Genomic DNA, 72,089 nt, shown 5'->3' with positions numbered 1-72,089 from the left:
CAGGTATGATAAGCCTCGACACACCTTGCTAACCTTTGGCGAGCAGGTACGACAGTAATATTAGAATGAGAGTCAACATGTCTCTAGTTTTTTTCACCAAAGAATAACTGAATCATTCATGTTCTCACAAAACACAAAAACCTTTCCTCGCCCTCTTTGGGGTTAAAATTGAACTATTTAACTATTTTTCTGATATTTATAAAAACAATCTCATTTATTGCACAAACCTAATGATTAATTTCCTCGAAAATATTGAAAAACACCACTAACATAATGTTGAATCATTCCTCTAAAAAAGAAACAAATTCAAGCCGCTCCATTTCCAGATCATAAAATGAGGACACTCAAATCAAACCGAGAACACCAGGAATTGTTATCATCAACTCATCGTCTCTGATGTGTTGTTTTACAATAACGTTTCAAGAACTACCAGATGATTGGTCAACATGTTTACTTTAATTGTTAATCGAGTTATACTTCAATAACGCTGAACCTGATCATTACGAATATACGAAGTTATGTATTTTTGTTGTCATGCTCTCTCTGAGTGAGACTGGTTGCTATCTCTGAGTGAGACTGGTTGCTATCTCTGAGTGAGACTGGTTGCTATCTCTGAGTGAGACTGGTTGCTCTCTGAGTGAGACTGGTTGCTCTCTGAGTGAGACTGGTTGCTATCTCTGAGTGAGACTTGTTGCTCTCTGAGTGAGACTGGTTGCCCTCTGAGTGAGACTGGTTGCTCTCTGAGTGAGACTGGTTGCTCTCTGAGTGAGACTCGTTGCTCTCAGAGTGAGACTGCTTGCTCTCTGAGTGAGACTGGTTGCTCTCTGAGTGAGACTGGTTGCTCTCTGAGTGAGACTGGTTGCTATCTCTGAGTGAGACTGGTTGCTCTCTGAGTGAGACTGGTTGCTCTCTGAGTGAGACTGTTTGCTCTCTGAGTGAGACTGGTTGCTATCTCTGAGTGAGACTGGTTGCTATCTCTGAGTGAGACTGGTTGCTATCTCTGAGTGAGACGGGTTGCTATTTCTGAGTGAGACTGGTTGCTATCTCTGAGTGAGACTGGTTGCTATTTCTGAGTGAGACGGGTTGCTATTTCTGAGTGAGACTGGTTGCTATTTCTGAGTGAGACTGGTTGCTATCTCTGAGTGAGACTGGTTGCTATTTCTGAGTGAGACGGGTTGCTATTTCTGAGTGAGACTGGTTGCTATCTCTGAGTGAGACGGGTTGCTATTTCTGAGTGAGACTGGTTGCTATCTCTGAGTGAGACTGGTTGCTATCTCTGAGTGAGACTGGTTGCTATCTCTGAGTGAGACCGGTTGCTATCTCTGAGTGAGACCGGTTGCTATTTCTGAGTGAGACGGGTTGCTATTTCTGAGTGAGAAGGGTTGCTATTTCTGAGTGAGACTGGTTGCTATCTCTGAGTGAGACTGGTTGCTATTTCTGAGTGAGACTGGTTGCTATCTCTGAGTGAGACTGGTTGCTATCTCTGAGTGAGACTGGTTGCTATCTCTGAGTGAGACGGGTTGCTATCTCTGAGTCAGACGGGTTGCTATTTCTGAGTGAGACTGGTTGCTATCTCTGAGTGAGACTGGTTGCTATCTCTGAGTGAGACTGGTTGCTATCTCTGAGTGAGACTGGTTGCTATCTCTGAGTGAGACTGGTTGCTCTCTAAGTGAGACTGGTTACTATCTCTGAGTGAGACTGGTTGCTCTCTGAGTGAGACTGGTTGCTGTCTCTGAGTGAGACTGGTTGCTATCTCTGAGTGAGACTGGTTGCTATCTCTGAGTGAGACTGGTTGCTCTCTGAGGGAGACTGGTTGCTCTCTGAGGGAGACTGGTTGCTATCTCTGAGTGAGACTGGTTGCTTTCTCTGAGTGAGACTGGTTGCTCTCTGATTGAGACTGGTTGCTTCCTGAGTGAGACTGGTTGCTCTCTGAGTGAGACTGGTTGCTCTCTGAGTGAGACTGGTTGCTATCGCTGAGTGAGACTGGTTGCTGTCTCTGAGTGAGATTGGTTGCTATCTCTGAGTGAGACTGGTTGCTGTCTCTGAGTGAGATTGGTTGCTGTCTCTGAGTGAGAATGGTTGCTATCTCTGAGTGAGACTGGTTGCTGTCTCTGAGTGAGACTGGTTGCTGTCTCTGAGTGAGATTGGTTGCTGTCTCTGAGTGAGAATGGTTGCTATCTCTGAGTGAGACTGGTTGCTGTCTCTCAGTGAGACTGGTTGCTGTCTCTGAGTGAGAATGGTTGCTATCTCTGAGTGAGACTGGTTGCTGTCTCTGAGTGAGACTGGTTGCTGTCTCTGAGTGAGAATGGTTGCTATCTCTGAGTGAGACTGGTTGCTGTCTCTGAGTGAGACTGGTTGCTGTCTCTGAGTGAGAATGGTTGCTATCTCTGAGTGAGACTGGTTGCTGTCTCTGAGTGAGACTGGTTGCTCTCTGAGTGAGACTGGTTGCTATCTCTGAGTGAGACTGGTTGCTGTCTCTGAGTTAGACGGGTTGCTATCTAAACGGTAATTCTAAAGGGTAATTCTAAAGGGTAATTCTAAATAGTAATTCTAAAGGGTAATTCTAAAGAATAATTCTAAACGGCAATTCTAAAGAATAATTCTAAACGGTAATTCTGAAGGATAATTCTAAAGGGTGATTCTAAAGGGTAATTCTAAAGGGTAATTCTAAAGGGTAATTCTCAAGGGTAATTCTAAAGGGTAATTCTAAAGGGTAATTCTGAAGGGTAATTCTGAAGGATAATTCTAAAGGGTGATTCTAAAGGGTAATTCTAAAGGGTAATTCTAAAGGGTAATTCTAAAGGGTAATTCTAAAGGGTAATTCTAAAGGGTAATTCCAAAGAGTAATTATAAAGGGTAATTCTAAAGGGTAATTCTAAAGGGTAATTCTTAAGGATAATTCCAAAGGATAATTCTAATGGATAATTCTAAATGATAATTCCAATGGATAATTCTAAAGGGTAATTCTAAAGGGTAATTCTAAAGGGTAATTCCAAAGAGTAATTCTAAAGGGTAATTCTAAAGGGTAATTCTAAAGGGTAATTCTTAAGGATAATTCCAAAGGATAATTCTAATGGATAATTCTAAATGATAATTCCAATGGATAATTCTAAAGGGTAATTCTAAAGGGTAATTCTAAAGGGTAATTCCAAAGAGTAATTCTAAAGGGTAATTCTAAAGGGTAATTCTAAAGGGTAATTCTTAAGGATAATTCCAAAGGATAATTCTAATGGATAATTCTAAATGATAATTCCAATGGATAATTCTAAAGGGTAATTCTAAAGGGTAATTCTAAATAGTAATTCTAAAGGGTAATTCTAAAGAATAATTCTAAACGGTAATTCTAAAGGGTAATTCTAAAGGGTAATTATAAAGGGTAATTCTAAAGGGTAATTCTAAAGGGTAATTCTAAAGGGTAATTCTAAAGGGTAATTCTAAAGGGTAATTCTAAAGGATAATTCTAAAGGGTAATTCTCAAGGGTAATTCTAAAGGGTAATTCTAAAGGGTAATTCTAAAGGGTAATTCTAAAGGATAATTCCAAAGGATAATTCTAATGGATAATTCTAAATGATAATTCCAAAGGATAATTCTAAAGGATAATTCCAAAGGATAATTCTAAAGGGTAATTCTAAAGGATAATTCTAAAGGATAATTCTAAAGGGTAATTCTAAAGGGTAATTCTAAAGCGTAATTCTAAAGGGTAATTCTAAAGGATAATTCTTAAGGATAATTCTAAAGGATAATTCTAAAGAGTAATTCTAAAGGGTAATTCTAAAGGATGATTCTAAAGGGTAATTCTAAAGGGTAATTCTAAAGGGTAACTCTAAAGGATAATTCTAAAGGATAATTCTTAAGGATAATTCTAAAGGGTTTTTTGGGGGGGTTTTTGTTTATTTTTTTGTATACTGAATCGAGGCTCATGAAAGAGCTAACATTTATTTCACAAACAAATCAACGAGAAAAAACAAAATATATAAAAAGAGGGAGCGGAAGACAAGATGGGGAGAGAAGGAGAAGCACATAAAACATAACATTTGACAGCAGGGAGATGTGTGGAAGGGAGAGGGCTTGGGGGGAGGAGGCGTGGGAAGGGGGGGGGGGTGGGTGGGAGAAGTATAAAACACAAGGACACCAAGGACTTCCAGGACAGAAGTTGGTATTTCAAAAAAGTGGATCTGGGGTGAAATTAGTGGGGGCAGAAAATATCAAGGTTTTGGATGGGGGAAGATAAGAGATGGTGGTGAACAGCTGTTTTAAAGACCTGGAGGGTGGAGTGGGATTGAAGAGAGTGAGGGAGTTTGTTCTAGAGGCGGGAGAAAAGAGGAATGAAGGAGTGAAGGTGAGCAGAGAGTCTTGATTTTGGCAGTTTAACCATAAGAGGGTTGCAGGCAGATCCTGTGCGACCTGTAGGAATATTTGGGGGACAGAGCCCAGAGAGAGCTGGGGGGGGGGGCAAGGCCAGAGAGGAGTCGCCAGAGGACGGAAAGACCACCAACCTGCCTGCGGTGAGTGAGCGAAAGGCCCTCGGAGTTAGCTTCATAATTCAAAAGGATAATTCTAAAGGATAATTCTAAAGGGTAATTCAAAAGGGTAATTCTAAAGGATAATTCTAAAGGGTAATTCTGAAGGGTAATTCTAAAGGGTAATTCTAAAGGGTAATTCTAAAGGATAATTCTAAAGGGTAATTCTAAAGGGTAATTCTAAAGGGTAATTCTAAAGGGTAATTCTAAAGGGTAATTCTAAAGGGTAATTCTAAAGGATAATTCCAAAGGATAATTCTAATGGATAATTCTAAATGATAATTCCAAAGGCTAATTCTAAAGGGTAATTCTAAAGCGTAATTCTAAAGGATAATTCTAAAGAGTAATTCTAAAGGATAATTCTAAAGGATAATTCTAAAGGGTAATTCTAAAGGATAATTCTAAAGGATAATTCTAAAGGGTAATTCTAAAGGGTAATTCTAAAGGGTAATTCTAAAGGGTAATTCTAAAGGGTAATTCTAAAGGGTAATTCTAAAGGGTAATTCTAAAGGGTAATTCTAAAGGGTAATTCTAAAGGATAATTCTAAAGGGTAATTCTAAAGGATAATTCTAAAGGGTAATTCTAAAGGGTAATTCTAAAGGGTAATTCTAAAGGGTAATTCTAAAGGATAATTCTAAAGGGTAATTCTAAAGGGTAATTCTAAAGGGTAATTCTAAAGGGTAATTCTAAAGGGTAATTCTAAAGGATAATTCCAAAGGATAATTCTAATGGATAATTCTAAATGATAATTTCAAAGGCTAATTCTAAAGGGTAATTCTAAAGGGTAATTCTAAAGGATAATTCTAAAGAGTAATTCTAAAGGATAATTCTAAAGGATAATTCTAAAGGGTAATTCTAAAGGGTAATTCTAAAGGATAATTCTAAAGGATAATTCCAAAGGATAATTCCAAAGGGTAATTCTAAAGGATAATTCTAAAGGGTAATTCTAAAGAGTAATTCTAAAGGATAATTCTAAAGGATAATTCTAAAGGGTAATTCTAAAGGGTAATTCTAAAGGATAATTCTAAAGGATAATTCCAAAGGATAATTCTAAAGGGTAATTCTAAAGGATAATTCTAAAGGGTAATTCTAAAGGGTAATTCTAAAGGATAATTCTAAAGGATAATTCCAAAGGATAATTCTAAAGGGTAATTCTAAAGGATAATTCTAAAGGATAATTCTAAAGGGTAATTCTAAAGGGTAATTCTAAAGGGTAATTCTAAAGAATAATTCGAAAGGATAATTCTAAAGGGTAATTCTAAAGTGGTCTAAATAATAATTGTAAAGGGGTATAAAGGGTATTTATAAAGGGTTATTGAATGGTAAATATTAGGGGTTCTATCTTCTACCGACTCCTCTCCGGCCTTGCTCCCCCAGCTCTCTCTGTGCTCTGTCCCCCAAATATTCCGACAGGTCGCACAAGATCTGCCAGCAACCCTCTGATGGTTAAACTGCCGAAATCTCGGCTCTCTGCTCACCTTCACTCTTTCATTCCTCTTTTCTCCCGCCTCTGGAACAAACTCCCACACTCCCTTCAATCCCACTCCTCCCTCCAGGTCTTTAAAACAGCTGTTCACCACCATCTCTTATCTTCCCCCATCCAAAACCTTGATCTTTTCTACCCCCGCTAATTCACCCCAGATACACCTTGTTTGAAATTCCAACTTCTTTCCTGGAAGTCCTGGCAGTGTCCATATGTTTTATACCTCTCCCACCCCCCCCTACCCCCCTTCCCATGCCCACCCCAAAGCCCTCTCCCTCCCACAGATCTCTCCATGTCTCCATGTCTCTCGGTCCCTGCTCTCAAATGTTGTGTTTGTGTCGTTCCCCCTCTCCCCCCATCTTGTCTACCGCTCCCGATGTTGTATGTTTTATGTGTCGGTTTGTCTTTCTGTGTGATTAATGTTCGCTCTTTTACGAGCCTCGATTTTGTCTACAGAAAAATAAGAAGAGAAAAAAGGGTAATTCTAATAGGTTTCATTCGGTTCTAGGCTTTGCCTATTTCATATTAACCGAACCAATCAATAGTTATTCTGTTAGAATACATAGAGAAATGAATTGTGATGTGGAAATGGGGGGAGAGAAGGGGAAATCTTTCATCACAATGCAGTGAGACTATAGCACAGCCCTTGTGTTTCACATAGCTTCGATTTACATTTCTAAGATGGGAATGTTTGGCTAAGTTGTATGTGATATGTGTGTAATGTTTGACTTGTGTATTAAAAAGGAGCGATCACTTATTCTCACACGCACTCCTCAAAGCTCACATTGGTCGCGTTTCCTGAAAAAACAGTCAAGTCTGCCTCGAGCGCCGATGCCTTGACAAGCAGGTATGATAAGCCTCGACACACCTTGCTAACCTTTGGCGAGCAGGTACGACAGTAATATTAGAATGAGAGTCAACATGTCTCTAGATTTTTTCACCAAAGAATGACTGAATCATTCATGTTCTCACAAAACACAAAAACCCTTCCTCGCCCTCTTTGGGGTTAAAATTGAACTATTTAACTATTTTTCTGATATTTATAAAAACAATCTCATTTATTGCACAAACCTAATGATTAATTTCCTCGAAAATATTGAAAAACACCACTAACATAATGTTGAATCATTCCTCTAAAAAAGAAACAAATTCAAGCCGCTCCATTTCCAGATCATAAAATGAGGACACTCAAATCAAACCGAGAACACCAGGAATTGTTATCATCAACTCATCGTCTCTGATGTGTTATTTTACAATAACGTTTCAAGAACTACCAGATGATTGGTCAACATGTTTACTTTAATTGTTAATCGAGTTATACTTCAATAACGCTGAACCTGATCATTACGAATATACGAAGTTATGTATTTTTGTTGTCATGCTCTCTCTGAGTGAGACTGGTTGCTATCTCTGAGTGAGACTGGTTGCTCTCTGAGTGAGCCTGGTTGCTATCTCTGAGTGAGACTGGTTGCTCTCTGAGTGAGACTGGTTGCTGTCTCTGAGTGAGACTGGTTGCTCTCTGAGTGAGACTGGTTGCTCTCTGAGTGAGACTGGTTGCTATCTCTGAGTGAGACTGGTTGCTCTCTGAGTGAGACTGGTTGCTCTCTGAGTGAGACTGGTTGCTATCTCTGAGTGAGACTGGTTTCTCTCTGAGTGAGACTGGTTTCTCTCTGTGTGAGACTGGTTGCTATATCTGAGTGAGACTGGTTGCTATCTCTGAGACTGGTTACTATCTCTGAGTGAGACTGGTTGCTATCTCTGAGTGAGACTGGTTGCTGTCTCTGAGTGAGACTGGTTGCTCTCTCTCTGAGTGAGACTGGTTGCTCTCTCTCTGAGTGAGACTTGTTGCTATATCTGAGTGACACTGGTTGCTGTCTCTGAGTGAGACTGGTTGCTCTCTCTCTGAGTGAGACTTGTTGCTATATCTGAGTGAGACTGGTTGCTATATCTGAGTGAGACTGGTTGCTCTCTCTCTGAGTGAGACTTGTTGCTATATCTGAGTGAGACTTGTTGCTATATCTGAGTGAGACTGGTTGCTATCTCTCTGTGTGAGACTGGTTGCTCTCTGAGACTGGTTACTATCTCTGAGTGAGACTGGTTGCTATTTCTGAGTGAGACTGGTTGCTGTCTCTGAGTGAGACTGGTTGCTATATCTGAGTGAGACTGGTTGCTATCTCTGAGACTGGTTACTATCTCTGAGTGAGACTGGTTGCTATCTCTGAGTGAGACTGGTTGCTGTCTCTGAGTGAGACTGGTTGCTCTCTCTCTGAGTGAGACTGGTTGCTCTCTCTGAGTGAGACTGGTTGCTGTCTCTGAGTGAGACTGGTTGCCATCTCTGAGTGAGACTGGTTGCCATCTCTGAGTGAAACTGGTTGCTGTCTCTGAGTGAGATTTGTTGCTATCTCTGAGCGAGACTGCATGCTATCTCTGAGACTGGTTGCTATCTCTGAGTGAGACTGGTTGCTATCTCTGAGTGAGACTGGTTACTATCTCTGAGTGAGACTGGTTACTATCTCTGAGTGAGACCGGTTGCTATCTCTGAGACTGGTTGCTATCTCTGAGTGAGACTGGTTACTATCTCTGAGTGAGACTTGTTACTATCTCTGAGTGAGACCGGTTGCTATCTCTGAGTGAGACTTGTTACTATCTCTGAGTGAGACTGGTTACTATCTCTGAGTGAGACTTGTTACTATCTCTGAGTGAGACTGGTTACTATCTCTGAGACTGTTTGCTATCTCTGAGACTGTTTGCGCTTCTCCCCCAATGAGCGCGTCGCTTGTTACTCTCCGCAGGGAGTAATGCGTTTAGCCGTGTCCGTCGGTGTGTGTGTGTGCGTATGTGTGTTCGTATCTTCATGTGTTTGTGTGTTTGTGAACAAGATATCTGGAAAAGTTCTGAACGGATTTGGATGAAAGTTGGTGGGATGATTGCCCTTTGGATAAGGAAGAATTGATTAGTTTTTGGTGAAGCTCAGGATATTATTCCAGATCCAGGAATTTTTTGAAGGATTTTTTACCATTGGAAGATAGGGCTCAGCAGCGGCCACCCACGGCGGGAGTATGCGCTCTAACGAGTGCCATTCTAGTTACACATAATATGGCACAATGTTAACCCCTCTCCCCACTGTGCAGTGTATACTCCATAAATGCCTCTTTCACCATCTCAAAATTTGGTTCCAATTCCTTCCCCACATCTCCCCTTTAGGCTACCCTCCTTTCTCTCTGCTATCTTCCTTCTCTCTCAATTTATTTGATGTTATTTGTTTTTAATTGGATCCTTCACCATACATAATACATTGTTGGCCCCAAATACGAAGTACAGTAAGAACCAATTTTTCCATCCGGACTGAACCACATCACTGTCCCAACTCAACAGAACAGCCACAGATGACAACAGCCACACCTTTAGAAACCCCAACATATACTGTCCGAACGAGTGTGTAAAGGTAAAGAAAACAAGAAACAAGAGGGAGAACGTTTTTGACCCCAAATCGTTCAGAACCAGCTGGCGCCAGGCCTGACTTTCAACTGAAGATTTCACAGGAATTGGTCATTTGTTCAGAGGATGGACGTTCATTCACCTACTGCTAAAAACACAGTGGCATCCTTCAACATCCACCAACAACCAGTGCTGGCAGATAAGGTCTATGGCTTAGCATCCTTTCACTGGATTGGCACCCACACTGAATTATCACATCTGCATGCGAAACACCAGGTGTCATCACGCACATGATACTTTCTGAATGGAGACCCTCAAGGCTCAATCCTCTCCCACACACTCTTTAATCTGTTTATGCACGACATTCCACAACCACCCGAGAACATACAATTAGCCTCATGTGCCAATGCACTTTGACATCAACAGTGGCAAGAGCTACCTGTAGGTCCCGTGATAACATTCTGGGGTTCTTAGAGACTTCTTTCAGCATCTTGCGGTCTGCTCTCGGGCTGAACTTGCTGGGGCGGCCTGGCCTGAACAAGTTGGCAGTTGTTTGGAATCTTCCCCTCTTGTCGATGATCTTCCGGACAGTCGAATTATTGATTTCAAATTGTTTGGAGATCTTTTTAAATCCTTTACCAGACTCGTAGACTTCTTTCACCTTCTTTCTGAAGGCCTCAGAGAGCTCTTTTGATCTAGGCATGGTGACACCGCACACTTCAACAACAAAGAGCAAACCAAACCAAATGTCTGAGGTTTAAATAAGACACGTTCCTCCAGGATCCTCTCTAACGATGTTCTAATCATTTGCACCTGAGCTGGTGCACCTGATTCTAATTTTTGGTATTTGAAGTAGTGATAAATGTCGGGGTGTACTTATTTTTTCCACATGCGAAATTTGCATTTATGTTTATTTAAATTATACAATGGACTACAAAATGTAAATGTTTCATGATATTTGTTATATTATATCACCTTTATCTATCAATATTGTTGAAATGAAGATCAAATAGCTGTATGTTGAAATATGTTGAAAAAGTCAAAACTTTACATGGGGTGTACTTACTATTTCATGTGACTGTATATATAAGTTCAAAACACACCTGGTCACATGTGTGCCGCACTGACCGGGTCCTCATGGAGGTCCTCAGCAATATAAATCAATAAATCATGACATTATTCAGTGTAAATTTGTGTTCACTGAAAGGTGAAAAACAATTTTGTTTTCCCCAATAAATTCTCAAAAAGGTGTGCAATGATTCATTCCAAATGCCATTTTATTTTAAAGGCCATCATTAAATATACCTGGCATGTACACAAGTCTGTAAGTAACCATAGTAACTCATGAGGGTGAACCATTGGCCCATTTTTCAGCTGAGTTCCTCACTATTGTTATTCATCACATCCATGAATTCATCAATCAGAAGTCTTCACTTAGCGCCGACCACCTCTGAAAAAGGTGCTGTGAAGAGTTTGAAGAGAGCAAGCATGTCCACGATCTATAAAAATAGGACCACAGGTTCTGAAGCTCACTTTGATCAGCACCAGCAGTCACTCAAGCCCCCCACAAACCACCTCGACGCTGATTTTTCAATACTGTGAACAAACTTTGGTACATCACGGGAGGTGAAGGTTGTAGTCACGTTACATTGAAATTGTGTGTGTGTAGATTTGGAGAAAAGATCAGATACCTATTTTGGGGGGACGGCGGTGGGGGGGGGGGGGCGGGTCAAAACCGCCCCCCCCCCGTATATCCCCACAATGAGCACAGATTTTGATGTGGTGAATACACCTTCGTTAGGCATCAGATATGCAGCTTGTGGCCAAGTTTCATCAACCCTCCCCCCCTTCCCATGCCTCCTCCCCCCCTTCCCATGCCTGCTCCCCCCAAGCCCTCTCCCACTCCCCCCCCTTCTCTTGCCCTCTCCCTCCCACAGATCTCCCGATATCCATGTTCTCAAATGTTGTACTTGTGTGCTTCCATCTCTCTCCCCATCTTGTCTCCGGCTCCATTCCTTACATGTTTTATGTGTCAGTTTGTTTTTTGGTGATTAATGTTAGCTCTTATACGAGCCTCAATCTTGCATACAACCCCGCACACCCCCCCCCCCCCCAAAAGAAACCGTTCATTTTGGTTCAAGCGATGATGTCTGAAGTATTTACAGACTCACTCACTCACCTACTATGTTATCACTCACCAACTAGGTACACTATGTTAACAAATATAATTTCATTCAAAATTTCACGGAAGCCTCTCCTCAGTGAAAGACACATGAAAACCCGCTTGGAGTTTGCAAAAAAGCACCGAAAGGACACTCAGAGTGAGAAACAAGATTCTGTGGTCTGATGAAACCAAGATTGAACTGTTTGGCTTCCGTCTGGCCACTCTGCAATAAAGCCCAGATCGGTGAAGTGTTGCAGTGATGGTTGTCCTTCTGGAAGTTTCTCCCATCTCCACACAGGATCTCTGGAGCTCAGCCAGAGTGACCATCGGGTTCTTGGTCACCTCTCTTACCAAGGCCCTTCTCCCCCGATTGCTCAGTTTGGCCACGCGGCCAGCTCTAGGAAGAGTCCTGGTTGTTCCAAACTTCTTCCATTTAAGAATTATGGAGGCCACTGTGCTCTTGGGAACCTTCAATGCAGCAGAGATTTTTTTTGTAGGCTTCCCCAGATCTGTGCCTCGACTCAATCCTGTCTCTGAGCTCTGCAGGCAGTTCCTTCGACCTCGTGGCTTGGTTTTTGCTCTGATATGCATTGTCAGCTGTGAGACCTTATATAGACAGGTGTGTGCCTTTCCAAATCATGTCCAATCAATTGAATTTACCACAGGTGGACTCCAATCAAGGTGAAGAAACATCTCAAAGATGATCAAGAGAAATGGGAGGCACCTGAGCTAAATTTCAAGCGTCATAGCAAAGGGTCTGAATACTTATATCAATGTGATATTTCAGTTTTTTCTTTTAAATAAATTTGCAAAACTTTCTAAAATCCTGTTTTCTCTTTGTCATTATGGGGTATTGAGTGCAGATTGATGAGGGAAAAAATGAATTTAAACGATTTCAGCATAAGGCTGCAACATAACAAAATGTGAAAAAAGTGAAGGGGTCTGAATACTTTCTGAATGCACTGTATGCACGTGTTGTGTTTGTTGATTCTAGCTCTGCTTTGAACTGTATTATGCCTTCTAGGTTGTTTGACTGCCTCCACAACCTAGAGGTTAATCAATCTCTGGCCCTTTGGGTCCTTGACTTCTTACAGAATAGAACTCAGGTGGTTAAAATCAATAACAGATACTCGAAACCCCTAAGTATTAGCACAGGAGCACCTCAAGGATATGCGCTGTCTCCTCTCCTGTACTATATGTATACAAATGATTGCATCTCCCATCAGGACTCCGTCAGAATGTTCAAGTTTGCAGATGACACGACAGTTGTGGGCCTCATCTCCTCTGGTGATGAATCAGCCTGCAGTGCCGAAATCTCCCTCATGGTCACCTGGTGTCACAACAACAATCTACAGCTGTATATCACAAAAACCAAAGAGATGGTTGTAGACTTCAGGAGGGACGGGATAAAGCTTTCGCCTCTGGTCATCAACGGCCAGGGGGTGGAGTCGGTGTGCAACTTTAGGTTTCTCGGCACCACCATCTCCTCCTCTCTGAAGTGGGAGGATAACACCATCGCTATCATAAAAATGGCCCACCAGAGACTACTCTATTTTCTTTGTTTTTTTTTTCTTTTTTTGTATACAAGATCGAGGCTCGTGAAAGAGCGAACATTAATCACACAGAAAGACAAACCGACACATAAAACATATAACATCGGGAGCGGTAGACAAGATGGGGAGAGATGGGGAAGGACACAAATACAACATTTGAGAGGAGGGACCGAGAGACATGGAGACATCGAGAGATCTGAGAGAGGGCGAGGGCTTTGGGGAGGGCATGGGAAGGGGGGGGGGGGGGTGGGAGAGGTATAAAACATATGGACACTGCCAGGACTTCCAGGAAAGAAGTTGGAATTTCAAACAAGGTGGATCTGGGGTGAATTTGCGGGGGTAGAAAAGATCAAGGTTTTGGATGGGGGAAGATTAGAGATGGTGGTGAACAGCTGTTTTAAAGACCTGGAGGGACGAGTGGGATTGAAGGGAGTGAGGGAGTTTGTTCCAGAGGCGGGAGAAAAGAGGAATGAAAGAGTGAAGGTGAGCAGAGAGCCGAGATTTCGGCAGTTTAACCATCAGAGGGTTGCTGGCAGATCTTGTGCGACCTGTAGGAATATTTGGGGGACAGAGCACAGAGAGAGCTGGGGGACCAAGCCAGGAGAGGAGTCGGTAGAAGACAGAAAGACCACCTACCTGCCTGCGGTGAGTGAGTGAAAGGCCCTCAGAGATAGCTTCATCGCGGGAGATTCCAATAATTCTGAAAGCTTTGGTTTCAACAGCGTGAAGCCGAGCCAGGTGTGAGGCAGGAGCACCAGCCCATAGGGGAGAACAGTATTCCATTGAGCTGCGGATGAAAGCCTTGTATGTGGTGAGGAGCTCAGGCGTGCCGAGGAAGGACTTCGCACGACGGAGGATGCCCAGTCGGCGACTGGCTTTGGAGGCCAGCTTGGAAACGTGGTTTTCCCAAGAAAGATCATGGCAGATAGTGAGACCCAAAAGCTTGAGCGACAGAACTTCTTGGAGAGGATTGTTGAGGCAACCTCTTTCTGAGGCAACTCAGGAAGTTCAGGGTGTCAAGGGAGGGCATGCTCCAGTTTTATCGCGCTGTCATTGAATCCACACTTACCTTTTCAATAACTGTTTGGTTCAGCAATATCACGGCCCAGTAAAAAAAAGGAGCTGGACAAAGTCAAACGTACAGCCTCCAAAATCATTGGAACTGACCTGCCCTCTCTCTCTCCTATATCCACGAGACCCGAATACAGAGGGTTGGCGTGAATATCCTTAAGGACGCTTCTCATCCAGCCAACCCCCTGTTCGAACTCATACCTTCAAGAAAAAGACTCAGAGCCCCCAAGGTCAGAACCTCTCGGTTCAGGAATGGCACCTATGCTACTGCCATCCGCATTATGAATGCACAGTACCACTCCTATAACTATTAACTACTCATGAGCTTATAATGCACTTGGCATTTCAGCTACAGGCCATTTTAAATGCTTTTATACGAACCTTATAATGTATACTATGACCACTGAATGTTTGGATGTTTACCAATCGCCATTAATGTATGTCTTTTGTTTGTTTTTTTTGTCTTTAAGAGCACACTACCTCAAATTCCTAACAACTGTCAAGTTGATGTGGTAATAAAGTATTGAATCTTGAATCTTCTTCTTCCACCAACTTTAGCCAAGTCTTTCTCGGTCTTCCCCGTCCGTTTTTTTTTTTTTTTTTTTTTTTGTACACTGAATCGAGGCTCGTGAAAGAGCTAACATTTACTTCACAAACAAATCAACCAGACAAATAAAATACCCAAAAAGAGGGAGCGGAAGACAAGATGGGGAGAGAAGGGGAAGCACACAAACACAACATCCAGGAGCAGGGAGATGTGTGGAAGGGAGAGGGCCCGGAGGGAGGAGGCATGGGAAGGGGGGGGGGGGGGGGAGGGAGAAGTATAAAACACAAGGACACCAAGGACTTCCTGTACAGAAGTTGGTATTTCAAAAAAGTGAAATTGGGGTGAAATTAGTGGGGGTAGAAAAGATCAAGGTTTTGGATGGGGGAAGATAAGAGATGGTGGTGAACAGCTGTTTTAAAGACTTGGAGGGTGGAGTGGGATTGAAGAGAGTGAGGGAGTTTGTTCCAGAGGCTGGAGAAAAGAGGAATGAAGGAGTGAAGATGAGCAGAGAGTCTTGATTTTGGCAGTTTAACCATAAGAGAGTTGCAGGCAGATCTTGTGCGACCTGTAGGAATATTTGCGGGACAGAGCCCAGAGAGAGCTGGGGGGGCAAGGCCAGAGAGGAGTCGGTAGAAGACGGAAAGACCACCAACCTGCCTGCGGTGAGTGAGTGAGAGGCCCTTGGAGTTAGCTTCATCGCAGGAGATTCCAATGATTCTGAAAATCTACTTCCTCTACTTCCTTCGACATTCATTTCCATCACTCTTCTCAACCAGTCACTTTCATCCTTCCTCAACATATGACCAAACCATCTCAACCTGTTTCTCTTCACAGCATCCATCACAGGCTCTATTCCCATCATCTTTCGCAATTCATCATTCGTCTTCCTCTCTCTCAACGATACTCCACACATCCACCGAACCATTCGCATTTCCACCCTTTCCAGCCTTCGTTGCTGCTCTACGTTCATTACCCATGTCTCGCTCCCATAAATCATAACACTTCTCACACATGCAGCATACACCTTTCCATTCAGCTTCAACAACGCTCCCCTCCTCGTCAGCACGCCACTCAGTTCCCAAAACCACATCCATGCACATCTTACTCTAGCAACCGTTGCTGAGTCTGATCCACCTTCTCCATTCAGCATGTCTACTAGGTAGCAAAATGTTTTCACACCTTCCAGCTTCACACCGTCTCCAAGATCCATCTCAATATTTCCTCCATCTACAGCTCCCTCTGTGCACACCTTACACTTGAATGTAGCTGCCACACTGGTTAATGACCCTCTCAGACCACATTTTTGATGAACCCACGCTGCACACATTGTACATTGAATGGAGTTCACTCCGACACCCTTCCTGCACACAGCACACAGCCACTTCCCAGTTCTTTCCACCTAACCACATGCTTTACCACTTGCCATCACCTTCGTCCTTCCGATATTCACCTTCAGACCTTTTGACTCCATACATTCCGTCCACTTGTTCATCTTCTCCTTCAGTCCATCCATACTCTCTCCAATCAACACCAGATCATCTGCATAAAACAACTCCCACGGCAAACCCTCCTTTACGTTCCAAGCCAGCACCTCCACCACAGCTACAAATAGTAGTGGACTTAGTACCGACCCCTGATGCACTCCCACCTTCAGCTCAAACTCACCACTGTTCCCGTCCTTCGTCCTTACAGCTGTGCGTGCTCTCTCGTACATTGCCACCACTACTCTGATCAACCATTCCTCCACTCCTAACGTCCTCAATGCCCACGTCACTACTTTGCATGGAACCCTATCGAATGCTTTCTCCAGATCAAGAAACCCAATAAACAACTTCTTCCATTTCTCCCAATTTGAAGCAACAGATGAAAGTTTTCAAAATATATAGATTCCAACAACTATTTTATCAGCGAGTGGGTGCAGGAAGTTACTGTGAAGCTTTAGAAGGTGAATTGTTTTTACTAATGGGTACCAAGCGGACGTTATCTTCATCATCTTGAAGTTCTTATAATTGTTTGAAGTTCCTATTGTTGTTGTTCCTCACTGAATTGTGACTCCCAGCCCCTTCCAATGTATAATTGTGACTGTTCTGCGAACCGGCCCCCGGGTGAACAAATGTCCACTCCAAAGTACTTATATCGTCAGTATATGTATTTACATAAATAGCCCCATCCATGGTTTAGGGGACACGGGAAATATGCGTTGCGAGGTCTACAGAGAGATCTTCCTCTTCCTTCCTACTGATGCCCTTCCTTTTCCCTGCTCGAAGTTCTTATTCCTTCCCGTTCCAGTCCATCACCCATCCGTTCACAGCACTGTTGGTTACCATTGCACATTAGACACAGTATCAATTCGGGTTGTCTCTCTTTTATCAGACACATTTTAGACACAGCATTTAATTTGGTTTATCTCTCCCCAAACACATTGTAGACATTAGGAAACACTGTATCAAATTCAATCCACCATTATGACTGTCTCTGCTTTACCTTTCTTTCATACACCTTTATTGATCACCACACCTCACACAAACCATATCACCACAAAGACAAAGAGCAAGAACGTTGCAGCGTTTGAACTCGCTTGGCGTGAACAGCGACAGACAGTCCAAGCAGGCAACAGTCCCCTGTGTGGGGCAAGAGCTCCAAGCTGAGACGCACGACTTTCTCTTACTATGCCAAAATACCTCTCATACCTCTCAATTTTCTATCGAAGACTCACAAAAGGTAACACACCAGGGCCATCCCTGCTAACATTTTTTGCGTTGCCACAACGTTTCACTTTCGTTGTTGCCACGTTTTGCTCTAACGTCTTAAGAACATTGAAATGTTGAGTTTTGTTTATATTTCCACAATGTTTATCATGACGTTATGCTATTCGTTATTATAACTTTGCAGCAACGTTTTTATAACGTTATTGCACGTACGTTTGCACAACAATGACAGTAACATTTTCACAACGTTGCTGGAACGTTCAAACGTTGAGTTTTGCTGACGTTTCCACAACGTTTTATCATAACGTTGCGTTAACGTTATTATAACTTTGCAGCAACCTTAACTTTACAGAAATTTTTTTACAGGAAGAAAGAGTGTAGGTTGGTCATGGGTACTGTTAGCTAGAGTGATGGTTGATGGTATGTTTTTTGTTTTTTTTTGGAAAATTGGGATGCCTCAAAGCCCAAGGCCACCTAAGTTGAACAGAGAGATGGTGTGAGGTGTTCATGAGTATTGCTAGCTATGGTGATGGTTGATAGGGGATTGTGAGAGGATGGTGGAGGAGAGGAAAGAGTGTTGTGGGGTTGTCGTGAGTATTGTTAGCTGGAGTGACGGTTGAAGGGGGATTTTGAAGGGAGGGTGGGGGAGGTGTGGGGTTGTCATGGGTATTGTTAGCTCGGGTGACGGTTGAAGAGGGATTTTGAGCCGAAATTTATTTGAATGTTTTGATCGCGCATAAAAAAAGCATTATTTTTTATTATCAAAAAAAAATTTAATTAAAAAATTGGGGAAATTATATAATTGGAAATGCCTACCTACCCCAGTCCCATAATTAGAAATTATATAATTTAAAAAATTGAAAATTGGAAATTCAATAATAAAATATTTTTTTTTGGAAAAATTGGAAATTAAATAATAAAATGAAAATTTTTGGGAAAATTTGGAAAATTGAAAATTAAATAAATTATTTTAGTAAAATTTAGAAAATTGAAAAATGAACCATGGTGAACTATGTTGAACCATATTAAACCATGTTGAACCACATTGAACCATGTTGAACCATCGTTGGGGCGCTGTGAGTCAGAAACAACAAAATCATACTACTCTAAGGGATCTCAGCAGTCTAAAGGGTTAAAGGCACATTTGAATAGTACGTAATTAATTAATAGACGTGAAAAAGTAGGACACACACACACACACACACACACACACACACACACAACACACACAGCCACCTCCATTTATAGTAGATTAAATTCCCGTGGATTCCTTGTTCAGGCTGTTTATCCGATGCCATCATGATGTGCCGACATAACGAATCTGGAACCGAGAAACCGTGACTCGAGAAGGTTTATTGATTACGTGGTTTGCTTTTACCTTGACCCGAGACTAGAGGGATCGTGATCACGTGTCCCGTGTGCAGTGTATGGCACCGGTACCTCGCTATTATTTTATTTTCATAAATGTAACAATGACAAACAAGGCATTTCCCAAGACATGATATTTCTGCTGATATTATTTGATGCCACATAACATTATCACGCATAACGCCGACACTGAGGCAAATGTGTCTAGCGACTCCGCCCCCATCAAGCTGATTGACAGTCATAGCCACGCCTACCACAGTCCCATTCTTTCACATAGGAATGTCGTTTTCCGTATATTTCGAGGAATCCTTTCAAGCTACGATAATTATAATATCAAAGGATGTTGCTGGAAGTAAAACTCTATTGAATGGTAGCAGAATCATTGCCATTGATAGAGGCAGCTCGGAAATATGCCTTCTGCAGAAGATTATCATTATTATGAACAAGAAGATTAATTCACGGGTTTGAGCGATCTCGTTATTTTGCTTTTGCCTTGGTCTGGAGAACTGAAAAGTGATCCCTACCTCGACAATCAGCTGAACAGCCCAGGTAGGCTCTCATATGTAGCCTAAGCGACTTTTTAAAGAAGATAATCCAACTTTAGTTTTGCATGTAGCAGATGGGACCGACGTTTTTTTCCACGCCATCCCTAGAGAGTACTGGCGTATTCTCTAATACTTCTGGCCACTTTGAGTACGCGTCGATCAATTTTGGTGAAGATCCGAATGTGGGTCCAGATGCAAAAAATTTTAAGTGATTCCTCACCAATAAGTGATAGGGCTAAAACAATATACAACAGGATATCTCAAAAAGTTAGGATAGATTCGGACCAAACTTGGTATTGGGTGTATGAAAAAGACGAACTGATTCAATTTTGGTGAAGCTCCGAATATGGACCCGGATAAGAGAATTTTTTAATTTCTTTTGTCAGTCCTCACCATTGAAATATGGGGCCAAAATGATATATAGCTTGATATTTCAAAAAACTGTGGCCGAGTTATGACAAAAACTGGTGGATGAGTTGGTTAGGCGACAAGAACAAGCGATTAGATTTTGATTCAGGTCCAAATCTAGACCTGACCTGTTAGTGGGATACAAAGTGTTCAACCTGGTGGAGGTATACTCTCCAGTCATAGCCGACACTATGCATAATACATGTAACATTATCACGAAAGATATAAGCGACTAAGCAACACTTAGCATGTTGTTTTCATTTCGTGAAGAGTACCGTTCTAGTTACATGTTTTTTTCCCATCTCATTCTTGTTTTCCTCCAGCTCCATTCTTGATAAAAATACCAGGGGCATAGAAAAGGCCCCATTATATGGTATGTACCATGTGGCACACTATAGAAAAGAAGGGACATTCCATAACTTGAAGGAAATGCCAAACAATACAAAAGCGACATTCAAATAATATGAAGGGGCGCCAAATTGATTCATACAGCTGCATGAAGAAGTAAATGTATTTTATTTGCCAGATGTAGGGTGCCCCTTTATATGACCATTTCTAGAGCATTACTCAGTTCCTCCTAAGAACACAAGGGTAGTCCAGCATGCACACGATATTTTTTTGAATGTCCCTTATTTTCTATAGTGTGCCACATGACAATACCATAAAAAAGGGCTTTTCTCTGTCCTTGGCATTTTCCCCATTAATTACTACTGGAATCGACATTTTTCTATGTCCAACTTTTTGGGGATCGCCTCTATGAGCAAAGTAAAATTAGGACCGCAGGTCCTGAAGTTCACCTAAATCAAGAGCAACAGTCATTCAAACCATCCCCACAGACCACCTCCGATCCTGATATTTTTAATGCCGTGAACAAACTTTGGTACATCATGGGCGATGAAGGTTGTGATCAAGTTTCATTGAAATTGTGTGAGTAGTTTTGGAGAAGAGAGCAAATACCTCTTCTCGGGGGTCAAATCCTCCATCCCCCATAAACGCTACAATGAACGCAGATTTTGATGCGGTCAATACACTTTCGTTAGGCATCAGATATGAAGCTTATGGCCAAGTTTCATCAAAATCGTGTTTGCAGTTTCGGAGAAGAGAGCAAATACCTATTTTGGGTGGGGTCAAACCCCCCCCCCCCCCCCCGCAGACCATTTTAGACCTTGATTTTTATGCCGTGGACAAACATTGGTACATCACGGGTGATGAAGGTTGTGGGCAAGTTTCATCAAAATCCTGTGTGTAGTTTCGGAGAAGAAAGCAAATATCTATTTTGGGGTGTTAAACAACACCAACCCCCTCCCCATAAAACCCTTCATGAACGCATATTTTGAGGCGGTCAATACACCTTCGTTTGGAATCAGATATGCAGCTTGTGACCACCAAGTTTCATCAACATCTTGTCTGTAGTTTCAGAGAAGAGAGCAAATACATATTTTGGGTGGTCAACCCACTCCCACCTCTCCCCCCCCCCCTCACCCCATAGACTCCCTTAATGAGGGCAGATTTTGATGCGTGCGGTCTAGTGTGCTTCTGTTCCCCATGAATAAGCTTGAGGAAAGTCTTTTTGGATCTGCTTGTATGGTTAGCACAGCCATGCTCACTATGCTGAAAGTATTTCAGCTCAAGGCCGACTGTTGTGGTATGAAACAGCTGTTGGATTGATGAAAATGAAAACACCTCAAATTCCATTTTTGCTTTTTGAAATCCAACAAGGGTCCTGGTGACCTCCTCAAGATTACTTGTCATCCACTTTGTTTAAACCTGAAGAGCATTGTTTTATTGTAGTTAAAACTACAACTCTCTTATGTTTATCACAAAACTTTGCCAATGTATTTACTCATTCAGGCCACAAGACCTCATGCACAGCACAAATGACTTGCAGTTTTGGAGAGTATCAGATCTATAAAGTGATGATAAATGCTTGAAATAAGAATAGAGAAATAATAACATGGGGCTGGCAGGATGGACGCTAAACTGGGCGTCCTGTCTGCCGGGAATTAGTTGGTGAATGCTAAAATATCCTTCGCGAAGAGTAGGCGAGTTATCGTTGGTACCCTGAACAAATTCCAAATTTCTGTCCCAACTACTGCTGGTAAGGCAATATTCCAGTCAAAATGTGAATGGACCCGCCACTAATTGCAAGAGAAACGAAGTAATACTTTTCTGAGACCTTGATGTCTACTAAATATCTGCCCAAAATTATACTTAAATATATTGAGTGGAACATGGTTTTTCAGGTCCTTTCCGATTTGGGAACTTTTCGGACTACCGCAATGTTTGGAAATTAATTATATGACAATATCACTCTTAATAATACACCAAATCAACTCTAAATTATTTATTTAACCATGTTTGAATACACTACCACAACTATTTGTACCCAATGTCCTTCTGTCCGTTCACAATATTTAACACGTCACTTCGTCTCTTCCATGGTCACTATCATCAGCATCCTCGAAAACGTCCACCGATTCGTCTGCATTTGCACAAATACCTCTGCACTCCCTACATACAAATGTGCAAGGCAGCCCAAGTTACCGACAACCACAACGTTCATCACTGCAACCACCCTTGCAAGAACACCTAACCAGCTTTAGGAGATAGTCTGGTGCTGCAGCGAGGTCAGAATGCATAGGGATCATCCTGGTGTCCATGATCCTCCATCCCCAGTCAAGCGGGTTGAGTTTGTGTCCTTTCCACTCCTGAACCTGTTGGAATACCCATAGGCTGTGATATTTGGAAGCTGAGCTCGTGGGCGGAAGTACCCGTGGGTGCAACGATGTTTTGTTTGTTGTCACATTAGCATGAAATTTTGCTACCCTCAATTCGTTCAAATTGTCTGATGGTTTGCCTCCGTACACACAAACCATTGCTCTGTCTCCTGCAGCAATGACCTCATCCTGTGTTGCCTCTTTATTGCCGAAAATTAGGGCCTCTTGCTGGAACATTTCATTGTCCTTGAACAGTTTGAGTCCAGTGCCTTTGCCGATCCCAAAGACCCTTGATGTCGTGTCGCATCCCAGGTACGCATGGATGAAGAGAATGTTTTCACAGACAGTATCACCCAGAGCCTCTCTGACTTTGCCAATGTCCAAGTATTGTCTTGGATTCAATTAACCCTTTTTCGGCTCCGACATTAAGTAGAGAGTGTGCGCAGTATTCTTGCGAAAATAGTAGCACAGTAGTATCAACAAGTCAGTGTCTTCACCAACAAGAACAGTGTTGGATTTTGAAGAGCTACAAACTGCAGTTGTTGCTATGAGTAGGTCCGCATCCCCACTCGCATGAAGCACTTCACAATGAGATTCTTCCAGTTTCTTACCAAGAATGTCTATGAATTGTTGCTTGTTCTTGTTCCGAAGAAACTCTTCCTTCTTGACAGAAAGCGTCATGGTTTGAGAAAAAGATACCTTCACTGATGGTCGCTCACCCCTTTTCTGATGGGCACAGTCTTTCGTTGAGGGACCTTCACGATAGCCATCAAACACGACGATAGCATGCCCGTAATGCCTACTAACATATTTCAGGTAGCGGTCAAGAATATCCTTGTACTGTTCACCTGACTGCCACGGTATGCGCTGCAATAGGGCACTGCCATCGAGTACGTATTGTATATCGGACGGTTGTGCAGTATCGGCAGGTGCCAAGGATTTGATTGCTGAGGCTAACGCTGGCTTATTGGCGGACAGCAAGGCATATTTGGTCTCGAACAAAGATTGAGGATATGTGCATAACTCACAAAGGAGTGCTTTGGATAAGTCTCCTACTTCAGTGCCAGCGATCACAAGTCTCTGGAAGAGTAACTGAGGGTCGATATTGATGTCTCCGTCTGGTGTCTTCATTGCAGACACTGAGTCCATAGTTATGGCTTGACCCTTCTTCTTGAAGCTGTATTCAAGCACACGTTTACCACTCATCTGGCCCAAGAGCCTTTCTCCCACAGTTTTCGCCTCATCAACATTCACCGTTGTCTGGGCAACTATACCAGTGAAAATGTTGTGAAGAGTATCGTCGTCTTGAAAGGGATCCCTCTCATGAAGAAACTCAAGCATTTTCTGGGTATCAGCTACATCATTCTTCTGTCTAGACTTTGATAGATCCTTGTGCTGTTCACTTGTCACATACATCACATCAGTGAGGTGTTGGAGGGCGTTGTTCACCTCTGCAAAGAAAGGACTAGCCATGACCCAGACTGAGCGTTGTGTCTCTGTCATCCCTCGTCCCCTGGTCAGACCACCTGATGTCTTCAGACTTCTCATAAGTACTTGTTCGATGACTAAATCTGTAGACAGACCAGCCCAGTATCTGTCGCTCCGTCGGACAACTTGGAATCCTTGGAGAAATTTCTGATGTACTTCTGGATGGTCCTTTGGTAACTCGGTCATCAGTTGCAGATATATGTGCAGGCACTTTGTGTAGTGTCTGTGTCCGGAAGCTGCAAGATATGGAAGCATGGCGCGCAGGATATGCAAGTGAAGCATCCAATCCCCTGTTCTTTCAGATTTCAGAAAAAACGGATAATGTCCACCATTTCCATGTATTGTAACCACAGTCTCGCTGTCCGTTGATGCCTTATTGTATCAATCACCTGATTGATTTTGTCTCCAATGACCTCCATCACCTTCGATGACTCGATGTCTGACACTGCTTGGTCACCCGACATCAGACCGTCAAACAAGTCGCCTGCATCATTGAGCTCTGCTGGAACTGTACGCTCGCTGTCTCCATCACTTGGGAGGTTCATCTGAAATACCTTCGAAGCAAGTTTTGCATTGAGTGCTGCATCAACGAGTAGATGTCCACGTATAGCTCTAGACACGGCTTTGCCACTCATCATGTGGGTTGTAGTGTTGCTGGCATATGCAACTTCCAGAAGCTCTTTGAGTCCAGTACCAGACATCAGGTGGCCAATACACCCAAGAAAACTCATGAGTGTATGGAATCCTCCTAGTCTTAGAACAATCGAGTGAAGTTTGCTGTCCGCTGGCTCGCTCTTGACTATGGTGAGAGCTTTCCACCAAAGTGGCTGATCAAATGTCAGCATCGGGGTTACACCATATCTCTGCGCATGTTCACAAACGAAATGCAGTGTGGAGTTGATGCAGTCCAAGTCACTTGGACTGAGATCAATCATGGGCAGAAACATTATTGATGCCTCACCCGGATGTTCTCCCTTGTGTACCATCTGCATCATTCCTGTCCAAGAGGGCCAAGGTGATCGAACAGTAAGCGAAACCTTCCAGAGGAGGTCAACATTTGAGCTGATTTGTCTCAAGTCGGTACAGGCTGGAAGCTTCTCGCAGAGAAAGGACTGCATTCCTCCACATGCTGATGTGAAAGGTCATATATTGATTCGCCCCACTTGTGCGATGTCCTCTGCCGAGACAGCTCTACGGGCAATCTGAAGTGTCCGGACTGTTTTCGGGGTCACACTCGCAATAATGCCCATACCATGGAATGTGTTTCTCCCATTTAATGTGCAGATGTCATGGTCAACATTGTCCGCCACATATTGGATGAAATGTCCAGGGGTAAAACCAGGGATGTCTGTTCCACACGTGACTGCTGCGCTCATACGTTTGCACCTCCGTGTATGAACAACTATACCCATGTGCAAAGAGCGTGTCTATGAGAAATCGAGAACCAAAATGGAAGTGCATTTGGATTCCAAGACCCACCAACAGTGGAGCTTGAAGGATCCTAGGCCTCGCGGCTTGCATGATCGCCTGTCCCAGTGAGCAGATTTTTAAGTCTTTTCCTTTCCCCACAAACAGCATTTCAAGCAAGAGCTTTAGTGACTCAGGTAGGAACTTGGTTGCAGCATTGACAGTGGACATATCGAGAGTAGTCGGGTAAATGTCCTTATTTTGAGATACCTCTTTTATGTCACTTCTAATGAGATCAGCAGCTGTCTTGATCAGGCGCAACTTTTCTGTTTCAGGGTCCCTTTCCTTTTGCTGACGATAGAAGTCATGAAGAATCGATGATGCCACACCCCTAAATGTCACAACATTTGATTTTCCATTAATGTCTGCAATTATGATCTTATCACCAAAGTGATTGAAAAGGTTATCCTTCATGTATGAAAAACCATATGCATCACAGCCAGTGTCTACTAGGAAGTCCTCCATTTTCCCAATTAAATCACTAATTGTGGTTAGTTCCTCATCATTTTCCTCAAGGTACTTTGCCACCTTCAGGAACGCTTCATGTCTGATCTGGTCCTTGGGTCGACCAAGCTTCTGCTTTTTTGATGAAGACGCCTCTTCCGATTGGAATTTGAGTGGTATCTGTTTCTTTGTATGAAAGTTAACACTGCACACCTTATGGTATACCGCATCTGCTGCGTGTAGATCGCCAACAAATGCCATTCTGCTCCTCACAGTACCCGACCAGTTGTCAGATCGATTTTCACAGTCAGCAGACACATGATTTTGGAAGTCGAATGTCTTAACCTGGATCAACATATGGTCCTTTTTCCTCCCCTGGTACTTGTCAGGATTACCACAGAAAAGACACTGAGTTCTGTAGTCAAACGCTGAATCCATTGAACGAAGGCACCTCCCTTTGTCTGCTTCAGACGAAACACGTTTTCGCTTCAGAGAAAGTTCAATGTCTCTCACATTGCAGAACACCCTACGACAATCTGTATGAACTGCCTGTCCTGGATGGACTTGGACTTCTTCACCACGCTCACGTCCAGCTTCTTCGATCCTCGTACAACCTTTATCCGTCAGTGTACTGGTTGGATCACTGGAGAGGGGTTTCTTACAGAAGACACAGTCCATATCACCCATGTTGCTGAAAAGAGAGGGAACTTAGGATTACATTTTATTCCCTGTGTTGTCCTACTATAAATGTATAGGTTCATAAAAATACAAAATTTGAACATGTTTATTATAAAATTAAATGTTAAAAAACTGCTTTTAAAAATAAAAATAAAACCTTAAATAATCATAAATTAAATATAATACGACTTAATTCACAATGACCACAGCGTTTAACTGTCCTCAGCACACTGATCAAATCTCTCACTGCAAGCGTCACTCCACCTCTCGTTCACGGCTCTCGTTCAATCTGAAAATAAAGTATGATCCACTCATTATAATTGAGTATAATTTTATGTATTTGTTCAGAGGATCGACAGGTTTCAGAAAAATATCATTTTTTTTCTCTTGCAATTAGTGGTGGGTTAGGGGTAAAAGTTCGCTAGAATGACTGGACTACAATGGTAAGCCACCCGGTACAATCCTTGCCAGGAAACTGCTTCAGCAGCACCGACGCTCTGCAACAGAGTATGGTACATCAGAATCAGAAGAATAATAACAAAAGTTGTTGGCATGACTATGTCTATTTTTAGGGGAAGGGGATGCATGGAACTTTGATGTAGGAGGAGGCCATTTGGCCCACCACGCCTGTGCTATATCATTCCCACATTATTTCTATCCAACAGTTTATATCGACTTAATTTCTCGGGGGAGGGTGGAGAAGGGAAGTGGTGGGGGAAACAGCAGAAGAGCACAGTGGGAAGGCACAGGGACATGTGCAGATTGGGAAAATGATAGACATAATCGGGCAAATAAGCAATACACAGAAGCATTAAACATTTATTTTATAGTTCAGACAAATTGTGCATCATGGGTAATATAGAACCAATTCCTCCCCATAATTCCCCTGGAAAGTGTACAAACCTGTATTGTCGGTATTCATTATTTCCAGCCATTCAATCTCATCCATCTGATGAATCTTGCCATCTTTGATTTTGTAGCAAATCGGTGATTTGGCAAAAATGATCTTGCCACTGCGGTTAGGAACATGAATGGCGATGACATATCTATTTTGATTATCTGGTGTCTGTTCGACATTGATGAAGTTGATTCTAATCCCCAAATCACCCCATTTCGCATCAACATGTGGCTTAATCGATCTGAGCTTGGAAGTTTCATTGTCCAGACAGCCAACGACCTTCTTTTCTTTGTCATCGACACCTATGAAAATGTACCCTCCACCTGAATTTGCAAAAGACGACACATATCTAGGGAGCATGTGTCTTGTTTTCTTAAATACCTGGTCAAATTGTTTGAACTCAACTGTTTGGCTCTCACCGAGTCCACCAAAATGTTCATCAAAGGTAACAGACTTTTTGTTGAACATGGTTTCTGCAGCTTCGTTCTGATGAGCTTTTTTCCTCTGCAAGAAATTAACAACATTGGTGTTTTCCACTTGCTTTGTCTCAGTTTCATTTCGTTCAAACATACCGAGATCGATAGTGCAGAGACGTGGATAACTGTTGTCACCAATACCACAATTCCATGCTGTCACAAAGATCAGCATCCTCGAACCATCTTCTTTAAAATCAAAAAAATCCTTTAACGTCCTGCCAGAGATGAGTTTTATCAACTTTATATCAATGTCTAATCCATGGCCATCACGAGAGTTATAGTCTTCCATGTTGAGGATCTTTGCCACGATTACCCCTCCATGTGAATTGAGGAGTGCACATGCTGCCTTGACAATCGCCTCACATTGTTTCTTCTTCTTTTTCTTGTCCATCATTGCATCTCGTACATTCTCACCAAAAGTTACACTTTCAACAATCTCAATTGTGTCTTCAGGAAAAATTTTTAATCTCATATCTTCTGCTGTGGAACTGGGGATTATAGGGGTGGCGGAGGTGGAGAAGAGGGGGTGCGACAGGAGAGAATAAGATGATCAAATCACAACAATTAACTAATCAGTTATTTTTTCCTTCTGGCTGGATCTCTAAAATCATCCCCTCATTGTACCTTGCATAAGTACTATGAAACAGATACCCTGATAATGTCCATTTATTCTCAATGAATCACTTTCGTGTTAAACTATAGCCAACTCAATGAAAATCAAAATATTTAATTATTATTATTATTAATTTTTTTTAAACTACAAGATTGAGGCTCGTATAAGAGCTAACATTAATCACAAAAAGACAAACTGACACATAAAACATAAGATAAAGGGAGCGGGAGACAAGATGGGGAGAGAGAGGGAAGCACGCAAGTACAACATTTGAGAGCAGGGACATCATGAGATCTGTGAGAGGGAGAGGGCTTGGGGGGAGGAGGCAAGAAAAGGGGTGAGAGGGGGTGGGAGAGGTATAAAACACACGGACACTGCTAGGACTTCCAGGAAACAAGTCGGAATTTCAAAAAAGTGGATCTGTGGTGAATTAACAGGGATTAACAGGGAAAAGATCAAGGTTTTGGATGGGGGAAGACAAAAGATGGAGGTGAACAGCTGTTTTAAAGACCTGGAGGGAGGAGTGGGATTGAATAGAGTGAGGGAGTTTGTTCTAGAGGCGGGAGAAAAGAGGAATGAAAGAGTGAAGGTGAATAGAGAGTCTTGATTTTGGCAGTTTAACCATAAGAGGGTTGCAGGCAGATTTTGTGTCACCTGTCAGAATATTTGGTGGACAGAGCACAGACAGAGCTGGGGGAGCTGGGCCGGAGAGGAATCGTTGGAAGACAGAAAGACCACCAACCTGCCTGCGGTGAGTGAGTGAAAGGTCCTCGGAGTTAGCTTCATTGCGGGAGATTCCAATGATTCTGAAAGCTTTGGTTTCAACAGCGTGAAGCCGAGCTAGGTGTGAGGAAGGAGCACCAGCCCAGAGGGGAGAACAGTATTCCATTGAGTTGCGGAAGAAAGCCTTGTATGTGGTGAGGAGCTCAGGTGTGCCAAGGAAGGACTTTGCATGACAGAGGATGCCCAGTCGGCGACTGGCTTTGGAGGCCAGCTTGGAAATGTGGTTTTCCCAGGAAAGATCATGGCAGATAGTGAGATCCAAAAGCTTGAGTGACAGAACTTCTTGGAGAGGATTGTTCAGAAAGTAGATGGGAGGGTTTTCCAGACGATCTTTTCAGAGAAACCTCGTGAGAGTGTGAGATTTGTCAGGATTGAAAGACATGTTCGACTTGGTTGATCAGTCTGTGATTTTGTCCAGGTCTGCAGAGAGTAAAAAGGCTACTACCTGCAGCTCTGAGGTTTGAGATTATGGAGCGGCAGAGAGTGGAGTCATCAGCAAAGAGATAGAGAGGATTTTCCATAGAGTCGGAGAGATCATTGATGAAGACCAGAAAAAGCACAGGGCCCAGAACACTACCTTGAGGAACTCCAGCCTGAACAGGAAGGGGAGATGAGAGAAATCCATTCAGGGCCACAAGTTGACTCTGACCAGAGAGGAAGTCCGCAAGCCATCCGTGGAGATTTCCATGGATACCAAAGGAGAAGAGTTTGGAGAGCAGAGCGGGGTGCCAGACCATATCGAAGGCACGTGATATGTCAAGGGAGACAGCTCTGATTTCCTGTTTGGCATTAAGGACCTCCATCCATTGTTGAGACAGCAGAAGCAGTAGAAGCAGTAGAATGTCCAGAGTAGAATGACCTGGTCTGAATCCAAATTGATGATCTGAGATGAAGCCATTGGAGAAGAGGAAGGATTTGATGTCAGAAGCGATGATTGATTCCTTGACCTTGCTGATTATTGGGAGTAGGCTGATTGGTCTGTAGTTGCAAGGATATGTTTTTGCACCTTTTTGTGTAAAGCGGTAACGTAGGCCGATTTCCAAGCTGATGGCAGATGACCTTGAGCAAATGAGAGGGTGAAGAGAACATAGAGAGAGTGAGATAGAGCGGCAGAGCAGGATTTTACGACCTGTGGGCTGCTGTCGTCTGGTCCAGTTGCAGAATCAGAGTCGAGGTTTGACAGAAACTTCTCCACCTTATCAGGAGAGAAGGACACAGAGTCCTGGAGCAGCTGGGTTCGACTGGGAAAGGTGGGTACAGAGAGAGATGGGTTCGGGACACAAGATTTTGAGGCAAACACTGAATTGAGGCATTCGGCTTTTTCACGTGCGGTGTCAGCTGTGTAGCCGTTTGAGGTAAGGGAGGGGATGGAGGGGAACAAACACCAGAAACAGATTTGATCAGACAACATCAAGATTTGGAGGAGGGAGACAGGTTTGAGAGTTCAGTCTTGAGAGTGGAGAGATATTGTTTCCTCGCTCTCCTGAGGGTAGACACACACTTGTTCCGAGCTTTGTGAAAGGAACTGAGATTTCCTTCAGTTGGATTAGCCTTCCATGAGGTGTAGGCAAGTTGCTTCATGGCAACTGCCTCACCACAAGCTTCAGTGTACCATGGACGGGAGGAAGGGTATGACAACTGAAGACGAGATGGGATAAAACTGTGCATGAGGGAGAGAGAGAGAGAGAGAGAGAGAGAGAGAGAGAGAGAGAGAGAGAGAGAGAGAGAGAGCAGTTTACTTTGGAAGAATTCCCAGGAAGAGTTGATGTCAGAGGCAGTAGAGATGGGAGTCCAGACCAGATGATTGATGGCTGCTTGAAGACCATGCCAGTCGGCTTGAGTGAAATGCCTGACTCAGCGACACTGAGGAGGCTCTCTGAGAATGGCCAGAGAGATATCCACTTCAACAAGGAAATGATCAGTAGAACCGATTGGAGCAGAAGAAGAGCAGCAGACATTTGCAGGGAAGTTAGTTGGAACCAAGTCTAGAAGAGAAGATACTCCATTGACTGAGATCCGGGTCAGGAAATTGACAGATTGTGTCAGTCCCAGTGAGTCGCAGAAGTCCTTTGCTGCGGTGCCATGGCTGGTGTGAGAGGAACCCACACCCAGCCAACTGGCATGATGACAGTTGAAGTCGCCACATATGAGGAAGAGAGAGTTGGGATGAGTGGATAGAAGTTGGTCCATGTTGACAGACAGTGAAATGTAAATGGGGTCATCACTGTTTGGAGGACGGTACAGAACACATCTGAACAAAAGGTGTGAACGGAGAGGAAGCCGTAGCCAGAGGTACTCCTGGGGGTGGGGTGGAGAGAGGGCAGTGCAAGGAGAGTGAGGAAGAGAGTTTTTTTTAAAATAAAGATAGCAACCCCACCACCAGGACGAGGCTCAGGTCTATCATACCGGAGGAGGGAGTAACCAGGAAAAGATATTAAAGAATCAGAGACATCTTGAAGGAGGAAAATTTCTGTTAAGCAGATTACATCTGGTTTGTCAGAAGCAACCTGGATGGAGAGATCAGTCAGGTTTGAGCGAAGGCCCCGGATGTTTGAGGTCCATACCGTTAAGGAAGAGGGAGGGGGAGCATCAGGTACATGCAGGGGAGGGTAGGGGTAGGGTAAGATGAGGGGTGAGAGGGGGAGGTAGAGAGAGCTGTTGATTGTGTAAGGGAGAGCTGTTGATGTGATAACTTTATTTCACATAAAAAATATACATCATGATAATAATTGCAACCAAGATAGTGTCAGATGCCCCATCAACGACACTCTCATTACTCTGACAAGATTAAACATCCAAGAAATAACAAGCATTTGTGGAAATGTTGATAATTATGAATGGCCATCAATAGTGCATTAGGTATGTGCAATGTATGAAACACACCTCGTGAGAGTGTGAGAGGGTGAGAGTGTGATGAGACCTAGTGAGACCTAGTGAGAGTGTGATGTCATCATGATCAGAGATAGAACAGAAAGAGTTCAAACAGGGCATTTTGTAGCCAGACAGTAGTTAGGATGCAAAATAGTTTGTCTTGAAGGGAAGTGGATGCAAGTACAATTGACCATTTCAAAAGAGAACCAGATGTACTGGCGGGCACTCCCATTGGTAGGGCTGGAGTACCCTTCTCAGATCACATTCAGGGGGAAATGTGCTGCGGCACTGTCTTGGAAATACAATTTTTTAATTTTTGTCATTTAAAAAAATTAATTTTATGATCACAACATGTCACATTCCATATCAAAAGATAAAGGAAGATGATTTGTAATACTGGCTTAGTACCAACAAAGGTGGCGCTATTTCCGCCACATGCCAATCTTGAAGTCCCTGTGACATCCACATTTGCTCCATTATAGTAAGAGACTTACAGGCACCCCTGCCCTCCAAGCAGGTGTATCCTTCTCAGTTTGCCAGAGCTCGGGCCGGAGTACGTGCACCGGAGTAAGGCTAAAGTATCTGCTCGTCTGTTAGCCTTGGGTGGGCACCTAAGGCCAGTGTTGGGATTGGAACCAGAGGTATAACCATGTTTGGAACTTGTACAAAGGCCCAACAACTGTTAAATATCAAATTTGGAGTTTCAGTGACATTGATGTTTGCACCGTTGTAGTAACATACTGTTACGTTTGTGGGGGTAGATGATGGAATACCATAATGGAGGTAGGATCGTATAAATATAGCATGGACCGTGGATGAGTAGGAGCCATCTCGATGTATTAAGTGGGGAAACTGGAGCATAAGTTGTTTACGTGTCTTCACACGAGGGGTGAAGCTATGGTAATTACACTGCGCTCGCAAAGCAAAAAGCAGGGTTAAGCATTCAGTTACGTATGTACGTGTGCCGTGTGCCGTATGTGTCTGCATTTTAAAAATTCATTTTATCGGCAACTGTTGGTCCGATTGACATGAAATTTTCACCATAGGAGGGCCTCCGCCTATAGAATATTTTATTGATTATTATGACGTCATAGGTCACGTGGTGCAGGTGCCATCTTGGAAAACCTTCGCACCTCTATATCTCTGAAACCACTCCATGGAAAAAATTGAGATCTGGCTCATTCTCAAGTACTCCCCATGGGGAATAAGATATGTTAATGATGTCATCGATGCCTTCGTTATGACGTCATAATTCGACAAGTACAACACTTATCCGATCATTATTTTATTTTTTTCAGCAACTGTTGGTCTGCTGGACACTAAATTTTCACCATAGGAGCACCTCCTCCTTTCAAATATTTTAATGATAATCATGATGTCATAGGTCATGTAGTACAGGCGCCATCTTGGAAGAAAAAAATGTTGCACCTCGATATCTCCAAAACCGCTGCATGGAAAAAATTGAAACATGGCTCATTGTAAAGAACTCCATAAGGGGAATAGGTGCTGTTAACGATGACTTTATTGGTGCCATAATTATGACGTCATAATTCGACAGGGACAACGCTTAGTCTGATCAGTTTGAAATTTATTAAGCGTGATCTATGCAACAATTATATTAGAGAATATCAATTTATGATGTCATCGCTCACGTGGTCTGGCAGCCATATTGGATCAAAGAAAAAAATGTTCAAAACCAGAAGAGTTGTCACAATAAGTTGACTGCGCAGGGTAAGTATTCTATGAATACCATCTAGTTTATTTTATCTTTTCCCCTGTGTGTGTGTTGTGAATCTGAGTGGAGGATCCTCAAAGTAGGAAATATAAAATTTTCCTCACCTTTCATTTTTATTCCTTGCTTTCTTTTTATGAAATCATTATTGTGGCATTCTTCATTTGTTGTGTTGTTTATTCATTATGGGTTTCGGGAATTAACCGGTGTGGCTTCATCCAGGTAAGCACTCCGTTTCCTTCATTCTCACGTGCGCCAAAAACAACCGCCATTTTTCAGGCAGTCACCTCGGAATTAAAAACCGTCGGGCTATTCATCCAAGGTTGGTGTTCATCGGCCTATGGACAGGACAATAAAATTAACTGCTGAGGTTGCCAAATTTAATGAATGAAAATGGCTGAGGGACACAGGTAGGTAAAAGTGTGCATGGAGGGGAGCCAGATTGTTATAAACCTGTGTGATTGCATATTGCTTATATGCCGATTTGAGTTTCTTAGAAAATAATGTAGATTGCATTACACAATTTGCCTTCGTGAAACAGTGTATTACTCATGTGGAGACATCAGGTAGGCTAGATGGGCAGAGCTTCCTTTTTCTGAATCTTCTTTCATTGTACATCCTTGTATAACATCTCTCAAGGGGAATTGATTAAATTTAAGAGAAAAGGTAAACAATAATAAAACACCATGTGCCAAAAATTACATAATCTCATTTAAACTTTAATCCTAGACCTAGACAAAAACATTAACTTAAGAAAACATTAAGAAAATGCAGCTTACATTTCTTCGACCTCAATTGGTTCAGATGTATCCATATCCTCAGGTTCATTGAAAGGAAGTGGGAAGAAAGAGCCATGATATCCTCCAGCACACCCCCGCTCTAGCAGGGAAAATGGCCTTAAAATGCCTGTTGCAAATCCTCCAGCACTGAGCACAGAAAAAAACAACAATTTAATATGTCAAGGCAAAGTTTTTATTAAAATATACTTTCCTAAACTTTCCCTGTGTCTTGCAGGCACGACGAGGCAACAATGTGTGTGCCATCCCTCAGATGTACGATAAACGGACCGTCCATTCTTCCAGCATTCGGCGGTGGATGTTAAAGATCCCACAGTGTCCTTTGCGAAGAGAAGGCGATCTTTTGCCAGCACACTGGACAAATTCCAAATTCCTGCTTTAACCTTGAGGTGAACGTTACATCAGCCGCATAGCCACACGTTAACTTATTTTTACCTCCGCCACCAAAGGTGGATGGAGGTTATGTTTTCACCTCTGACTGTCTGTCTGTTGGTTTGTGAACAAAATATCTCAAAAAGTTGTGGATGGATTCGGACAAATTTCGCAGTGATGTAGCGTTTGTCACAAAGACGAAATGATTAGATTTTGGTGAAGATCCGGATTCGGATCCGGCTACTAGAATTTCATTCAGTGATTCTTCACCATTGGGAGATAGGGCAAAAACTATACATTGTGGGATATCTCAAAACGTTATGGATGGATTTGGACGAAACTTGTTGGACCGGTTGTGTGTGTGACACGGAAGAATCGATTCGATTTTGGTGAAGATCTGAATATGGATTCTGATTTGAGAATTATTAAATTTGACGAGAAGAGGAAGAAGTTCAAGGAGTGGCAGAAGGCGAAGGGTATGGGCGCAGAAAAGGCAGAGCATGAAAGTTATAAGGCAGCCAAGAAGGCTGCAAAGAAAGAGGTAGCAAAGGCGCAGGAGGCATGGAGTAAAATGTTCAGAGAACGCTTGGATTCGGAAGTGGGTCAGAGAGCGGGATTCAGGATTGCAGAGCAGATAGCAAAAGAGAGGTGCGATGTGATGGGGGTGAGTTGCTTGAAGGATGAAGTGGGACAAATCATTGTGGACCCAGATGAAATTAAAGGCAGATGGAAGAGATATATGGAAATGTCGTTGAATGCAGATAATGAATGGGACGGCAACATCGAGAGTAACCCAGTTTTAGGACCGGCAGAGAAAATAACTGAGAATGAAGTTGAGGAAGCGATAAAAGCAATGAAGAGTAGAAATGCAGGAGGGCCGACGGGAGTTGTGGGAGATATGTTGAAGGCAGCAGGAAGTTGGGGAGTGAAGAGAATGACAGAGATCTGTAATCTGGTGGTGAAAGAAGGCTGCATTCCAGTGGTTGGGAACTGAGTACCCTCGTCCCTCTATGCTAGGGGAAAGGTGACCCTCTGGAGTGTGGCTCGTATCGAGCGATGAAGTTATTGGACCATGGAATGAAGGTATTGGAAATGGTGTTGGAGAGGAGGATAAGGAAGAAAGGGAAGATCGACGAAATGCAGTTTGGATTTATGCCAGGAAGAGGAACGACAGACGTGCTTTTTATTGTAAGGAAGTTGCAGGAGAAGTTGCAGGAGAAGTACATGGAGAAGAGGAAGAAGTTGTTTCTTGGGTTTGTTGATCTGGAGAAAGCATTCGATAGGGTTCCACGCAAAGTATTGACATGGGCATCGAGGAAGTTAGGAGTGGAGGAATGGTTTATCAGAGTAGTGATGGCAATGTACGAGAGAGAGCGCACAGCTGTAAGGCCGAAGGACAGGAACAGTGGTGAGTTTGAGGTGAAGGTGGGAGTGAATCAAGGGTCGGTACTAAGTCCACTACTATTTGTAGCTGTGATGGAGGTGCTGGCTCGGAACGTAAAGGAGGTTTTACCGTGGGAGTTGTTGTATGCAGATGATCTGGTGTTGATTGCAGAAAGTATGGATGGACTGAAGGAGAAGATGAACAAATGGAAGGAACGTATGGAAGCAAAAGGTCTGAAGGTGAATATTGGAAAGACGAAGGTGATGGCAAGTGGCAAAGCATGTGGTGAGATGGAAAGAGCTGGGAAGTGGCCGTGTGCTGTGTGCAGGAAGGGTGTTGGTGTGAACTCCATTCAATGTACAATGTGAGCTGAGTGGGTTCATCAAAAATGTCGTTGTCTGAGAAGGTCAATAACCAGTGTGGCAGCTACATTCAAGTGTAAGGTGTGCATAGAGGGAGCTGCAGATGGAGGAAATGTTGAGATGGATCTTGGAGATGGCGTGAAGCTGGAAGGTATGAAAACATTTTGATACCTGGGAGACATGCTGAATGGAGAAGGTGTATCAGACTCGACAACGGTTGCTTTAGTGAGGTGTGCATGAGGAAGACGTTTCGGGAACTGAGTGGCATGCTGACGAGGAGGGGAGTGTCATTGAAGCTGAAGGGAAAGGTGTATGCTGCATGTGTGAGAAGTGTTATGATTTATGGGAGCGAGACATGGGTAATTAATGTAGAGCTGAAGGCTGGAAAGGGTGTAAATGCGAATGGTTCGGTGGATGTGCGGAGTATCGTTGAGAGAGAGGAAGACAAATGATGAATTGCGAAAGATGATGAGAATAGAGCCTGTGATGGATGCTGTGAAGAGAAACAGGTTGAGATTGTTTGGTCATGTGTTGAGGAAGGATGAAAGTTACTGGTTGAGAAGAGTGATGGAAATGAATGTAGAAGGAAGTAGAAGACGGGGAAGCCCGAAAAAGACTTGGCTAAAGGTGGTGGAAGAAGAAATGCGGGCAAGGGGGTTAACAAGGGGAGATGCAGAAAATAGGGCAAAATGGAGAAGATTGTCATGGGGACAGCAAGACTAACCCCCGCTCTTGCAGGGAAAATGGCCTTAAAATGCCTGTTGTTGTTGTTGTTGTTGTTGTATATGAGAGTTATTTGATTTTTTTAGTGATTCTTCACCATTGAGTGATATGGCCAACCAGGCAGAGGTATGCTCTCTCCTGAGTGCCGTTCTAGTTTACTCTGCGCTCGCGGAGCAAAATACAGAGTTAGGCATTCGGTTGCGTACGTGTGGCGTGCGCAGGTGCATGTTTGCATTTTTTTTTTCATTTTTCTCGGCAACCGTTGGTCCGATTGACACAAAATTTTACCATAGGAGCACCTCTGCCTGTATAATTTTTTTACTCATAATTATATGGTTATAGGTCACTTGGTATGGATGCCATTTTTGAAAAACGCTCCACCTCCATAATCTCCGAAACAGCTCAATGGAAAGAATTGAAACAAGGGTCATTGCGAAGTACTCCCCATGGGGAATAAGATATGTTAATGATGAAGTCATTAAGCCCTGGTGTTGGGCTAGCGTGTTGGGCTAGCGGCTAGGGTGCCAGCTTAGGATCCTCGGATCCTGGGTTCGAATCCCGGTCGATCGCTGAATTAACGCCAGGGGGGTTGACTCAGCCTGTCATCCTTCCGAGGTCGGCTAATTGAGTACCAGTTTACTGGTAATTCCCTGCTTGTCGTTAAAGGCGGCAAAAAGGGTTGGCGTCAGGAAGGGCATCCGGCCGTAAAACATTGCTTCAAAAAGGGGACCGAAAAACAACAACCACGGTTCCCGAAAAAGGCCAACCCCTGCTTTGCGGGGAAAAATGGCCTCTAAAGGTGGTTATTTTTTTATATTTTTAATGATGATGTCATTGGTGCTTTCATTATGACATCATAATTCCACAAGTACAAAACTTGATCTGATCAGTATGATTTTTTTTCTCTGCAACTGTTGGTCTGATGAACACTAAATTTTCACCGTAGGAGCGCCGCCTCCTCCTGTAGAATATTTTAATGGTAATTATGATGTCATAGGTCACGTGGTAAAGGCACCATCTTGGAAAAACTGAAAAACCTTGTACCTCTATATCTCCAAAACCGCTCAACGGAGAAAATTTAAACGTGGCTCATTGTAAAGAACTCTGCATTGGGAATAAGTGTTGTTAATGATGACGTAATTGGTGCCTTAATTATGACGCCATAATTCGACAGGGACAACACTTAGTCTAATCAGTTTGAAATTTCTTGAGCCTAATCTATGAAACAATTATATTAGAGTATATCAATTTATGATGTCATCGCTCACATAGTCTGACAGCCATATGGGATCAAAGAAAAAAACCCTTCAAAAACAGAGGAGTTGGCTCGCACCAAGTTGACTGTGCAGGGTAAGTATTCTATGATTACCATCTCGTTTTGTATACTCAGTCGAGGCTCGTGTAAAAGCTAACATACAATATAGTACAGCGGATAAGCTCTCATATTTTAACAAATTGTGCATTTTTTGAGAAAAGCATGAAATTTCTAGCATAGTTAGTATATACCATAAGGTTTATTTTCAGATGTGGAGGGAAGTCAGATTTGACCTCTGAGGACCGTGAGAGGTCAAATACAAGATGGCCGCCAGTTCCCCAGGGGTAATGTTCAAACGCGCTTAATTTTGGAACCAAACAGCGTAGAAAAACATTTAAGGTATCATTTCCAACTAAATTGGGAATGGCCATTCATTTGGTGATACTTTTGAGATCGCCAGAATTGAAGGAAATGCATTTAGGTCAAGGTCAAGGTCAAAACTGACCAAAAATAAGGTCAAGAATGAAGTATCCCAAGTATGCAGATATCTTAAAATAAACCTAATGGTATGCACTAACTATGTTATAAATGTCCTGCTTTTCGCATAAGATGCACAATTGTTGTGGTTATCCACCTCACTTAAGTAAATACCCTCGATGTAAAATGGGGTATGGTGGTTGGTGTTAACATTGTGTTTTTTGTGTTTCAGAATCCCCTCTCCTGCCGTGGTGATTTTGGCGCAACCATGCCAAAGCGTCACATCCTGATGGGCCCTATCCAGCCCTCTACATCCAAGCAATCCAAGCCAGCCCCAAGCACTAACTGGGACATTTGCGTCCTCTGCCAAGTAGTAACAGACGAATCTTTACAATGTCCACTCAGATCAACGAAACAGCCCGTAGGTAGTGGTTATGTATCCTTGGCAGAAGACCTTCTCCGGTTCCAGACCCTTCAGCACATGCCAATGGACATCAACCTGGAGATATTGGATAACGGAGATGGCATATAATACACTCTGAAGGCACACAGGGCTGAGTGGCACAATAAATGTCTGCTAAAATTTAACAAAAAGGCGTTTTACGAGCAACGTCGGGGAGAATTAACTACAGGACAACAACGAAGTACCTCTACTGTGCACACGCGATCTGCTCACAGCCATCCACAGTCGACAGAGCCGACTTGTTTCTTCTGCAATAAGCCTGCTGGTTCTGCAGGCTTACATAAAGTATCAACCTACAACATTGACACAAATGTGCGGAGGTGTGCCCTTGAAGTTGAGGACACTGCTCTGCTGGCCAAGCTTGCAGCAGGAGACATGATTGCCATTGAGGCCAAGTACCATCACGACTGTCTGCGTTCACTGTACAACAGAGCCAGGCAGGCTGCACCCAAAGGCAATGATGGAGATGATTCTTGCCTGCATGGCATAGCCTTTGCTGAGCTAGTGGCATTCTTGGAAGACATGAATAGTAATGAAGACAGTGCTCCTGTCTTCAAACTGATAGACATCGCTCAGCTGTACAAGGTCAGACTGGAGCAGCTTGGTCTGACTGTAGGGAAACGGATTCACACTACCAGACTGAAAAGCAGGCTGCTTTCTGCGCTTCCTGATCTGAGGGCATATTCACAGGGAAGAGACACACTTCTAAGTTTTGAGAAGGACATTGGACCAGCCCTCAAGATGGCCTGTTATCATGACAGTGATGCCATGCACTTAATGCGAGCAGCACAGGTGGTGCGCAAAGAGATCTTTGACTCAAGTTTCTCCTTTGATGGGTCGTTCCAGGCAAACTGCCAACAGGAGGCTGTGCCACCATCCCTCTTAGCTCTAGTCAACATGATACTCGATGGGGCAAACATCAAGCATCAGACACAGCTGGTCCACACAACCACCACAAAACCTGCCCTAGCAATCTCCCAATTGATGGTGTTCAACAGCGTGAAGCATGCACGAAACGTGGATTCATCAAGCTCAGCACGTCGCAGCCACAGCCGAGAAACTCCACTCCCACTCTATCTGTCCCTCAAGATCCATGCAGTTACACGAAGTAGAGAGCTGGTTGACACACTGTTCAATCTGGGATTGTGTGTCTCCTATGACAGACTGTTGCAACTCACATCAGACATTGCCAATGGTGTCTGCCAGAGCTTTCGTGTAGAAGATGTAGTTTGCCCACCAAAGTTGCGTTATGGACTGTTCACAACAGGAGCTGTGGACAACATCGACTACAATCCAAGTTCTGCAACAGCCAAAGATTCCTTCCACGGCACCGGAATCTCGCTTATGCAGCATCCGTCACACACACATGGCGGAACTGATCGTGGTGTAACATTGATTAGTCAGGGTGGCTCTTCCACCAAGTCAGTGACACCTCTGCCATCAGCCTACACAATTGTACCACCAGCTGCCTTCAAGACAAAGGACTTCAGTGCACCGGCTGTACAAGGTCCCGTGAGAGCTTCCAACCTCCTGGCTGCTGCAGCTGCCACAGAAGATGAGTATGCATGGCTCAGCAGAGTCAAGACAGCTCTTGAAATGTCTACAATGGATGGCTGGATATCGGGGTCTGCCTACCACGCTGACGCACACCAAGCTGTCACCCCACCTGCAGCAATCAACGCACTATTTCCTCTGTTTCTTGACAACGCACACTCAGTGGCAATGATACAGCACTCCATGGACATCGTCAAGGCAGCAGTTCAGCACTTGAACCCTGGTCAGATGCCTGTCCTTGCTGCTGACCAACCACTGTATGCCCTTGCTAAAGAGATCCAGTGGACCTGGCCAGCCACTTACGGAGAGGATCACTTTGTGATCATGTTCGGTGGTCTACACATCGAGATGGCCACGTTTAAGTTGCTGGGAGACTGGTTGGAAGACAGTGGCTGGACAAACGCCCTGGTACAGGCTGACATTGCAAGCTCCGGAACAGCAAATTCCTTCATACATGCCAGCCATGTCACCAACACCCGCCATGCACATCAAGTCACAGCTGCAAGCCTTTATACACTCCTCCAACAAACTTACAGTGAAGACTGCACATCCGATGATACTGATGCCATGCAACCAAATAGTCCGCCTTTTGAGGAGTGGTGCATAAAGCGGGCAAAGACCAGTGTCCACTTTGACTACTGGCTTAAGACCCCGTCATTGGAGGCTGTACATCTCCTGTCAAACACGAGATGGAGACATTGACAATTTATTCTCCCATGAAAACCAGGCAGCCCCGCCAGCTCTTTCAACTGGAGGAAAAATGCGGATTGGTGTGAAAGCAGATCTACTTCGCTGCCTGGAATCAGATCTGCTCGAAAACAACAGTACGCCTGTGACTGATGCAACAATTCTCGATGATGCAGCTGTGGTTCAAATCCTAAATCCTGGAACATCAAGAACATTTCAAGAGTATGGAGAAAGAGTGTTTGCACCATACATCTCTGCTCAACTTGAGAAAAGCAGCCGCATTGACCTTGTCTGGGATGTATACCTACCTGCCAGCCTAAAAGCCTCAACAAGACAGAAGAGGGGAAAGGGCACCAGGAAAAGGGTGACTCCTTCTACTGTGATGCCAAAGAACTGGAAGGACTTCCTTCGAGCCGATGAGAACAAAACCGAATTGTTTGCTTTCCTTTCACGCGAAGCTGTTCATCTTCCTCTAGCAGAGGGCAAGGAACTGTATGCAACAGATGGAAGTGGAGTTCTCCGCTCTCCTGCTGAGTCATACTTGGCCCGCCTTGCCCCATGTTCGCAAGAGGAGGCCGACACTCGTCTACTTCTGCATGTGGCAGATGCTGTGCAAAAGGGGTGTAAGAAGGTGACCATACGTACCGTTGATACTGATGTGGTGGTACTGGCTGTGGCTTCATTCAGCAAGACAGCTCCTGATGAGCTGTGGGTTGGGTTGCCTTTGGTGTCGGGTCAAGCTTTCGGTACATAGCTGTTCACGAAATGGTTGCCACAATGAATCCAACACAGTGTCTGACTCTCCCAGTCCTTCACGCTTTCACCGGGTGTGACACTCTATCTGTATTTGCTGGCAGAGGAAAGAAGACTGCCTGGGAAACTTGGAAGTCTTTCCCAGAGGTGAATGATGCTTTCAATGAACTCCTATGCATGCCAAGTGAGGTCAGTGAAGGATCAATGTTACTGCTAGAGCGACTTGTGGTGCTGATGTATGACCGAACCAGTGAGAGCAAGGAAGTGAATGATGCCAGGAAGCAGCTCTTCACACAGAAGTCTAGAAGTCTAGAGAACATTCCTCCAACCCAGGCAGCACTGAAGCAGCACATCAAGCGCACTTGCTACCAGGCCAACTGTTGGAACCAGGCATTGGTCATGGATCCAGAGATGCCAGAGCCATCTGACTGGGGCTGGATAAAGGAAACAACTGGGTGGCAGCCTCTTTGGACCACTCTCCCTGAAGCATCAAAGTCGTGCCATGAATTGATCCACTGTCGCTGCAAGAAAGGATGCACTGGACGCTGCAAGTGTGCCAAAGCTACACTCAAGTGCACTGCACTGTGCTTCTGTTCTGGAGACTGTTAGATTTTGATCATTACCAATTTTCATCATTGCACTTGATTTAATGTAAGCTTTTGTGGACATACTTGGTTAACTACAGTTATTTTTTCAGAGGTTATTGCATCATTCCTTGCAGTGTAAACACTTTTTTTCATCATTTCTGGTCTTTGGGTGTTCTGTACCTATCCCTGTACCTGAAAAAATTAAGTTTTAAAAGTTCAAATGAACTTTTTTCCAATAGCAGTTCCAACTGCAGTATCATAAAAATAGATATTTAACGTAATTTGACTTTGACCTTGACCTAAATGCATGTCCTCGAGTTCTGGCGATCTCAAAAGTATCACCAAATGAATGGGCAACCCCAATTTAGTTGGAAATGACACCTAAAATGTTTTTCTACACTGTTTGATTCCAAAATTAAGCGCGTTTGAACATTAGACCCGGTGGACTGGCGGCCATATTGTATTTGACCTCTCACGGTCCTCAGAGGTCAAATCTGACTTCCCTCCACATCTGAAAAGAAACCTTATGGTATGCACTAACTATGTTAAAGATTTCATGCTTTTCTCATAAAATGCACAATTTTTGTGTTTATCTGCTGCACTAATAAAGGGAGCGGGAGACAAGAGGGAGAGAGAGGGATGTACATCCCCAGAAGATAACAGGGACATTGGAAGATCTGTGGAAGGGAGAGGGTTGGGGTGGGGTACACAGGATAAACAAGATGGATACTACAAGGGATTTCAAAAACTTTCAAACAAAAGATGTTTGTGTTCATGCTAATTATAGTTATTCCATAAGACAGCGTAAGGTGGTGTCATGTAGATGCATGGTGTATCGTCCATATCTGTCCAAAGATTCCTAAATAATGACATAAATATTATTACCTCCACCACCAAAGGTGGATGGAGGTTATGTTTTCACCCCTGTCTCTCCGTTTGTCCGTTTGTTTGTTTGTGAAAAAAATATCTCAATAGGTTGTGGACGGATTCAGACGAAATTTGGAGAGAGGTAGCAAGTGTGACAAGGACGAAATTATTCGATTTTGGTGAAGATCCGGAATCGGATCCGGCTACTAGAATTTTTTAAGTGATTCTTCACCATTGGAAGAATGGGCCAAAAACGATACATAGCAGGATATCTCAAAAAGTTGTGGACGGATTTGTACGAAACTTGGTGGACCGATTGGGGGTATGACAAGGACGATTCGATTTTGGTAAAGATGTGAATATGGATTCGAATATGAGAATTATTTAATTTTTAAGTGATTCTTCACCATTGGGAGATCGGGCCAAAAACGACAAACAGCAGGATATCTCAAAAAGTGATAGACGGATTTGGACAAAACTTGTTGGACAGGTTGTGTGTGTGACAATTACTAGTCGATTCAATTTTGGTGAAGATCCGGTTCCGGATCCAGCTAGTACAATTTTTGAGCGATTCTTCACCATTGAGTGATATGGCCAACCAGGCAGAGGTATGCTCTCTCCTGATAGTCCGGGAGCCCACCAATTTTCATGGATATAGCAATGGTCCATGTGCATGTCCATGTAAGGAAATGGACGTCTGCCGGGCACATTCTTGTGGGTGTGGTCAGAAGGGGCATTCGAAAGGGACCCTAAAATTGAGCTAGATCAGCTCTGTGAGTTAACCCGGTGAAACCTACTGGAAAGTGTTCGGCGTAGTCCCGGGTATCATGAATGACCACTGCCAGACATTTTCAGTGGTGGATTGTGCCTGCCAGCACAATGGGCGAGAAGAGGAAGAAGTTCAAGGAGTGGCAGAAGGCAAAGGGTACGGGAGCAGAAAAAGCAGAGCATGAAAGTTATAAGGCAGCCAAGAAGGCTGCAAAGAAAGAGGTAGCAAAGGCACAGGAGGCATGTAGGAAAATGTTCGGAGAACGCTTGGATTCAGAAGAGGGTCAGAGAGCGGTATTCTGCAAAGCAGATAGCGAAAGAGAGATGTGATGTGATGGGGGTGAATTGCTCGAAGGATGAAGTGGGACAAATCGTTGTGGACCCAGATGGAATTAAAGGAAACATGGAAGAGATATATGGAAATGCTGTTGAATACAGAGAATGAATGGGATGGCAACATAGAGAGTAACCCAGTTTTAGGACCGGCAGAGAAGATAACTGAGAAGGAAGTTGAGGAAGCGATAAAAGCAATGAAGAGTAGAAAAGCGGGAGGGCCGACGGGAGTTCTGGGAGATATGTTGAATGCAGCAGGAAGTTGGGGTGTGAAGAGAATGACAGAGATCTGTAATCTGGTGGTGAAAGAAGGCCGCATTCCAGTGGCTTGGGAACTGAGTACCCTCGTCCCTCTATACAAGGGGAAGGTGACCCTCTGGAGTGTGGCTCGTACCGAGCGATAAAGTTATTGGAGCATGGAATGAAGGTATTGGAAAGGGTGTTGGAGAGGAGGATAAGGAAGAAGGTGAAGATAGACGAAATGCAGTTTGGATTTATGCCAGGAAGAGGAATGACAGACGTGCTCTTTATTGTGAGGCAGTTGCAGGAAAGGTACATGGAGAAGAGGAAGAAGTTGTTTCTTGGGTTTGTTGATCTGGAGAAAGCATTCGATAGGGTTCCATGCGAAGTATTGACATGGGCATTGAGGAAGTTAGAAGTGGAGGAATGGTTGATCAGAGTAGTGATGGTAATGTACAAAAGAGCGTGCACAGCTGTAAGGATGAAGGACGGGAACAGTGGTGAGTTTGAGGTCAAGGTGGAAGTGCATCAGAGGGTCGGTACTAAGTCCACTACTATTTGTAGCTGTGATGGAGGTCTGGCGCAGAACATAAAGGAGGGTTTACCATGGGAGTTGTTCTATGCAGATGATCTGGTGTTGATTGCGGAAAGTATGGATGGACTGAAGGAAAAGATGAACAAGTGGAAGGAATGTATGGAGACAAAAGGTCTGAAGGTGAATATAGGAAAGACGAAGGTGATGGCAAGTGGTAAAGCATGTGGTGAGGTGGAAAGAACTGGGAAGTGGCCATGTGCTGTGTGCAGGAAAGGTGTCAGAGTGAACTCCATTCAATGTACAATGTGCGCTGAGTGGGTTCATCAAAAATGTAGCGGTCTGAGAGGGTCATTAACCAGTGTGGCAGCTACATTCAAATGTAAGGTGTGCACAGAGGGAGCTGCAGATGGAGGAAATGTTGAGTTGGATCTTGGAGACGGCGTGAAGCTAGAAGGTGTGAAAACATTTTTCTACCTCGGAGACATGCTGAATGGAGAAGGTGGATCAGATTCGGCCACGGTTGCTAGAGTGAGATGTGCATGGAAGAAGTTTCGGGAACTGAGTGGCGTGCTGATGAGGAGGGGAGTGTCGTTGAAGCTGAAGGGAAAGGTGTATGCTGCACGTGTGAGAAGTGTTATGATTTATGGGAGCGAGACATGGGTCATGAATGTAGAGCAGCAACGAAGGCTGGAAAGGGTGGAAATGCGAATGGTTCAGTGGATGTGTGGAGTATCGTTGAGAGAGAGGAAGACAAATGATGAATTGCAAAAGATGATGGGAATAGAGCCTGTGATTGATGCTGTGAAGAGGAACAGGTTGAGATGGTTTGGTCATGTGTTGAGGAAGGATGAAAGTGACTGGTTGAGAAGAGTGATGGAAATGAATGTAGAAGGATGTAGAGGACGGGGAAGACCGAGAAAGACTTGGCTAAAGATGGTGGAAGAAGAAATGCGGGCAAGGGGGTTAACAAGGAGAGATGCAGAAAATAGGGCAAAATGGAGAAGATTGTCATGGGGACCGCAAGGCCAACCCATGCTCTAGCAGGGAAAATGGCCTTAAAATGCATGTTGCTGTTGTTGTTGATTGTGCCTGCCAGACTTACATAACCGGTACTCGAAAATTGAGCTAGATCAGCTTGTGAGTTAACCCTGTGAAACCTACTGGAAAATGTTCGGCATAGTCCCAGATGTCATGAATGACCACTGCCAGACAAGTTTCAGTTGTGGGGTGTGCCTGCCAGACTTACATAACCGGACTCGAAAATTGAGCTAGATCAGTTCGTGAGTTAACCCTGTGAAACCTACTGGAAAATGTTCGGCATAGTCCCAGATATCATGAATGACCACTGCCAGACAAGTTTCAGTAGTGGGGTGTGCCTGCCAGACTTACATAACCGGTACTCGAAAATTGAGCGAGATCAGCTTGTGAGTTAACCCTGTGAAACCTACTGGAAAATGTTCGGCATAGTCCCAGATGTCATGAATGACCACTGCCAGACATTTTCAGTGGTGGATTGTGCCTGCCAGACCTACATCACCAGTACTCGAAAATTGAGCTAGATCAGTTCGTGAGTTAACCCTGTGAAACCTACTGGAAAATGTTCGGCATTGTCCCAGATGTCATGAATGACCACTGCCAGACATTTTCAGTGGTGGATTGTGCCTGCCAGACTTACATAACCCGTACTCGAAAATTGAGCGAGATCAGTTCGTGAGTTAACCCTGTGAAACCTACTGGAAAATGTTCGGCATAGTCCCAGATGTCATGAATGACCACTGCCAGACAAGTTTCAGTAGTGGGGTGTGCCTGCCAGACTTACATAACCCGTACTCGAAAATTGAGCTAGATCAGTTCGTGAGTTAACCCTGTGAAACCTACTGGAAAATGTTCGGCATAGTCCCAGATATCATGAATGACCACTGCCAGACAAGTTTCAATAGTGGGGTGTGCCTGCCAGACTTACATAACCGGTACTCGAAAATTGAGCGAGATCAGCTTGTGAGTTAACCCTGTGAAACCTACTGGAAAATGTTCGGCATAGTCCCAGATGTCATGAATGACCACTGCCAGACATTTTCAGTGGTGGATTGTGCCTGCCAGACCTACATCACCAGTACTCGAAAATTGAGCTAGATCAGTTTGTGAGTTAACCCTGTGAAACCTACTGGAAAATGTTCGGCATTGTCCCAGATGTCATGAATGACCACTGCCAGACATTTTCAGTGGTGGATTGTGCCTGCCAGACTTACATAACCGGTACTCGAAAATTGAGCTCGATCAGTTCGTGAGTTAACCCTGTGAAACCTACTGGAAAATGTTCGGCATAGTCCCAGATGTCATGAATGACCACTGCCAGACAAGTTTCAGTAGTGGGGTGTGCCTGCCAGACTTACATAACCCGTACTCGAAAATTGAGCTAGATCAGTTCGTGAGTTAACCCTGTGAAACCTACTGGAAAATGTTCGGCATAGTCCCAGATATCATGAATGACCACTGCCAGACAAGTTTCAATAGTGGGGTGTGCCTGCCAGACTTACATAACCGGTACTCGAAAATTGAGCGAGATCAGCTTGTGAGTTAACCCTGTGAAACCTACTGGAAAATGTTCGGCATAGTCCCAGATGTCATGAATGACCACTGCCAGACATTTTCAGTGGTGGATTGTGCCTGCCAGACCTACATCACCAGTACTCGAAAATTGAGCTAGATCAGTTTGTGAGTTAACCCTGTGAAACCTACTGGAAAATGTTCGGCATTGTCCCAGATGTCATGAATGACCACTGCCAGACATTTTCAGTGGTGGATTGTGCCTGCCAGACTTACATAACCGGTACTCGAAAATTGAGCTCGATCAGTTCGTGAGTTAACCCTGTGAAACCTACTGGAAAATGTTCGGCATAGTCCCAGATGTCATGAATGACCACTGCCAGACAAGTTTCAGTAGTGGGGTGTGCCTGCCAGACTTACATAACCCGTACTCGAAAATTGAGCTAGATCAGTTCGTGAGTTAACCCTGTGAAACCTACTGGAAAATGTTCGGCATAGTCCCAGATATCATGAATGACCACTGCCAGACAAGTTTCAATAGTGGGGTGTGCCCGCCAGACACCCACGAATGCCACCATCCCAAAATTGAGCTAGATCAGCTTGCGAGTTAACCTGATGAGAATAAAATTGAGAATAAAATACTACGGAATAACAGCAACATAACTTTTGAAAATCAAATGTTTTATTTAAAGTCATGGGAAAAGCAGGGATTTATAAGGTACAACACGTCATTTGTCGTGCGTATTCTAAAGACGCTGACGTTATCTGTTAAATGTAATAGTTGCCGAAACGATTATTTCCCTTTAAGTTCGTAAAATTAAAGAAAGGGTTTCTGATATTATGGTTGGATAAATTGCATACTGCTGAAACAGGTATGGATTAATCAGGGGAACAACTTATATAAATGTCAACTGAAGATGCTATCAATGTTTTAAACATGAAAAGAAAACACTTCTACTCATTGATTGTAGGGAAAAAACAAAAACAAAAAAAAGATAGAACCTGATGTATTTAATCTTTGGCAACAACGATGAGATGTGGTACTAAAACACAACGATGAGCTGTGGTACTTAAACACAACGATGTGCTGTGGTACTAAAACATAACGAGGAGCTTGGGTACTTAAACGCATGCCAGAGATCTTTTGCACGAGTTGAAATCTGAACTGATATTTTACTTGAACAGGAAACCAAACGAAAGAAATGACAAAAGCCAGGTGGAAAGATTGTTTGACATGCTACGATACAGAGTTTGATTTAGTTTGTCTGTACATTTATGTTTTGTAATGTGATTATTATATGATGAAACAATAAAAAAGTCCCTCGAATGAGGCAAAAAAAACAAAAAAACAATGAATGGCCATTGGACATTTTCTGTGGTGGAGTATGCCTACCAAACACCCAGAACCCCCCTCCCCAACTCCAACATACAAAACTAGATCTGAGCTCATGAGTTACCAATCCCGAAGAAAGTGACTGAAAAATGTTCAGCATAATATGGTACTGTGTAGCCCATATGAATGACCACAAGCAGATGTCAGCCATTCATTCAAACAAATTTCAAATTCTCTGGAGTGGACTCCTATCAGTAAATCCCAGTCTTCCTTCTCTGATTCAGAGTCTTCACTCCATGCTTCGCCATCTGAATCTCTCAATAATCCATCAATACTTTCTACTTCCAACTCCGACTCGCTGTCACCTATGACCTCCATGTCCTCTGCGTTGTTTCTGCCATTCACAATCAAAGTGCCTGGTATGGCTGGCCCTTCAAACCAGGTTGGCTTCAGGATGTTGTCATTCACAGACCATCCATAATCGGTTGGTGACAAACCGTCCCCAGGAGATGCTGTCACGGCATGTGTCCACAATGCTGTTACATACTGCATTAATCGAATCTTCATATCAAGGGTCCGACATGGTCCTTCATGTCAAGGGAATATACTGACGAGAAGGTGGCAGCAATGCACAGTCGATCCGTTCGATGTTTGCCAGTGGATTCTCCTGAAAGTCAATGAAAGGCATGATTAGAGCTGCTGTAAGGTATTCTGATTTTATAATGATGATCATATTCTCAGTTTCTCGTGCCTTAATTACCTGATCAACTTTGCCAGTCATTGGCATCAGTTTGTTGTATCGTGCTTCATTGCCATCTCTAGTCTTGCTTTGTCCGTACATGCGCCAGACAAACTCTGATGCGACATCCGGATCAACACTATCATCCACCCAGTGGTGTACCTAAGGTATGGCAGGTATGGCACGTGCCCTAGGCGCCACTTTAAGGGGGGCGCCACTGAGCAGTTTCTATTAAAGTCAGACAAGGCATCCTCGGATAGTGAAAAAAAGAATTTTCTTCAGATGTATGATCTGTCTTTGATTATCATGGGTGAGAAGCACTGGGATGGCTAGATTGTTAAACCACTTATATAAATTATTAGGTAAAAATACAGTGCTGGGAGCTACATGACCACATACCTCACAATAAACACTGCTCAGTGCCAACTGGCAGTAAGACCATTCTCCTGCGCAAACTAGGGAGGTAGTCTAGAATTTTCTGCAAAATCTGTGAAATGCAATGTTCTTATTAAAAGTGCCATTTCCTTATTTCAGAGCATCGTGTAAGAAGACCATGAAACGTTTCTTCACGAAGAAGAAGGAAAGTGGAGCTGAAGGACGGAAGAGACGAAAGTTGGAGACGGAGGAAGCCAAGAAGTCGAGCAAGTTCTTCATGCCCTTCTTTGAAAAGCCCGGAACAAGTTGTTCGACACGTTCCATGGAGTCGCCTGCACCATGCACCTGCTACAAGTTTGTTAGAATCCGAAGGTGGATCAAGTACAAATGCGTCGCAAGCCGAGGAGGAAGTCGAGTCAGATAAATCCGAGTATGACGAGATTAAACGTGAGGCTGCCAGAGAGAACGTGGACATGACAGGAGGGGAAGACGATGGTGGTGGTGGTGATGTTGAGTTTATTGACGAGATTTTACCTGACGAGATTGAACCTGACGACACTGAACCTAGTGAACTGGATGGCGTCGAAGAGCCTCGAACTGTCATACCAGAAGTGATTGAACAGCATGACATTGGACTTCTGAGGTTCGACAAGGATACTGGAAAAGCAATTCTGCCTGGTGCATCGAGAACAGAAATAATAAAGCTGGGTTCAAAGTATTCCCAGAACAGTGAGGGGCCTTTCCTACCAACAAATAACCGCTCAATGAACAAAACTTGGTTCAAGAGGAAATTGGGAGATGGTCGTGGTTTGGAAGTGACTCGCTCATGGCTGGTCTATTCCCCTTCTAAAAAGTCTGCATTTTGTATCTGTTGTCTTCTCTATTCCCGTTCCTGGTCAGACCATCAATCCTCATTGGAGCAGGAAAGTAGATTCAACCAGTGGAAAGCACCTGGAAGGATTAGTGTTCATGAAAATGCGAAGACTCATCGGGAGTGCTTCACACAGTGGAAAGAAATGGAAAGAAATTTAGCTGAAAACAGAGGAGTTATTGACGCGGAACTTCAATCACAGATTGAGAAGGAAAATCAGAAGTGTCGTGATGTCTTGACGAGAATCCTTCACTGCATAAAATTCCTTGCGACTCAGAACCTGGCTTTGCGAGGACACAGGGAGTCACTTCAGCTGGACGATGACTCCAATGTGGGAAATTTCTTTGGCTGACTGAAACTACTGGCCATCTTTGACCCTGTCATGAAAGAGCACCTCACTCATGTGGAAAGTCATCCTGGATCCACGTCTTATCTTTCACCGGGTGTCCAGAACGAATTCATCCACATGATGGCATCCACTGTTCGCCAGAGTTTACTGAGAAGCATTCGTAAAGCCAAGTACTATAGTCTCATGTTCGACTCGACTCCTGATCAGGCACACCGTGAGCAGATGTCAGAAGTAGTGAGGTACGTGGAAGTTGATTTTGAGAGGAAAACAGTCCGTGTTAGAGAGTCCTTCCTTGGTTTTATCCAGATAAGCCAGAAGGATGCTGAGAGCTTGGTTGAAGACATCTTGAAACAGCTAGAGAAGGACGAAATGGAGCTACAAGATTGTCGGTCACAGTGCTATGACAACGCTGCTGTGATGGCTGAACACAGAAATGGTGTTCATCAAAGAATAAGTGAGAAAAACAACCTGGCTGTGTTTGTGAATTGCGACAATCACTCACTCAACTTGGTGGGTGTACATGCAGCCAAGCAGGATACAATGATGGTCACGTTTTTTGGAACCATCGAAGCTCTCTCTCGACGTGTTCTTCTCTCGTTGAACACAGCGTTGGGAAAAACTCAAAAACGCCGTGCCTGTGGTTGTTAAGTCAGAGTCCAAAACCAGGTGGAGTGCAAGGACAGAAGCAGTGAAGTCCGTCAACAAGTACCTTGAGGAGATACTTCAAGTTCTCCAGGACATGATAGACAATGAAAACGAGACCAGTGAAACAAGAAGTGACGCAAGGCAGCTGTATAACCGCATGTTGTTACGATTTTCTGACTTTGCTAGGATTTTGGAACAAAGTACTCATTCGCATTGACCGTATTCAAAAGAGGCTGCAGAATCCTAGCATGAACTTCCACGATGCTGCCCTGGATTTGAAAGCCCTCCGAGATCATTTTGATGATGAAAGAGAAGTGTTGGTCAGTGAGTCACTCAAAGAAGGACACGGTCTCTGTCAAGAATGGAATATTGAAGTTGAAAGACGTCAGACGAAAGAAACGAATGGCTGATGAGAACTCGAGAGACGCTGGGTTAACAGCCAAGGAGAAAATGGAAAGAGTCATGAAAGGAACACTCGACCGTCTTCACAGAGAAATGGATGAAAGGTTCGCTCGTTTGCACGACAATGACGCCAAGTTTGGGTTCCTTCTCGATGTCGAGGGACTGTGTTACAGCGCCGACAGTAACGACCTAAAGAAGAAGTGCGAAAATTTGGGTGAATTGTACAGCTCTGATGTTGATGGACAGCAGCTATATGAATAAATTTTGGATTGCAGAATGTTGCTATCAAGTCGGGCCAACATGAAAATATCAAGACCTGAAGAGCTTCTCAAATGAATTGTTCAGTATGGAGATGAGAGCGTCTTCCCCAATCTTCACATTGCTATTCAGATAATGCTAACCATCGCAGTTTCCATCGCCAGCTGTCAGAGATCATTCAGCAAGTTAAATCTAATACTTTCGTATTTGAGAGCCTCCATGGGTCAAGGCAGACTCTGTGATCTTGCTCTGCAGAGTGTAGAAAGAGAAGAAACTGAAAAAACGGACTTTAAGCACATCATAGACCAATTTGCATCAGTGAAAGCAAGGAAGGTGCAGTTGTAATTTTCATGTCGTGCCATAATTTGTTCATTAAAAGATTAACGAGCTTGACTTGTATTTTTGAGCTGATTTTATGGTTATCTAAAGTTATCTAAAAGATGGGTGTCATGTTTGGAAAGGGGCGCAATTTCAGTGCTTGCCAGAGGCGCTATTTTCCGTAGATACGCCCCTGCATCCACCTCACCCACACTGACAAAGACGTTGATGTAGCAGCCAGTTTTGTCCTTCTCTACGAGATCGAGGGGTTTACTTATGCCTTACCTGAAAAATCAAGTACAAATTCCAAATGTAACCATTCAACCACTGCTCCAATGATTTTACTTTAATAGAGACATTTTATTGAAACGCAAATATCTTGTGCCTACCTGTAAAAGGCCGAGATGAAGTCTCATCCAGTGAAGGCATGGTATCCGGGCAGTGCTCTGGGAAGTCCAGGTTTGCGCTCTTCAAGGACGTCAGCAATGTTGGTCACGTTGATATACCTCCTGCTGTTTCCCATCCCGCAAGTCCATGATGATGTTGGCCATCGACCGGACTTCTCTGCGTTGCTGTCCAAGGGCACCAATCAGAATCACTAAGACATCGGTGTCGGATGCCCTCACCATGACATTCCCTGCTTTAATATTTGCGATATGGAAAGCAATCAGCGTATCGGTCTCTTCATGGTCGCCTTGGAGGTGTGCTGGGCTGGTTACAGTAATATGATGGTGCTCCTTGGGGACGTAGTGGAAGCATTCGCCACCATAAGAAGCAAGCAAGGTCTTTCCACCAAAGATATTCCATTAATGATCTTTACCCCACTCTTTCAAGAGAAACTTGGCGAGTTCATTCTTGAATACTCTATTGGTGTGAAGTTTTTGCCTGCTCTGTCTGATTGTCTGATCTGGCCCGGTTATTATATATACTGAGTCAACTGCACCCCGCCACTTTCTCTCACTGTCCTTTATGGAGTTCTCCACGTACTTGTCGAGACAAACATGTGTTTCACTAGCCCTCCCTGAACATACCACTGACAGCATGGTCCGAGCAATTGATGCATATGATGCTCCCATGTTTTGTTGGGAGAGGACGGAATGGAGAAGATTTCCTCCGTCATAGATCTGCACATAACTCCTTGGTAACTCGGATTCTGTGATTGTTTCCATCTGGAGGGACTCAAGCTTTTTCAGCAATGCTGATTTTTTTGGTTTTCACATGCGCCCCATCACAGTGTGCGAGTGACAGTGGGTACATGGTAAGTCTCTGTAAGAGAGAACCTTCCGAAGGTCAAATATTGTCTTCTCTGCAACGACTACGATCATATGTACAAACATATCCCTCAGGCTCTCAGCATTTGCCTTGGCTTTCTGTGAGGCAGGTAGCATAGTTTTGTTCTTCACGTTCTGAGCAGCGAAGTTCTGCACACGCCTGCATTTCACAGGTTCAAGAAATCGACTGCTGTTGCTGTCCCATTCATCTTGAAATTTCTCTCTTTCATCCTGACCCCTTTTCAGCGTATTGACTAGACTAGCAACGGTACGGCGGGGCTTCAATTGGAAGGACCAAATGAAAAGGCAAAATATCAGAAATTGAAGGCTTTTTTATTTTAAACGATTCATATAAACATCCGTTGAATCATACCATACGCAAATCATCAAAATCTAAACAGTACATGGCGCCCATTTTGAAAAAAGATTGAATTCTGCAAAACGGAAGCGGCCACAACACGTCTTTCTCAGTCGCACGTTTATGTGTGAAGTGTGCGCGCCGAATCTGTAACACGGAAGCGGCCGCGACACCTGTTTCTCAGTCGCTTTGCACACGCTGCCATGTTACTTCGGAGCCGCATGTTTATATAGGAAGAGTGTGTCAGGAGTCAATCTACCCTCTCCTGGTACGTAGAATAAACAATATTTGTAGAATTTCAACAAAAGCCACATCACTGTTCGTATCGGTAAATATTATTCCATCGTGTTTGGAAAAACTGGAAAATTGTAAAACTTGGAAAACTTGGAAAAACAATATAGCTTAGTTTACTCCCAGGGGCCCCAGGAATACCCACCCCAAATTTTGTTGCGATCGGTTGAGCCGTTTTTGCGGTTCCTTCGAACGGATGGACGGACATTTGGTGAATTATAGTAAGATATTGTTACTGATCGCGGTTTAGATGTTACTTTGCCGAGTGAAGGCTCCGCGACCGAACAGTTGTTCCCCGACTCACCCGATTCACCCAGAACTTTGGCCGTATCGCACCGCAGCTGCCCAATCTGGAAAACTCTAAAACGACGAAATGCAAAGAGGAAAAGGAATAAAACGAGAAGACGGACAGAAGAGTAATTGGATTTATTGTACACACAAGCAAAAAGAAAGCAGTCACGTTTATTTACAACACATAAGACGCAGGTGACACAGTGCAAATACTAGTTTATACAGACTTAATTAACCCAGGGACAGAACAAACAAAACAAACTCACGTACACAAGAAGGGTGGAAAGGCAGGAGGTGGATGGCTGGAGGGAGAGGAAGGTCCAAGGGGGTCCTGCAGCATGATCGGCGCGTTTAGCAGCCGCCGTTCCTTCACGGCCTTACTCAAAACCGCCGTCCAGGCCCCAAGTGGCTGTTGGGTGTTGTTGCTGCTGTGGCCTCCGCTGCTTTCCCAGGACTTGTCTGACTCGTCTGGTCCAAACCCTCAACTCTTTCTTGGTCCACTCACTCCTCACCACCGACTCCTCACCGCAACCAACGCAACCACTGACCACCGACTCCTCACCACCGACTCCTCACCACCGACTCCTCACCACCGACTCCTCAACGCAACCAACGCAACCACTGACCACCTGCCCAACCGCTTCTTGCGCGCGTGCCTTTATAGCGCCTCCGGCGATCAAGCCGCCGGCCTTCAGGACACGCCCATCGGTGTGCTCACCTCGGCCCTGGTTGGTCCCGCGACCCTCTCGCTCCGCCCTTGATGACGACGGGCGGGCACGCCCCTCTTCCCCGACCCGAGCACATGTTCAATGGTGGTTTTGGAGGGGAGGTAATTGGCAATCGAGGCTTGGCAATGACAAAAGGGGATGTGAAAGGAAATGGAGATTTTGGGGATGGGAATGAAAGGAATCTATCTCTTTCACTGGTGCAATGGAGTACTTCAATTAATGGGAGACACAGCCTTACCCTAAAACACAGAATAAGATATAACTATCAAACAGGGGTATTCTATTATTTGGCTGACGTGTATGCTTGTGGACTAATTATGGGATGCCCTTTCACCTTTACACAGCTCCGGAGGCAGGGGGCGCAGAATAAACAATAATAATAATAATAAAGCACACAATCAAAAAAATACAGTCCTCATATCCGCAACACTGCACCCTCCTCCTCTTAGGCACGTCCCAGGCCTACAACTTTTATTTAGTGTGACACTTAGGTGTAGTTCCCTCTACTTTTAACCTGACCCTGAGTGCGACAGTTTTAAAACATAAATAAATGTGTCCCGCTGCTCCATTGCACCCTGCCTAACAGACTTACGCCCAAGGTTAACCGAATTGCGGAATGGTCTTCAAACTACACACTTACGGTGGGAAGCATTATTTACAATGACGCTATTTTTATTTACAAAACTAACCCAGGACCTGTGATTGTTCTTTCTGGGGGGGGGGGGGGGGGGGGAAGACAGTCTGCTCTGCATCGACGCACCATTAAAGCACCCAAAAATGCACCAATACAAGCACCCTCAAGCACCAATCGGTGCAGTCACCATAGTTCATCAGTGTTCAATGCATGTTCAATAAAAATAAAATCAACAACCCATAACCCTGCAGGTGATCTCTTGCTCTTCGGCTCCCTCTGCTGGCTATTATTATTTGATCTTCCAGATGTTGTCATTCTTTCATTTTCTTACTGGCGGCCTATTTGCAATAAAGTGTGCCCAATGTGTCCTTTTTATTTTCTTTTATTTATGGCCCACAGGGCCGACTACGTGTGCTTCACCTGTGTGGCATCGGTGCCCTGTGGCCAAGGTCCGCCAGCAAGATTTCGGGCCCTCATGGCCGGTTCCAGCAGAGGGGCCATGCCCCAACCCATGGGGTCCATAGGTGGTGCTCGGCCACAGACATGTGGTCCATAATGTGGTGCATCGATGCAGACAGCTGGTTCTGAGAGTTCCGGGCGCACAATGGAGGACTCACGCACGCTCCCCTCGGCACCCAATGGCGCACAGGTCATGTGGGAGACAAAAGAGACAATTGAGCGAGGGCTAAGGTCACAAGGGTACACATCAATAAGGCAATGCAAGGCGAAATGCGTACGGAGGGCGAAGTGAGAAAGCTCGTCCCTACCGTATGTCACCCCCCTGTCACCTACACTACCCTTGCCCTTACCCCATATTTACAAAATCTACCCATTTACAAATTCGTCACTACTGTCACGTCTTCCCCATATTTCTCCTATACCAAATTCGTCTCCACAATCCCTCTACTTCAAAATTTGCCATCACCAAATTCATCATCAATCCTCATAAGGAGGAAGAGATGGAACATCAAAGCACAATGTCACACCCACGTCATGATGCGTCTCACAATCCAAACATTTGCATCATAAAAAATAATCAAAACATGGCATGGTGTGGAGTACCTGTCACCTCAGGTGAGTGGATGCAGATGGTGCGAGGAGATCCTTCATCCTAACTATCCTCTAAATGATTTTAACACACTTTACACTACCCGTGGTCTCTCCCTGCCAATCCATTGGCCAACTTACACTATGGGTTCTAAAAACCAATTCCCATTGACCAAACTGTGGTGCTTCTCAATTTGGGGTCTCACTCCCCCGATTCATCTCCCGGTGCCCTCGCACAATTTCTGGGCTGTGACGTGTAGCTCTCCCAGCAGGTCTACCCACCTGCACACCTCCACCACTGTAGTTGCCACCCGAGCTTACCTAGCTCCTCACCCTAACCTAACTAACTGGGGAAAGCCCCTCCTGGCTCTGTCACCCCACTCGGTGCCCTCTGGCACTGGGCTACCCGGGTCCGTCCTCCGGATCCTCGGGCCCCATCCACAACAACTACCGGCTCCCAGAGCCCACCTGCGGCCTCACCTGGCCGACATCCTCACAGTGGTGGAGTGCCCAAACCAACTACACACACTAACAGGCTACACGCCCAGCCATTTCCACAATACTAATGCACCCATCCAAAGACCATTCTTTCACCCGCACCACAGATGCCAATATCCAACCACAATTTACCTGTACCCTCTACCTAACACTTACACTACCCGCCCCGGGTATCCATGATGGGGATCCACTCTTCCCCCATTCACACCTTCACACCATCCACTCCACTCCACAATTTCCACCATACTCACTCCACGACCATCCATTCCAATACTCCAGATATTCCACACTACCATTTATTCCACACAGCCACATACACCTGTTGCTGCACACCTGTGCAATCACCTGGTGCCACCTGCACCCTCCTCCTCTTCCTGGACCATTTGGTCAACACAACACGCAATCACCACTACTCCCTCATACACTGCTCCACACACCTGTTCAGTTGCACACCTGTGCAATCACACCTGTTCAATCCTCACACACACGGCATCATCTCATCTAACTACTCCCCTCTGAAACTTGCGCTTCCCAGTCGCCCCTTTAAACTATTGCGCTCCCTCGTCATTATCAAACACTAAGCTACTACGTCCCCACTACAGGTATCAGTCACTATCTAAACCTTAACGTTACCTAATGTCATCTTCTAGGGCCCTACACACAATATCCTAACCCACCCGGGCTAGTTTTCACTGCCATCAACCCCATAAACCTAGTGCTCCTTTGCCCCCCGTCTGTGAGGGATGGTGGATTTGCCATCCCACCACATCGGGGGTCTCTCACTATAAATTTTGTTCGTTCAAATCCAACCAATCCAACATTTGCCAATTACTGCCAATTCTCCGTACCAATCATCAAATTTTGCTTTTTTCTAATTTCGGGGCCAAAACACTATCCTCATCACCCGTCTACTTATTAGCCATTAGAATTGGAGAATACAGTAGCAGTGGGGACTATCAAAGGTGAAATGATGAGGCCGGAGTATAAATAAACAAGCAAAGGACTGCACCGGTGGCAGGTGCGTCTCCAAGAGAGGTTTTTTGCAGTTCGACAAATTAAAGGAAGGCAATGCAAAAGCCACCTCGGCTCAACCTTCCTGCCATTAACAAGTAAACTATGAGGGGTATCACAGGGAACATGTGTTACCTGATGGGCACCTTTTCAACACAAGGTAGGAAATGACGGTCGGCACGATAGATATTCTCCACATTGTCATCGTGGCAATTTGCAAATACGGAACACGGTTTGGACGAAGAGCCGTTTTTAACAACTGGGCCTGCTTTTTCTTCTTAAAGGAAAGACTGGCCTCACACGAGACCACCTTGCCCTGAAGACCAAAGTGGCTGAAAAATAGGGATAGAAACCCTCCCCGCAACCCCCTCCCCCCAAAAAAACCCCTCAAAACAACAACAATAATGACAACACAACAACAGACTGTTAGCAGTTATCATTTTCTTCATTTGTACTTGGCTCCGTGCGGGATCTGTTGTTCTGTATTAACCGCCCTTTAGAAGGGCTTTTTAAACTGCCATTGTTAGTGGCTCGAGCTGCGCAACTCAAACTTGCCAATGCTCCCGAATCGTAAAAACGAAAATACCCCAAAAACTGGAAAATGGGATAAATGTAATAAACGGGGAGACTAAAGGAGCAGGCAGCTTGTAGTCTCGACTGAAGAACATCTTCATTGTGCAACACCCTGCAAAAGCCATTCATGGACACATGGAAGAACGTGTTTATCGACCTTTCTGAGGGATTCGCATGACGATACTTTTGCTGTGACACTTCTCACTCCCTGGACTGGTAAAAGAGGATGTAGCCAGACTCAGAGTTCTTTGAGACATCCGTTGTCAGGCCATAGAACTCTTCAATAGCTTGAGGGTCTATTTTCTCAACAATGTCATCGTCAAACAGGAGCCAAAACCCATGGCTTTTCACTATTGTGATGTAATGCCCTCTGTTGGGACCCACTCCCACTCCTGACACCAATTGTTACTGATCGCGGTTTAGATGTTATGATGGGCCGAGCGGATGGTCCAACCGCGACTGTTACAGGATCCCCCGACTCAAGTCGCTTTTACAACCGCTGGCAGTCAACAAATCCAACCCTATTAAGCATGGGTCGCACACCTCCGCCACCCAAACCTCTATCTCTTGCTTTACCGATCCCAACTTGAGGGTCACAAAACCACGCCCTATGATCGGAGCCGTTGCCCCGGTAGCCAACTGCAAACTATGATTTTCCAGACGCTGGATTTTACCCCAGCCGTCTGCACTCGAATTAAGGACCACGGGGCTGATGATCGTGGCGCTGGCTCCCGTGTCCACCACGGCGTCTACCCCCACGCCGGCAATTTTGCACCGAATTGTCAAACTACCCGTCCCAATTCGGCCACAATGAATGACCTGTCGCGTCAACGAGGGCTTCTCCCCATCCCCTACTGCCGAACACCGCCCTGCATGCCCGGCACGTTCTAGTTTCCCGGGCCCTGGCGGGGGGGTGTCTGAGGTCGGCTAGGCCGATCTATACGGGGCGGAGTTGAGGGCATCGGTTGGCGGGAAACGTCCCGGCGCGGAGCTCGACACTCCCATGCACGGTGACCCATCCGAGCACAATTATAGCACCTTACCTGGTAAGGTGCTTGCCTCCGGTATTCCAAATTCCCCCCCCTGTATGTCCGAATTGGGGTACTCTGTCGGGGACTACCGGGTGCCACCGCTGGGGCCGCCTGCCATGGTCCAGGTGCCGCCAGGCGCCGATCCACTAACCTCCGGACCATGCTCTCCAGGTCAGGGCCCCCGTCGGGGGCGGGCCCCCTTGGGGGGCCGCCCCCCATCACGGGCCCCATCTGACGCACCGCCACTGCGTGGCGCTCGCCTCCCCGGGCCAGGGGCCTCGCTGCTTCCCAACGGGCTGCAGCGTCGGCCGCCTGACTCATGGTTTGCGGGCGCCACATGGCGAGCTGTTGCCGGAGCTCCAGATCCGGAAGGGCCTGAATAAAGTGATCCAGCGCCAGGCTTTCCTGGGAACTCGCTGCCATGTCCGCGTGTGCAATCCCGACCGCGCGGCGAATATCGTGAGCAAGTTCCCCGATGGTCTCCTGGGGCTTGCGTTTTCGCTGCGCAAGTTGGGCTTTAACAAGCTCGCTTTGCTGTTCAATGCCGAACCGATTAATTAATGCCGCACGGAGAGCTGGCATGGTGAGAGCACCCGGTGGTAAAGCCGTCAGCACCTCTGCCGCCGCACCGCGCAGTGCCCCCACCAGGTGTACTCCACCTTCGTCCGGATTCCAACCGTTGCCTTTACACACGTACTCAAACTGCGCCAGGTACGCCCTCAAATCACTCTTGCCGTCATACGGCGCGAGTGGGACCTTGTGGGCGCCCGAAGGTCGGACCCCGCGCGTCACTCCTTGCGGGATCAACGCGGGACCAACCTGTTCGGGCTCCCACAGTACGCTATTCCCGGGGGGCTCCCACGCGTCCCCCGTCCCTCCAAACACTACCCCTCCTGGTGTCGATGCCTGGGTCGCCCCTCCGCAACCCGCTACCTACGCCATACCCCCACATCCTTGCTCACCAGCACCCCCCTCACTCCCCATAGCCAAACCTCCTTGCACACCTCCCCTGTCCATCCACTCCGGACCAGTCATACATCTTACCATTGGCCCTCACGAACACCCGGGTCTACACCACCCCCCAAGCCGACTGACTCTCCCCTCACATCATATACATTGCCACTCACCTCCGTACCTCGTCGTCGCACCTCCTCTGCCACCTGCAAACTTTTTATTTGGTTAGTGAGAACCTCATCATGATTTTAACACAGACCTTGTACATATTCCATGACTTCCTCCTTTATCTCCCTCTTAGTTTCCCTCCGTCTCTTCTTAATTTCACTCACCCCCTCTTCCACCTCCTCTAATTTTTCCTTTACCTCCTTCATCTCCCGGTACGCCCCCTCTATCTCTTCCTCTAACGCCACCTTAACCGTTTCTATGTGCGTCCTCACCTCTCGGTCCTTCGTCTCCATTACTTCTGTCACCTCCTCCAACTTCTTCGTCAACCCCTCATGTACCATCTGACATTCCTTTTGTGTTGCTATTAATTCGTTTTTAATGTCCTTTTGTGTCGCTTTTAAACCCCCGATGATTGCAGTGTTATTTTCCACTTGGTCCGCTAGTTCCCTTTGTCCGACTGTCAGCTGTTCTACTCCCTTCGTCAGACCCTCTATTCCCCCCTGTAACCTAGCCGTATTATTTCTCACCTCTTTCTCCATACGCTTCTCACCTCGCTTTACCTCCTCGCGTAGCCCCGAGACCTCCTCACTCACACCTCGTCGTATCTCCTCTTTCATCTCCTCCATCTCCCTTGTAGATGCCACCCTCATCTGTCCAAATTCATCCCTCTGAGCATCCAATTTGGTTTCTACCCCGATTTTTACCTCCTCTATCTGCTCTCCCATTTGTTTAATTTATCGGGCGGATTGCTCCCCTATCTCCCGCAATTTGCCTTCCATCCTATTTTCTAGCCCCATTAACCCATTCTTTACCTCTTTTATCCCGTTGTCTAACCCCTCAAATTTGCTGTCTATCTTCCCTATTTGGGCACTGGTACCCCTCACTTCGACCCTCATTACCCCCATTTGCTCACTCTGAGCCTCCATACTGTTTTTCAAACCTCCAATTTGGTCTCCCATTTGTCCCATAAGGGCCCTCATTTGCAGGAAAAAAAGGTTCGAATCCACCAGCGGCGCTGCTACGGTCGCGGGCGTCGTGGCAATGTGCGAGGCGCCATTTTGCGCGCCTGATACCCCCTCAACCACATTGCCAATGTTCTCCTCCTCTCTTTCATCCACATACATTTCCCCGAGGTCCTGGGTCGATTCTACCCCGTCTATCTCTAGCTCACCCACCGGCATCCGATTGCCTTGACCAGCCATGGCGCGATTTCAAAATTCGGGTTTTGTAAAACAAAAGCAATTTCGGTATTTTGTAATTTTGAGCGCGTTAAGCGCGCTTCGGGTCCAATCCCACTTCCCGACACCAATTGTTACTGATCGCGGTTTAGATGTTACTTTGCCGAGCGAAGGCTCTGCGACCGAACAGTTGTTCCCCGACTCACCCGATTCACCCAGAACTTTGGCCGTATCGCACCGCAGCTGCCCAATCTGGAAAACTCTATAACGACGAAATGCAAAGAGGAAAAGGAATAAAACGAGAAGACGGACAGAAGAGTAATTTGATTTATTGTACACACAAGCAAAAAGAAAGCAGTCACGTTTATTTACAACACATAAGACGCAGGTGACACAGTGCAAATACTAGCTTATACAGACTTAATTAACCCAGGGACAGAACAAACAAAACAAACTCACGTACACAAGAAGGGTGGAAAGGCAGGAGGTGGATGGCTGGAGGGAGAGGAAGGTCCAAGGGGGTCCTGCAGCATGATCGGCGCGTTTAGCAGCCGCCGTTCCTTCACGGCCTTGCTCAAAACCGCCGTCCAGGCCCCAAGTGGCTGTTGGGTGTTGTTGCTGCTGTGGCCTCCGCTGCTTTCCCAGGACTTGTCTGACTCGTCTGGTCCAAACCCTCAACTCTTTCTTGGTCCACTCACTCCTCACCACCGACTCCTCACCGCAACCAACGCAACCACTGACCACCGACTCCTCACCACCGACTCCTCACCACCGACTCCTCACCACAACCACTGACCACCTACTCCTCACCACCGACTCCTCACCACCGACTCCTCAACGCAACCAACGCAACCACTGACCACCTGCCCACCCGCTTCTTGCGCGCGCGCCTTTATAGCGCCTCCGGCGATCAAGCCGCCGGCCTTCAGGACACGCCCATCGGTGTGCTCACCTCGGCCCTGGTTGGTCCCGCGACCCTCTCGCTCCGCCGTTGATGACGACGGGCGGGCACGCCCCTCTTCCCTGACCCGAGCACATGTTCAATGGTGGTTTAGGAGGGGAGGTAATTGGCAATCGAGGCTTGGCAATGACGAAAGGGGATGTGAAAGGAAATGGAGATTTTGGGGATGGGAATGAAAGGAATCTATCTCTTTCACTGGTGCAATGGAGTACTTCAATTAATGGGAGACACAGCCTTACCCTAAAACACAGAATAAGATATAACTATCAAACAGGGGTATTCTATTATTTGGCTGACGTGTATGCTTGTGGACTAATTATGGGATGCCCTTTCACCTTTACACAGCTCCGGAGGCAGGGGGCGCAGAATAAACAATAATAATAATCTATCTATAATTCCAGTAATCTCTGTGTGTATGTGTGTGTGTCTGTGTGTGTGTGTGTGTGTGTGTTTGTCTGTGACCGCTGTTTCTCGACAACCACGGGTCCGATATACTTGAAACTTGCCAGGTATATTGCTGGGGACCCGAGGATGTGCCTTTTCAAGGTTTGAAATTAATCGGACAAGTGGTTCCCAAGGTATGGTCACCGTACTCGCAAGCCGTTCGCTTTGGCTTTGCGAATGGACCAAACCATTTCATGTAAATAGAGGGGGGGGGGGGTTCTACCGTACTCGCAAGCCGTTCGCTTTGGCTTTGCGAATGGACCAAACCATTTTTTTTTTTTTTTTTTTTTTTTTTTTTGTATACAAGATCGAGGCTCGTGAAAGAGCGAACATTAATCACACAGAAAGACAAACCGACACAAAAAACATATAACATCGGGAGCGGTAGACAAGTTCGTGAGAGAGGGGGAAGGACACAAACACAACATTTGAGAGCAGGGACCGAGAGACATGGAGACATCGAGAGATCTGAGAGAGGGCGAGGGCTTTGGTGGGGGGGGGGGGGGGGGCATGGGAAGGGGGCGGTGGGAGAGGTATAAAACATATGGACACTGCCAGGACTTCCAGGAAAGAAGTTGGAATTTCAAACAAGGTGGATCTGGGGTGAATTAGCGGGGGTAGAAAAGATCAAGGTTTTGGATGGGGGAAGATAAGAGATGGTGGTGAACAGCTGTTTTAAAGACCTGGAGGGAGGAGTGGGATTGAAGGGAGTGAGGGAGTTTGTTCCAGAGGCGGGAGAAAAGAGGAATGAAAGAGTGAAGGTGAGCAGAGAGCCGAGATTTCGGCAGTTTAACCATCAGAGGGTTGCTGGCAGATCTTGTGCGACCTGTAGGAATATTTGGGGGACAGAGCACAGAGAGAGCTGGGGGTGCAAGGCCGGAGAGGAGTCGGTAGAAGACAGAAAGACCACCTACCTGCCTGCGGTGAGTGAGTGAAAGGCCCTCAGAGATAGCTTCATCGTGGGAGATTCCAATAATTCTGAAAGCTTTGGTTTCAACAGCGTGAAGCCGAGCTAGGTGTGAGGCAGGAGCACCGGCCCATAGGGGAGAACAGTATTCCATTGAGCTGCGGATGAAAGCCTTGTATGTGGTGAGGAGCTCAGCTGTGCCGAGGAAGGACTTCGCACGACGGAGGATGCCCAGTCGGCGACTGGCTTTGGAGGCCAGCTTGGAAATGTGGTTTTCCCAAGAAAGATCATGGCAGATAGTGAGACCCAAAATCTTGAGCGACAGAACTTCTTGGAGAGGATTGTTGAGAAAGTAGATGGGAGGGTTGTCCAGTCGATCTTTTCGGAGAGACATAGTAAGAGTGTGAGATTTGTCAGGATTGAAAGACATGTTCCACTTGTTTGACCAGTCTGTGATTTTGTCCAGGTCTTCAGAGAGTGAGCAGGCAGCAGACTGCCGATCTGAGGGAAGAGGAATGGAGCGGCAGAGAGTGGAGTCATCAGCAAAGAGATAGAGAGGATTTTCGAGAGAGTCAGAGAGATCATTGATGAAGACCAGAAAAAGCACGGGGCCCAGAACACTGCCTTGGGGAACTCCAGCCTGAACCAGGAAGAGGAGATGAGAGAAACCCATTCAGGGCCACACGTTGACGACGACTAGAGAGGAAGTCCGCCAGCCATGCGTGGAGATTTCCATGGATACCAAAGGAGGAGAGTTTGGTGAGCAGAGCGGGGTGCCAGACCGTGTCGAAGGCACGTGATATGTCGAGGGAGACAGCTCTAATTTCCTGTTTGGCATTGAGGACCTCCATCCATTGTTGAGACAGCAGAAGCAGCATGTCCAGAGTAGAGTGACCTGGTCTGAAACCAAATTGATGATCAGAGATCAAGCCATTGGAGAAGAGGAAAGATTTCATATCCGAAGCAATGATGGATTCCATGACTTTGCTGATAATTGGGAGAAGGCTGATTGGTCTGTAGTTGCTAGGATCTGTTTTTGCACCTTTTTTGTGCAAAGCGGTGATGTTGGCTGATTTCCAAGCAGATGGCAGTTGACCTTGAGCAAAAGAGAGGGTGAAGAGAACAGAGAGAGGGTGAGATAGAGCAGCAGAGCAGGATTTTAGGACCCGTGGGCTGATGCCGTCGGGTCCAGTTGCAGAATCAGAGTCGAGGGTTGACAGAAACTTTTCCACCTTGTCAGGAGGAAAGGACACGGAGTCCAGGAGCAGCAGGGTACGACTGGGTATGGTGGGTACAGAGAGGGCTGGGTTTGGGACACAAGATTTAGAGGCAAACACAGAGTTGAGGCATTCAGCTTTTTCACGTGCGGAGTCAGCTGTGTAGCCGTTTGAGGTAAGGGAGGGGATGGAGGGGGAACAAACACCAGAAACGGATTTGACCAGACGCCACCAGGATTTGGAAGAGGGAGACAGATAAGAGAGTTCGGTCTTGAGAATGGAGAGATATTGTTTCCTGGCTCTCCTGAGGGTGGACACACACTTGTTTCGGGCTTTGTGAAAGGAAATGAGATTTCCTTCCGTTGGATTTGCTTTCCAGGAGACGAAGGCAAGTTGTTTCTGGGCAACAGCCTCACCACAAGATTCCGTGTACCATGGACGGGAGGAAGGGTATGACAACTGAAGACGAGATGGGATAAATCTGTGCATGAGTTTCATGGGATAAATCTGTGCATTTCATGTAAATAGAGGGGGGGGGGGGGTTCTGTGGTCGTTACTGCCACGTGGTTTCAAAGTTTTTTTTTGTTGTTGTTGTTTGCACGCATGTTTTTTTGCACCCATGTACGGGCACGCCCTAGTAATAATAAAGCACACAATCAAAAAAATACAGTCCTCATATCCGCAACAATATGCTTCGGTAGCCTTAGATGCTGCTTGACCGGTTGCAACATTCACCAAGGAAGTTGGAGCATCATCTGTGAACGGATTGCAGAATTCATCAATTTTTGCACTCAGTGCAGCCATCGGAGTATTGTCCCTTTTCATTCTTGAGGGACGGCATTGAGCTGTTGCATTTTCCCCCAGTTTAAGCCCAGCGAATGTTCTTAGCTCGGTGACTGCCATAGCCAGCTGGGTCATAGTCATAGACCAACGACACATTGCTTTCTCAGAATTCCGTCTAGCTCAATGGTGGGGGGTGGGGGGGGCATTCGGGGTTGTCTGGTGGGCACACCCCAACCCTGAAAATGTCTGGCAGTGGCCATTCATGATACCTTGGACTATGCCAAACTATTTCCTGTAGGTTTCACAGGGTTAACTCATGCGCTGATCTAGCTCAATTTTGGAGGTGGGGGCATTCGGGGGCATCTGGTGGGCACAACCCACCACTGAAAATATCTGGCAGTGGTCATTCATGATATCTGGTACTATGCCGAACATTTTCCAGTAGGTTTCACATGGTTAACTCACGAGCTGATCCAGCTCAATTTTGGGGTCCCTTTCTAATGGCCCTTCTGACCACACCCACAAGAATGTGCCCGGCAGACGTCCATTTCCTTACATGGACATGCTCATGGACCATTGCTATATACATGAAAATTGGTTAACTTTCCAGCTCGGCTAACCCCCCTGGGCTTCCGGTCCATGAGTGCCGTTCTAGTTAAATGATTAATGGCAAAGAGAAAGAAACAACTTAAGAAAAAAGTGGATAAGAATGCAACTTACTTTTCAACAACCTCCATGGGTTCCATATCCTCCATATCTGAATGCCCATGAAAAAAAACCTGCCTCTTGAGGCGCTGAGCACACAAACGGAAACAAAGTTGTCATATATGATGTAAACCATTTCCCTTCTAAACTTTCCTCAATAAGATCGAGGCTCAATGAAGGCCTACCTGAGGTATACATACCTCAGATAGGCCTCAAGCACGCACTGCGACGGAACGGTTGATAAGGAACGGTTGGCTTGGCGAGCGATAGCAAGCTGATTGGTGACAGAACACACCTGATCAGCTTGCTATATCGCTTGCCAAGCCAGCCGTTCCTTATCAACCGCTTTGCAAGCCGCTTACCAAGAGAAGGAAGCTACCAGCGGAGCTCAGTGATGGGGAACATTCTGATCAGCACACGTGATAACGAGAACGGGGAATTCTCCGCAAGCCTTGCGAGATCGCATCAGTCTGAGCCGGAAAGTAGCGATAGATACTCGGAAAATTGTGCGAGAGCGTGGGAAAATACCATTTGATTAACCTGCAACCAAATATTTAAAATTAACGTTTAACCGCCTATTTCTGCCTCATTCATTCGGGCTTGATCGGTAGCAAAATGGCCGTCATAATAGTCGGATCCAAACCGATTTGTGGCTATTTCTTCAATACTACTCCAAGCACAATAGTTACTTATTATTATCTGATAATAAATCTCGACAAACTAGGGGGTTATTTGAATTTCCGGATTTTTCTTTGCGTCACTTCCGTTGATGGATTTTGGCACGGAGGGGACACGGAAGTGTGGCCTTGGTGGTGCTTTGACTCTCGACGTGGGCTGCGCCCGCTGGGGTGCTCATTACGTTGTCCGGTTCTGCATTGAGGAATATATTGGCTTTGAAATAATCCCATCTCCTGGACCTTTTTGTATGCGGCAAAGGGACAGTAAGTAGTTTATTTCCCATTCTCATTGTGGACTTTCAGTGCAAGTTACAGCAAAAATATTACTCAAATGGCTGACGAAGAACAATGAGCCGCAGCACAGGCCGTGAGAGCGGACGCAGTCCAGTCAATATGTGGTTCAAGCTGGAACTATTTGCAAAATAAACAATTTGTGTTGTAACTTAATCTCTAATCCATACCGAACACCATCTACTGTAAATGGATGAGGGGTGTGTGTGTGTGTGTGTGTGTGTGTGTGTGTGTGTGTGTGTGTGTGTGTGTGTGTGTGTGTGTGTGAGAGAGTGTGTACCTGCCAACCTTTTTTGAAAGAAAAGCGGTAGGCTGCGTCGCACGCGTCCCTAAGGGGGTCCGGGAGCATGCCCCCTGGAATTTTTCAAAAAAATGAAGCAAAATGGTGCAATCTCCTGCATTTTGAGACCACAGTTACCTGAAATATATCAACATATTGTTACGGACACGGCTAGGATGTTGTTTGCCGAGCGGATGGCCGCCGCGCCCGAACAGTTACCCCGACTAACCCGATTCCTGAACGTTGGCCAAATCGTGCCACAGATATTCAATAGGGAAAAGACAAAGGCGACACGGATGTGAAGAAGAAGAAGAAGAAGACAAAAAGGTTTGAAATACGATTATTATTTATTACTATTTACAGGATTGAAAGAAACCAAGGAAGAAGGAAAGATAAGAAAATAAAGCAGAAAGAGGGACGGACTAGAAAGACACAGTGAAAATACTAGCTTATCTAACAGGCTTAACTTATTCCCTGGACAGAACAAACAAAGACGGACTCACACGGGGAATTGCAGAGTGGATTGGCTAGAAGGAGGTGGGTGGCTGGAGGGGGAGGAAGGCACAGAGCTGGCTGGAGCTTGATCCCGCACGGGACGTCGGGCTGGACCTCGACTGCCGCCGATGCCACCGATCCTGTCGTGTGCGCGGGATCACGGGTCGGAGCTGCTTGGTGGAGCCGACGCGCTGGTGGGGGGTCTGGCGTGACGGGTTCTCTCCTCTCTCTTTCTTAGTCCAACCCAGTCCAACAACTTCCTCTCTTGCTTAGTCCAACAACAACTTCCAAGCTTTTCGGTGTTCTGATCTCCTCCCTCCTCGACTCTCTCTGGGGGCCTCTGCCTCGGGTTATATAAGCCCCACCCTTGACCCTTTTGCGAACCTCCCCCAAAACGTTCTCTCTCCGCCCTCTAAAGCCAACCCCTCGTTCTGGGTTGGTCGGCAAGGGCTGGTTCACTCCTCCCCTCTATGACGAGGTGGAGACACGCCTTTCTTCCCCGACCTTGCCTCGTGGCCAATGGTGGTTTTGGGGGCGATTCGAGCTAGCCCCAGCCAAAGGGCAGCAATTGCAATGAAGAAAACCGCCCAAAATACAGTTGGCAATTACAGCAAAGTGGACAGCACATGAAATGCAGCAAAGTGGCTAAACCTGGCACTTGGAAGATGCCATGTCGGAGGGATCTACTTTATTTAATGCAGTGCAATGGAGTGTCAAATTAATGGAAGACAAATCCTTAGCCTAATACACATAATAAGGATATAACTACTGAACTGAACATGGATATATGGTGTCCTTCGTGTACGCTTTATGGAATTAACTACGGGAACGCCCTTTGACCTTTATACAACACTGGAGTAAGGAGGGCGATATTTTTACAACTATTTACACAACAACAACAAAAAAAAAAACCATTCTCATATCCACAACAATATTTTTAGAGTGAAAAAGAGAAAACTTAACATGGTTGATCTACTCACCAATCTTTATTTTTCTAAGACATCATGATCATCAGTCACGTTTCCATAAATTACTCACTGTCCAAGCTCTACATGTATGTGCCCATACATATACACAAGAGTTTACATAAACTCACTGATACATCTTTATGAATGAAATGACTGGCCACTCTGATTTCATAACATATTTACAGTTTTCAGGTTTGAACAGTTAAGATGCACATTTAGTTATTCAGAGCCTGGTAGGTGGCAGATTTGGCCTTCTTAAGAAATAAATGTATAATAATGTTTAATGATTCAAACTCTCAAATATTAAGAATATACCTACATTTGAGACAATTATGTTACCCTTTTTGTATTTTAAATAAT

At 45.0% G+C, this 72,089-nt stretch overlaps 1 long non-coding RNA gene across 1 annotated transcript; it reads right to left on the bottom strand.

The window, feature by feature from the left end:
* Positions 1–28,225: 28,225 nt before the first annotated feature.
* LOC144891520 (uncharacterized) lies at positions 28,226–71,033 on the bottom strand. The gene is made up of 3 exons (XR_013622970.1): positions 70,770–71,033; positions 34,754–34,900; positions 28,226–28,463 (listed from the first exon to the last, which is right to left on the bottom strand). It is a non-coding gene; the product is annotated as an uncharacterized LOC144891520 (long non-coding RNA).
* Positions 71,034–72,089: the final 1,056 nt, after the last annotated feature.

This window comes from Myxine glutinosa, chromosome 4 (assembly GCF_964187855.1).
Source record: "Myxine glutinosa chromosome 4, kmMyxGlut1.1, whole genome shotgun sequence".
NCBI classification, from domain to species: domain Eukaryota; kingdom Metazoa; phylum Chordata; class Myxini; order Myxiniformes; family Myxinidae; genus Myxine; species Myxine glutinosa.
The sequence above is the reverse complement of the archived record's forward strand: the minus strand, read 5'-3'. Positions and strand labels throughout refer to the sequence as shown.